This window comes from Camellia sinensis, chromosome 5 (genome assembly GCF_055761805.1).
Source record: "Camellia sinensis isolate YWXY chromosome 5, ASM5576180v1, whole genome shotgun sequence".
Taxonomy (NCBI): Eukaryota; Viridiplantae; Streptophyta; class Magnoliopsida; order Ericales; family Theaceae; genus Camellia; species Camellia sinensis.
This window is the reverse complement of record NC_138965.1, coordinates 180,943,847-181,015,935: the sequence shown is the minus strand read 5'-3', so window position 1 is coordinate 181,015,935 and position 72,089 is coordinate 180,943,847. Positions and strand designations below refer to the sequence as shown.

Sequence of the window (72,089 nt, the reverse complement as noted above, 5' to 3'; positions counted from 1 at the left end):
TTAGCATTCAAAATCCCCTCATACAAATAATTATAGATACAATCCGTGTATAGTTACTGTAATACCCTTTTCAACTTCTCTCATATACTATGGTTAGTGATAAGATTGTTAAATTATTTTTATAAAAAATCTTAAAAAACATAATTTATATATTAAAAAAAATTTAAAACAAATATAAATATCTATAATTATCCCGTGCATAGCACGGTATTATGATGTCTGCGTGTATTCCACATGTAAAATATATATATATATATATATATCTATCTATAATTTTTCTGTGCATAGCACGGTATTATGATGTCTGCGTGTATTCCACATGTAAAAAATATATATATATCTATAATTTTCCCGTGCATAGCACGGTATTATAATGTCTGCGTGTATTCCACATATAATATATATATATATATATATATGTCTTGGCCCATTAAATTGTAGTTCCATTAATTAAAATTTTTATTTTAGCTCAGCATTTATTAAATTCTCCAAAGTCTTTTTGACTTCTCATATATACACATCCTTTTTAACTTTTTTTTTTTTTTGATTTTTAACAAATATAAATATCTAAAACAAATATAAATATCTATATCTATCTATACTTACTATATATTAAGCAAAAGGGGGTTTTTAACCCCCAAGGCCTGTGGGAGTTTCAATATCTCAATCAAAATTTTCTTAATTTTTTATTAAAAAAAAAACTCAGCATTTATTGATTTGGTCAAAATTCCCTGATCAGCATTTATTAACTTTTTTTCAATCCACATGTCTTTTCACATGCCTACATTTATTGATTTGGTCAAATCCTCTAATCAGCATTTAAAATCCCCTCATACAAATAATTATAGATACAATCCGTGTATAGTTACTGCAGTACTTTTTTCAACTTCTCTCATACACTATGGTTAGTGATAAGATTGTTAAATTATTTTTTATAAAAAATCTTAAAAAAACATAATTTATATATTAAAAAAAATCTAAAACAAATATAAATAACTATAATTATCCCGTGCATAGCACGGGTGACAGGCTAGTTCTAAATTATCAAAATGCAATATATTAATTGAAATATCATCCGCCTCTTAAGTCTCAAGGCCATCTGAAACTTAATGCACACAAATCAAGATGATGAATTGCTTAAAAAAATTAACTAACGGAAGTCTAAACTAAAGTGGTAAGAATACTATGAGGCCATCTTTGATTCACAAGATTAATAGTAAAAGTATTAATAATCACATCAAATTAGTGTGACATTCACTATCTAATTGGATTAGTATGATAAATTGTCCCCTTGTCCCTTGTTTAATTTCTATTGGATAAGAAAATATATGAATGTAAGATTATAACTATATTTATATTTTTTTTCTAATCTTATCCTCTATCAAGGTTTCTTTACAATCTTTACTTTATTAAAATTTCTTCATAAACGTGGTTTTGAAAAAAATTATAAATAAATAAATAAAAGCAAAATAAAAATACAAAGGCCATGTTTGTTTTGTTTTGTTTTGTTTTTTTTTAAAATATAAACTAATTTGATAAAATAAATATCAAAAAATATTTTCAAAATTTTAAAAATTATTTTTAGCCTTCTAAAATATAAAATTATATAAAAATAATAAGTTTTTTAATTTTTAGTTGAGGGTAAAGGAGTCTTTTTATTTTATTTCCTAACTCAGGATATATAATCTCACCCCTACCTCATTATTAATAGTCCTACAAATTTGTTGGATTAATTATCTGTAACGCCATAAAAAAATTATAACATCATATAAGTACGTCAACTAACGTTCACTATAAGAAAAGATGTAATTATTCAATCTTTACATCATTGATCATTTCGGCTTGTACAAAATAGTTCCACATGCGAATTATACACTTAATGATATCAAATACATGAATTTATAGCATGTAGAACTTCAAATCCAAAAATAAATAAATGTCCTCAAGGGCTTACAAATTCCAAGGATTAAGCCCGGCTACACAAAAATGGTCTCTCGGACCCATACAATTATAGCCCTTGGCTAGCAAAAATACGTCACAACAAAAGAGGAGCCATATGCTCTCAACAAATATGTCCACGCCCTAATTCGGTGGAATTGCCACATCCTTTCCTGCACCAAAATCCCATAGGTGTGAGTATAAAGCCCAGTAGGAAATTCTTAACAAAGTATATACATTTTATACAAGCTTCACAAACTGAAATGCATATGCCATGCTATGCCTTTTTAAAGCAAAATCACATTTACATCTTTTGAAAAACTAACCTGTTCCATGACAACTTGAAATCTCCATAATTCAAAATTTATCAATTTAATTCAAGGGAGGCGGTAAATATGACTCAGGTAATCCTTAGGTTAGTGTCTGCAAGTAGGCATAGCTAGCACTACCAAATCCCCACTTCACCGGTAGTTAACCGAAAAGCACGTGGTACCTCCTCCACGCGTGTTTTCGGTCTTTCACCCGGACACTCAGGCCAATTTAAAACAATTTCATCTACACATCTTATCCGGATTTACCAACGTATTTACCGCAAAACATTTCAATAAATCTCATTATACCATATTTCTTTCTCAATGCAAAGTTTCAAATCCCAATTCAATCTTTATAACAAGCAAAGTATTAAAATGCCAATGCAACAATTATCAATGCAATACAATACTCTCCCATTTTCAATTCTTCCACACAACTCAGTCATGGTAATAACGATTTCCATTTCCTTTTTAATGTAATTTCACAAGACCACTATATATCTATAAAGATTCATCTTTAGTAACAACATTACCACACTTCATGTGTTCTCAACAAATTAGTCACTTCATGACTATATTTACAACTTCAACAATACATCCCCAAAATCCATCATTTCTCATATTCAACAAAATTTACCATTTTACACAGAATCAATTAAGAAATTTCCCAAATCATTCATTCATTATGGCATACTAACAAGTAAATAAAAAAAGTTTCATAGATTCTGAACCCTTTTTGAAATCTCAATTTTCTAGGTTTTTGAAAAAAATAGGCATCTCTTTATCTTTTTGAAAGGCAACCCACCCAAAGCCTCTTTTCTCACACAATGTAGTTGAAACTCTGAAGAAATAGTTTGGAAAGAGTCAAAAGTTAAACCCATTCTTACAACTTCTATCCTCATTGAACCAAAGACCAAAATTTTCTTAATATTATCAAGGAAGCTCCAAAAAACAACACAAATCTTGCAAAAACATATATATGATTCTAAGAAAATCCCTACCTCAATCTCGTTGAAAGAAAAGAGATGAAAGCTCTAAATTCGACAGTGTTGAAATCCGATCTCCACTACACAAGATGAATGTCACGACCCAAACCCGTCCCTATGGGTTTAGCACCGTAACCGGCCAGTAATCCGTGATTACCGTTGCTTGACAGTAAAGACAGTAATACAGAGTACAGGGGCTGGCGGAAGCCAAAATAGTAATAGAAGATGTCCAATGAGCTGTGACAGTCTGTATGCAAAAAGACTTTTTTGAACATATTCACATTCAGAAGCAAAACATATATACACCATATGTACAAACACTCAGAGTACAGTACAAGTCTTAAACAGTATTACAAAACAGAGACGGAAGGGTGAAACTGAGACACCCTAAAATAGCCTTAGCTCAGTCAGACTTGGAACCTTGAGGTGAGGCACAATGGTTGGCTTGGCAAAAATAGAGTTAACCCGACGCTCCTAGCATCGATCCGGTACCTGAACACCTACATATAAATACAAACAGTAAGCTAAAGCCCAATGAATAACAGTTGTGTAAAGAGGTTAAGAATGAATGTCCTTTCAGTAATTAAACAGTCATATCAGTCATTTAGAAACCATAGGCAGTCATATGTGGTACATCCAATAGCAAAACAGTACAGTAGGTCTTAACAGACCGAACAGTCAGTTGATGGCCATCATAACAGTAACAGTAGTGGTTCCAAACTTGGAAACCGACAGAGATCTCTGCGACAGTAGCAGTAACAGTAAGTTGCTAAGGATGCCACGAATACAGTTTACAAATAGGACAAACATTCGTTCATTAAACAGTAACGTTTCAGTAAATAGAACAGTTGGTCATTCAGAAAATATTCATAATTGAACACATCTTTACAACATTGTTACTCACAGAGCACTGGGCTATAAGCAGCTAATGAGCGTCTTCGAATGCCAACCCTACACAGTTACAGAACGAACACACACTAAGTTACACACTTGAGAATCAACAACTTAGTCCCTATCTTGACTCGGTGTGGTTTTACATCAATATCCTCATTAAGATGCCTTAAACATGGCCTAGGAATGCCTAGGATGGAAAGAGGATGCAAAGATGCACTTTAAAACACTTTTCAAAATTTTCAGAAAACAGGGGTCTCACTCGAACGTGGCTTTCTACGCTCGAGCGGACATGCAGACAAAGGAGCTCTGCTCGAGCGTGACTTCCGTCGCTCGAGCGGACTGTTAACTCCATGAAAAGTACTGGATGCATGCAATTCATGCTCGACGGACGCTCGACCTCCGCTCGAGCGTGAGACTTAGGTCCTCGCTTAAGCGTGAACTCTCTCGCTCGAGCGTACTGCAAAACACACAAACTTCTGGGTATACGCATTTCATGCTCGAGCATAACTCTCACCGCTCGAGCGGAATGCATGTACTCAGGGTTCACGCCTGAGCGTGAAAGTCCCCGCTCGAGCGTGGGTCAAATTTCTGGAAAATCCAAATTGATCTCCAAACATGAAATTCAACATTCAACCATCCAAAACTCATTTTTCTGGGCCAAAACTTTGGAAAACACTTGGTAACCCAAAAAAGAACATGTTTCAAAGACCAATTTTGCAAAATCAAGCCCAAAGGTAAGTCAATTGAACACAATTTCAAAGAAACTCTCATGATCTATGTAAAAACATAACATGCAGGAACTCTTATGAATTAAGTGCTCTAAAACTTGACCAAATGCAAGATTAAGCTCAAGAACATGGTGAATTCATGGGCTACATTCTAAATATACAGATGCATGGAAGGAATTCATGCAAAACAACCTCAAAATGCTCTTCAAATTAATCCTTGACTTTAAACTCTAAATTACCATGAAACATGCAATATACAACTCAAATGTACAAATGAGAGGATGAAATCTCTACCTTAGGTCTTGAATTCAAGGTATAGAAGCTCAATTTTGCAAATGCTCTTCAAGTCTTCTAATTTTCCAAGCCAATCTAGGTGAACTCAATTTCTTCCAACTCTCTAGCTCTCTCTCACATTTTTGGTCTCTAAAGGAAATGAAGATGATGCAAATTGACATATAATCAAGTCTCAAGATGATTTATGAAAGTGCCCCACTAATGGCATTTTGGTAATTTACGTGAACTAATGTGATTTACATTATTTAATCCAATTTAATCTTTCCAAATCAAATTTAAGTTAAAACTACCATAAAATCACATAAATTCTAATTAACATAAAATACCAATCGATTTCTGATTCGGTCGCCGATAGGGCTTTCAATTTGCAATTCAAAGATAAAACATGAACAGATCATTTAGTAGTCAAACAGATAGAAATGCATTTACAGACAATACACTCATGCAATCAGTTTAGGATTTCCTCTTAATCAGTTACTTATCATATTCAGTCACAGTTTAGTAATAATCAGAGGTGAGGGTTGTCATAGTCTCTCCTCCTTACAAAGATTTTGGTCCTCCAAACTCGAATTACCTGCATTTTGGAAGAATACTAGATCAGAGGGAACAGTTCAGGATACCGTTTCATCATATCGTCTTCTCTTTCCCAAGTGGCATACACGCCACCATGGTTTTGCCAGTCCACTTTCACTAACGGAATTTCTTTATTCCTCAACTTCTTGATTCGTCGATTTACAATCTGAATAGGCCGTTCTTTATAAGTGTAGTCATCACTTAGCACTACACGGGTAGGCTCAATCACATGAAAGTGATCCCGAAGATAATCCCTCAACATTGAAATATGGAAGACATTATGCATATGATCCATTTCAGGAGGAAGCGCTACTTGATACGCTACCGGATTAATCTTCTCAATGATTTCATACGGTCTGACATATTTCGGCGCTAGCTTACCCTTGACTCCAAAATGAGTATGCCCTTTCATCGGCGTCACTTTAACAAAAACATGATCACCTACTTCATATTCCCTGTCTCGCCTTCGGACATCCGCATAACTTTTCTATCGACTTTGTGTGGTTTTCAATCTCTATTGAATCAGTTTCACTTTTTCGGTAGTCTCGTGTACAATTTCGAGCCCAAGCAAAGGCCCATCTCCAACTTCTGCCCAGCAAATAGGTGATCGACATTTTCTACCATACAAAGCCTTGAAAGGCGCCATGCCAATACTCGAGTGAAAGCTGTTACTGTAGGCAAATTCAGCTAAAGGTAGATGACTTTCCAATTTTTCCTGAAAATCAAGAACACACATCCGCAGTAAATCTTCCAGAGTCTGGATTGTTCTTTCTGACTGGCCATCCGTCTGAGGATGGTATGCACTACTCAGTCTCAGTTCAGTACCCAAAGCAGTTTGCAGACTTTGCCAAAATCTCGATATGAACTTCGAGTCCCTGTCAGAAACAATAGATACTGGCACTCCATGCAATCTAACAATCTCATCAATATAAATTATAGCCAGTTTGTCCGCATTATAGATTGTTTTGACAAGTAAGAAGTGAGCAGATTTAGTCAATCTATCAACAATAACCCAAATTGAGTCCATACCTTTATTGGAGAGAGGTAAACTAACAATGAAATCCATAGTGATATGTTCCCATTTCCACTCCGGTATTGGTAAGGGTTGCAGTAAGCCTGCGGGTCGTTGATGTTCAACTTTAACTTGTTGGCAATGAAGACATTTTAATACAAAATCAGCAATCTCTTTCTTCATTTCCGGCCACCAGAAATTCAGTTTCAAGTCTTGGTACATTTTCGTATTTCCTGGATGGATAGACAGTTTCGAATTGTGGCCCTCTTGCAGAATTCGTGTTTTCAGCTTAGAATCATTCGGTACACACAACCTTCCCTGGAATTTCAACACATTATTCTCAAATTTAAAGTCTGGCCGTGGTTTGGACTCCTGTTCATCAATGACCTTTTTCAAAAAGTCATCCTGTTGCTGTTTCTCTTTAATCTCCTCAATCAGTGCCGGTTGAGCTGAAATAGCAGCTAAGGTTCCACCTTGTTCACGCAAAACAATCTCAACTTCAAAATTTTCAAGGTCACATAACAATTCTTTCTGCCCGGTGAGTAAACAGGCTAAATTTTCAACTAATTTCCGACTCAATGCATCAGCAACGGTGTTAGCTTTCCCCGGATGGTACAAAATTTGCAAGTCGTAATCTTTTATCAGTTCTAACCATCTCCGTTGCCTCATGTTCAATTCTTTCTGTGTGAAGAAATATTTCAAGTTCTTGTGATTTGTATACACTTCACATGTTGCCCCATAAAGGTAGTGACGCTAGATTTTCAATGCAAACACTACTGCAGCAAGTTCTAAGTCATGTGTCGGATAATTTTTCTCATGCGGTCTCAGTTGTCGGGAAGCATATGCAATAACTTTACCATTCTGCATTAAGACACATCCCAAACCCTTATAAGAAGCATCACTAAAAACAGTAAATCCATCCATACCTAAGGGTAAGGTGAGAATCGGTGCAGTCACAAGTCGAGTCTTTAACTCTTGAAAGGCTGATTCTCTCTGATCAGTCCAGTCAAATAATATCCCCTTTGGAGTCAACTGAGTCAATGGTACGGTAATTTTGGAGAAGTCTTTCACAAATCTTCTGTAGTACCTGGCTAAGCCTAGGAAGCTTCGAACTTCAGTAACATTAGTCGGTCTAGGCCAATTCACCACTGCTTCAATTTTCTGCGGGTCAACTATAATGCCATCCTTACTAATCACATGTCCCAAAAACATAACATTATCAAGCCAAAATTCACACTTTGTCAGTTTTGCATACAGTTTCTGTTCTCTTAAGGTCTGTAAGGCAATGTTCAAATGATGTTCACGTTCTTCCGTGCTTTTAGAATAAATCAAAATGTCATCTATGAACACAACTACAAATTCCTAGGAACGGTTTAAAAATTCTATTCATAAGGTCCATAAATGCGGCAGGTGCATTAGTAACTCCGAAATGCATAACAAGGAATTCGTAATGTCCATACCTCGTTCGAAAGGCAGTCTTTTCAATGTCCTCTGGTTTGACTTTTAACTGGTGGTATCCGGATCTAAGGTCAATTTTAGAGAACACCTGGGCACCCTGTAATTGGTCAAACAAATCATCAATTTGAGGCAATGGATATTTTTTTTTCACTGTTACCTTGTTCAGCTCACGGTAGTCAATGCAGAGTCTCAAGGAGCCGTCTTTCTTTTTCACAAACAAAACTGGAGCGCCCCACGGTGAAGTGCTGGGCCTGATGAACTTCTTATCTAATAGTTCCTGTAGCTGAACTTTCAGTTCTGTGGGTGCCATTTTGTACGGAGCTTTGGAAACTGGCTGTGTACCCGGAATCACATCAATGGTGAATTCAATGTCCCTGTCAATCAAATCCCCTGGCAAATCATCTGGAAAAACATCTGGGAATTCTCTGACTATAGGAATACTGTCCACATTAGCTTTAGTATCAGTAGGTACAGTCAATATACAACATAGGTACCCTTTACACCCCTTTCTAATTAGTTTAAATGCTTTCATGGATGAAATCAGGTATGGGGGAGGTACTACTCCAACTTCGTTAAATACAAATTCAGGCAATCCAGGTGGACGGAAAACAACTTGTTTTGTTACACAATCTATGGTAGCATGATACTTTGTTAACCAGCCCATTCCCAATATCACATCGAAATGATCGATATTCAAAGGCGGTAAATCAACATACAAATGCACATCCCCAACAATAATTTCACATGCAGTGTACATATAAGCACAAGTCATGGATCCCCCAACAGGTGAAGATACATCTAACAAATAATTCATGGGTTCCAGTGGTCTATGTAGTTTTCGCGAAAAAGCATGCGAGACATATGAATGTGTAGACCCCAAATTAATCAGAACATAAGCATTTTGAGCACAGATTGAGAGTATACCTGACACAATGGTCTCGGTATTCTGCACATCTCCCGGTACAAGTGCGAACACTCGGCCTTGCCTTAGAGGCTCTTTTCCAGTAGCTTTGGGGTTGGGTTTCAGTGGAGCAATTGATGTTGCGGCGCTAGTTGTAGCTTTACTATTGCCTTGAGCTGTGAAAGGGCAATCTTTAACCATGTGGCCTACCTTGCCACACCTGTAACAGGCGCCAGGAATTTTATAACATATCCTTTTATGTCTTTTCCCATATTTGGAGCAGGGTGGTACAAAACCACTTCCCTGACTAGAACTGGTCGTTGACCATGTATTTTGCTTTTTGTTCAGTGAGTTATTTTGGCCTTTCTTAAACTTAAAACCTCATCTCTTACCACGCCATTCAGTTGCTGGTGTTTCAGTCAGTTTCAATGCTTCGATATTTGACTTGGCCATTATTGCTCGGTCAAGAACATCTACATATTTTAGTAACTTCAGGACGTTGATTCGGTCCAATATCTCGACATTAAGGCTGCCTTCAAACTTCCTGGCCTTTTTGTAATCAGTGTCCACCATATGTGGTGCATATCTGGCGAGTTCGGTAAACTTTGATTCATACTCTGCTACTGACATGGTACCCTGCTTTAACTGTTCAAATTCAGTTACTTTACGATCCCTGACGCACTGAGGAAAATATTTCTCAAAGAAGGCTCCCTTAAACTGAGGCCAAGTCATAACATTGTTAGTGTCACGGACAAGCATCCACCATCGTCTGACTTCTTCTTGTAAAGTGAAGGTAGCCAGTAACACTTTGTGTGCCTCAGAACACGGAAACACTTCAAACAACTTCTCCGTTTCTAGCACCCATGCTTCGGCCTTTAGTGGTTCAAGGCCTCCTTGAAAGGATGGTGGTTTCATTTTGCTGAACTTCTGTGTCAGAGCAATTATATCCTTATTAACATTCTGTTTGGGTTGTACTGGAGGAGGTGGGGGCAGTTGGTTCTGTTGTAGCCTCAAGGCCTCAGTCAACAGTTCAACTGTTCTTTCTAATCTTGCCATTCTAGCATCAGATGATTCTGTTTCATCGGCATTCCTTGCATTGTCCATTTCACCATATGCAATACAGTAATAATAAACATAGGAATTGCTTACTTAAACACATTAACACATATATTCATGTCATGGCCACACACACTTTTTCAATGCTCATGCAATGCCCTAATTGCTTTTCTAGGACATCCTATAGCTCATTTGGACACGTGTGTGCGGTATAACTTGTGGTTTGATATCGCTCTGATACCACTCTGTCACGACCCAAACCCGCCCATATGGGTTTAGCACCGTAACCGGCCAGTAATCCGTGATTACCGAAGGCCTGTTTGACAGTAAAGATAGTAATACAGAGCACAGGGGCTGGCGGAAGCCAAAACAGTAATAGAAGATGTCCAATGAGCTGTGACAGTCTGTATACAAAAAGACTTTTTTGAACATATTCACATTCAGAAGCAAAACATATATACACCATATGTACAAACACTCAGAGTACAGTACAAGTCTTAAACAGTATTACAAAACAGAGACGCAAGGGTGAAACTGAGACACCCTAAAATAGCCTTAGCTCAGTCAGACTTGGAACCTCGAGGTGAGGCACAATGGTTGGCTTGGCAAAAATGGAGTTAACCCGACGCTCCTAGCATCGATTCGGTGCCTGAACACCTACATATAAATATAAACAGTAAGCTAAAGCCCAGTGAATAACAGTTGTGTAAAGAGGTTAAGAATGAATGTCCTTTCAGTAATTAAATAGTCATATCAGTCATTTAGAAGCCATAGCAGTCATATGTGGTACATCCAATAGCAAAACAGTACAGTAGGTCTTAACAGATCGAATAGTCAGTTGATGGCCATCATAACAGTAACAGTAGTGGTTCCAAACATGGGAACCGACAGAGATCTCTGTGACAGTAGCAGTAACAGTACAGTAACAGTAAGTTGCTAAGGATGCCACGAATACAGTTTACAAATAGGACAAACATTTGTTCATTAAACAGTAACGTTTCAGTAAACAGAACAGTTGATCATTCAGAAAATATTCATAATTGAACATATCTTTACAACATTGTTACTCATAGAGCACTGGGCTATAAGCAGCTAATGAGCGTCCTCGGATGCCAACCCTACACAGTTACAGAACGGACACACACTAAGTTACACACTTGTGAATCAACAACTTAGTCCCTATCTTGACTTGGTGTGGTTCTACATCAATATCCTCATTAAGATGCCTTAAACATGGCCTAGGAATGCCTAGGATGGAAAGAGGATGCAAAGATGCACTTTAAAATACTTTTCAAAATTCTCAGAAAACAGGGGTCTCGCTTGAGCATGGCTTTCTACGCTCGAGCGGACATGCAGACAAAGGAGCTCCGCTCGAGCGTGACTTCCTTCGCTCGAGTGGACTGTTAACTCCATGAAAAGTACTGGATGCATGCAATTCACGCTCGACGGACGCTCGACCTCTGCTCGAGCATGAGACTCATGTCCTCGCTCGAGCGTACTGCAAAACACACAAACTTCTGGGTATACGCATTTCATGCTCGAGCATAACTCTCGCCGCTCGAGTGGAATGCATGTACTCAGGGTTCACGCTCGAGCGTGAAAGTCCCCGCTCGAGTGTGGGTCAAATTTCTGAAAAATCCAAATTGACCTCCAAACATGAAATTCAACATTCAACCATCCAAAACTCATTTTTTCTAGGCCATAACTTTGGAAAACACTTGGTAACCCAAAAAAGAACATGTTTCAAAGACCAATTTTGCAAAATCAAGCCCAAAGGTAAGTCAATTGAACACAATTTCAAAGAAACTCTCATGATCTATGTAAAAACATAACATGCAAGAACTCTTATGAATTAAGTGCTCTAAAACTTGACCAAATGCAAGATTAAGCTTAAGAACATGGTGAATTCATGGACTACATTCTAAATATACACATGCGTGGAAGGAATTCATGCAAAACAACCTCAAAATGCAAAGAATATAAACATGCATGCATGAATTAGCTCATAATTCAACTCTTCAAATTAATCCTTGACTTTAAACTCTAAATTACCATGAACCATGCAATATACAACTCAAATGTACAAATGAGAGGATGAAATCTCTACCTTAGGTCTTGAATTCAAGGTATAGAAGCTCAATTTTGCAAATGCTCTTCAAGTCTTCTAATTTTCCAAGCCAATCTAGGTGAACTCAATTTCTTCCAACTCTCTAGCTCTCTCTCACATTTTTGGTCTCTAGAGGAAATGAAGATGATGCAAATTGACATATAATCAAGTCTCAAGATGATTTATGAAAGTGGCCCACTAATGGCATTTTGGTAATTTACGTGAACTAATGTGATTTACATTATTTAATCCAATTTAATCTTTCCAAATCAAATTTAAGTTAAAACTACCATAAAATCACATAAATTTTAATTAACATAAAATACCAATCGATTTCTGATTCGGTCGCCAATAGGACCTTCAATTCATAATTCAAAGATAAAACATGAATAGATTATTTAGTAGTCAAACAGATAGAAATGCATTTACAGACAATACACTCATGCAATCAGTTTAGGATTTCCTCCTAATCAGTTACTTATCATATTCAGTCAAAGTTTAGCAGTAATCAGAGGTGAGGGTTGTCACAATAAAGCCCTCGGTTAGTTCTTTAAATTTTGTGAAGGATGATGGGCCAAAATGCTAATGGATTTGGAGAGATCAAAGATCTTGTGATGTTTTTGGTGAGAAATGTAAAGAGAAGGAAGAGTAATGTGTTTTTAGAGAGAGAGAGATATAGGAAAAGTGATATACACTCAGCCCCAAAAGAGAGAAAAGACAGAATTTTCAGACTCAGTGGAGTCCCGCACGTGCGGCATCCATACTTGCACGTGCGGAGCGTCCTCCTGCACATGTGGCGCTCTTACCCCGCACCTCCAGCCGCACTTGCCTTTTATGAGTAGAAAACCATAATTTCCCCTGCTCCTCGCATGTGCGGCCCCCATCCTGCATGTGCGGCTCAGCCCTTCCAACCAGGAAACTCTTCAGCTCAACCCAAGCCACTCCAAACCCAACCTCGCATCTTCTGAAACATAAGAAACTCGACACAGAAATAAATGAAAGCAAGGATTTGAAACAAGTTTCCAAATACAACAAAACGAATCGTTAACAAGACTCCTGGTCAACACATTATCCATTGGATTAATAATCCTGAAACGAAATTTCAAAACAAACACAGGGTTATCGAGCCCACGGATTAATAATCTCAATCCCATGTTTTAATCCTGTCAATCAAACATGCTCTGAGAGTTTTGTTATAATTATCAAAGTTATTACATTATTTACAAGTTAGAATTGTCTGCTTCATTATGAGAGAGATGCTAGAATGTGCACCCTAAAAAATGTGCATATGGTGTGCCTCCCATAACATTTTTACAAAATTTTATAACTTAACAACTTTTTTACTACAAAAATATAACTTTCTTTCAACATAAAATGTCATTACAAAAATTACGAAGTGTCATAACATTAACATTCCTAACTTTAGGTTGCACACCATAAATTCATTATGCATAATTTTACAACAAAATGTCATAACATCCATCACAAATAATCATAACTTTTATCATAAAAAATCATAACTTTCTTACGATGTGCACCTTTTTAAAAAGTGCACGTCGTAGATTTCTCCTTATTACGATGTGCACGCTTTAAAACCAAAAATAGTTGGGTTCCTTTCACGCAGCTTGATTCCAACATGGAGGAGATCTCCGCGGATTTATTAAGAGTTCGTTCAAGCAATTCATTGAAGATCTTACTCCCGAAGTGTTTGGTGAAAATTCCTTCCAAGCCAACTCTATAGTGCATTAGTATTGCTGGCAAATTAGGTGGTCCATCATTCTTTGGCCTGGTATTACTTACCTCCATTCTCTCTATGCTGAAACACCCATGTCTTTCTATTAGCTTCGTCATCTCTTCGGCAGAGGTAGTATACAAAGGAAAATTGAAGGATTCCCCTTCATCTTCATTGATCATTCCCTGCCACAAAGATTAACATTAATGACTTGGCCTTAGCGGTCCACTATCTTAATCTCACTTGAGTAACATTAAAATAGGACACAAATTTATAAAAGATATAAAGATTCATTATACATTTCGGTTCAGAAATATTCCTACCAATTTAGTGGAACAAGAAGGGAAGTTGTAATTTATTTATTTTTTTCCAATTGAGTTCAAAATTAGTGAAACTAAAATCAAGCAAAAATTAGAACACATTTTTGTTGCAATTTGTCCTCATTCTCTATATGATCCTAAGTTTTTGTTCAGACTTCTAGTCCAAACATTAACCTCCTTTATTGCATAATACTTAAATTTGACTTACTAATTTCACCATATGCAAGGAGACTGGTTGAAAGCATAAAAAAAAGGACAACATGGGTCCTGAGAGCATTGAACGCCATCTGCGAGACCTGGCATGATCAATATCATCATTCCTCAACTATAATCTCATCAGCTCTAGCATTGAAAAAGGTATCCATGTCCTTTGCAAATTGAGCTGCATAAACATTAGCGATTTCTTTTGAGGCACTTGTATAATGAATCTTTCCCTTGTTCCATGTAAGAGAGCCATTGTCCAACAACTCTTCTGGTACCTTAGAGAGCCATTGGAGTGCAAAAGAGGAATACATCAAATGGATAGAGGACTTGGGGAATAACCGACCGTAGAAAGAGCCTGGCACTCCAGCAGCCAAGTATTCCCTATCAGGAGGCAGAGTGGTGAAAAAGATGTTGAAATCATTGGAAGCATGATCATTGAAAAACAACTGAAATTCAGGCATCTCAGTTGTGAAATTTTTTGAATGGTATTTCCATTTAATAGCTTCTAGGATATTTTTCATAGCATTGAAAGTGTTTGGCCCAACAGAACAACCCAAATCTGCAATTTGAATGGTGTTTGAAATAATATGAAATCACTGTGAAATCGTGATAATAAAATCGTGATAATAAAATAATATGAAATCTTTTCCCTTGAATCCACTGTGAAATCGTGATAATAAAATAATATGAAATCTTTTTTTTTTTTTTTTCCTTCTTTCCCACGCACTCTCACTGCCGCAAGATAAAAAAGACACAAATTGACTTAGTAACCTAATTTTCCAAAATTAAAATGTTACCTGTCTAAGTTACAAAAATTACAAAATCACCCATAACTAATTTATTATTATTTTAATTATATTACTAAAACTCGGATTTCACAATTAGAGTCACATCTTTGATGATGATGTCAGATGTGTAATTAATGGTGTAAAAGTGAAGGCTACTATTTGCACCCGTTTTTGTAAAATGTTTGTCGACAAGTGCACAAATCAAATTGTGACATGTGGCAACAAAGTCGTAGTTGGGGTGCGTATTAATCAGAGGATTATGTGGCAAGGAAATGGTAGTCACATGTGCAATACAACAAGAGCGTGTCATGGGCTAAGATTGTGGAGCAATTGCAAGCTTTATTGGAGATCATGGGCTAATTTCTAGGAGATGTTGACGTTAATAGGAATTTCCTCTATTGATCATGCTCATTAGTTAAGGGAAATTGGGTGATGATGTGGCTAGATGTTTAAAAGTAAAGTTGGGACAAATATAAAAGTTCAAAGAAGCAAAGGAGATTGCAAGTAGTTATGGGTTTTAGTAAAATGGTCTCCTCTGTCGAAGGTAGTGCTAGAAATAATGGGGGACATGTGGCAAGTCTGTGTGATGTGCTAGAGAAAGATAAAGAAGTAGTTGCAGCAGTTAGGGAAAGATTGGCCAGCAAATTTCAAGGAAGGTGGGATCATGTGCTAGAGTTTCAAGTGAAAGTATAAAAGCTGAAAGTTTGTATAGAGAAAGGGCATCAACAACTCAACAACACTTAACTTTTGAACTTAGGAGTAGCTCTGTAATTTAGGAGTAGTTTTTTCTATAAAATTGTACTTGTAACTTAGTGAACTTTAGTAGTTTCATTCTGAAATTATTCTTTGTTTACTCTGTTTATTTTGTAATTGTCAGTTGTTCCAGAGAAATCCTCATCCTTTTGAGGCATTCGAACTAATTCCACAGTTGCTTGATTGTTCTTATTTAAATTGTTTTGTTTAAATTATTGCTTGGTCACTGTCGATTAAGGCCTAGCATAATTTTTACTATTAGCTACAAAGGAAGAATTTATTGGTTGGTCTAAAAACAGCGTCACGTGGTGTTTTATATGCACTATAATTAGTGGAGGATGTAGAATTCACGATTTTGTATTAGGTGATTGGGAAATATAGAGGGATGTGGTGATTTGTGATTAGTTAGGGATATAGCCACATGGTGCCTTGGACCAATCAATAATTTTTCCTATGAAAAAAGTAAGAATTGACTAGGCGAGAGTGGGAGTAAAATCAGCCATTAAAGTGGGGGTAAAGATGTAATTTTACCTCCTAGGGCTTTTAGTCCCAAAAGTCACTCCCAATTTTTGAGTGAAAATAATACAATTTTAAATCTTTTTCCGTACAATTAAATTCTCAAATTTTCAGAATAATTTTAAATATTATATACCAAGCCTGGAGAGTTCACCTCTCAAATTTTAAATTGAATCGGGCCTTGGTGCATGTAAATCAAGACATTTATACACTAAAATCCTTAATTCACTAGAATGACTTTAAAATTAACTTAATATACTCTATTAACCTTAGAATAACATGTACAGATGAATCAGTCCCGAATAAAATTGAAGTTGTCAATGTAGTGCAATTCTTAAACAATTAAAATGATTCTAAATTATCAAAATGCAATATACTAACTAAAATATCATCTGTCTCTCAAGTCTCAAATCCACTTAAGAATTAGTGCATGCAAGTTACGATGAAGTGATAAGAATTTTATGAGGGTTTTGTTATAATTATCAAAGTTAATAAAGCCTCTATTACATTATTTAAAAGTTCAAATTGTTCCTTTCATTATGAGAAGATGCTCGAATGTGCACTCGAAAAAATGTGCATATGGTATGCCTTTCATAACGTTTTTACAAAATTTCATAACTTAAACACAAAATGTCATAACTATTTTACTATAAAAATATGACTTTCTTTCAATATAAAATGTCATTACAAAAATTACGAAGTGTCATAATATTAGCATCCCTAACTTTAGGATATACATCATAAATTCATTATTCATAACTTTACCACAAAACGTCACAACATACGTCATAAATAATCATAACTTTTATGATAAAAGATCATAATTTTCTTACGATGTGCACCTTTTTAAAGGGTGCATGCCATAGATTTCTCCTCATTATGATAAGGCGAAGGCAACATGAACTCAAATCATTTACGCTTTAAAACCAAAAATAGTTGGGTTCCTTTCACGCAGCTTGATTCCAACATGGAGGAAATCTCCGCGGATTTATTAAGAGTTCGTTCGAACAATTCATCGAAGATCTTACTCCCAAAGTGTTTGGTGAAAATTCCTTCTAAGATAACTCTATAGTGCATTAGTATTGCTGGCAAATTAGGTGGTCCATCATTCTTTGGCCCGGTATCACTTACCTCCATTCTCTCTATGCTGAAACACCCATTTCTTTCTACTAGCTTTGTCATCTCTTTGGGAGAGGTAGTAATATACAAAGGCAAATTGAAGGAGTCCACTTCATCTTCATTGATCATTCCCTGCCACAAAGATTACCATTAATGTCTTGGCCTTAGAGGTCCACTCTCTTAATCTCACTCGAGTAACATTAAAATAGAACAACAAATTCACTACAAAATTCTAGAAACCAAAATTTAAGGACAAAATTAGTTTTTAGAGATCAAATATTTTTATTGCGAAAAGTATTATTATTATATTTTTAGCAACCAAAATTGGACATTAGAGATGAATTATTATCTTTTGGAACCAAATTTTGTCACAAAAAATAAACCATTTTGAGATCAAATTATTTTGTCGCTAAAAGTGTATTTATTAGTGACATTTTCAAAATTTTATCGCTAGAAGCCCCATTTTTGACTTTTCGCGAAAATCTTTTGGCGACTATCCTTATGACGATAGAAATTGATCCCTAAATGTCATTTACAACAAAATTTTTACTTTTGGAGACTAAAAAATTTGATTTTTAAAACTCTTATATGTTGAAGTGATTTGGGAAAGATATAAAGATTCATTATGCATTTCGGTTTAGAAATATTCCTACGAATTTAGTAGAACAAGAAGGGAAGTCATAATTTTTTTATTTATTTTTTCCAATTGAGTTCAAAATTAGAGAAACTAAAATAAAGAAAAAAGTAGAACACATTTTTGGTTCAATTCTCTATATGATCCTAAGCATATGCTAAGACTACTAGTCCAAACATTAACTTCCTTTATTGAATAATACTTAATTTTGACTCACCAATTTCACCATATCAAGGAGACTCTGGTTGAAAGCATCAAAAAACGGCCGACGTGGGTCCTGAGAATAATGAACGCCATCAGCGAGACCTGGGATGATCAATATCATCATTCCTCCAACTATAATCTCATCAGCTCTAGCATTGAAAAAGGTATCCATGTCCTTTGCAAATTGAGCTGCATAAACATTAGCGATTTCTTTCGAGGCACTTGTATAATGAATCTTTCCCTTGTTCCATGCAAGAGAGCCATTGTCCAACAACTCTTCTGGTACCTTAGAGAGCCAATGGAGTGCAAAAGAGGAATACATCAAATGGATAGAGGACTTGGGGAATAACCGACCGTAGAAAGAGCCTGGCACTCCCGCAGCAAAGTATTGCCTATCAGGAGGCAAAGTAGTGAAAAGGGTGTTGAAATCATTGGAAGCATGGTCATTGAAAAACAACTGAAATTCAGGCATCTCAGTTGTGAGATTTTTTGAATGGTATTTCCATTCAATGGCTTCTACGATACTTTTCATAGCATTGAAAGTGTTTGGCCCAACAGAACAACCCAAATCTGCAATTCGAATGGTGTTTGAACTAAAACTAAAGCTTGTTATGTCAAACTTCTTAGCAATTGCCTCTATGATCATTTCCTTTAAAAGATTTATGGCTTCACCCTACAAAAATAAACCAAATTTATATACATTATTGTTGCCGTCATCACTATAAAAAAGGATTCAAAATATTTAATTTGAATTAAGATATAATCTTAATTAAGATTCATTCCTAAATTCTCATAATTTTAAAATTCTCTCTTTCTTACGTGGCAACCCTCTTTGATTGTCTTTCATGTTTTCAACCCTCTTTGATTATCTTTCATGTTTTCAACCCTCTTTGATTATCTTTCATGTTTTCTATTTTCCTCCATTTTCTATTTGATTGATTAATTAAAATGAAAATTAATTTCAAGGTTTATGGATAAAGATTTGAATTTCAAAATTCCTCCAAATAGATAAACATATAAAAATTGATAAATAATTTATGAAAATTAATTTCATGGTCTACAGATAGAGATAGAAATTAAATAATTGATTTAAAAAAATTAATTTCACAACTTATAGATAATTTAAAATTTCTTCCCATAAATGAACTTATAAAAATTGACAAATAACTTATAAAAAATAATTTCATGACCTACAGATAAGATAAAGATAAAGATTAAAAAATTGATTTAAAAAAAAATGAAATAATTTATGACTTTAGTTGCATTAATTCGATCATTTTTTCATTGAGTAACATATATAATTTCTTTGTTAGCATATAATGATTAAAGCTATCATTTATTATATTTCTTCAAGAACAATTCAAATATTGTCATCATTTTTTTAATAAATAAAATGGATTAAAAAACTATTTTCTTATATAATTTTTATAATCTTACGAAATTCTTATCTTGATTTAAGCTTTTTAAATGTTGTAGGAACTATATTATTCAAGCTATGCAGAAAATGATTGTCAAGAAGGATTTATATGCATGTGTCATTGATAGAGGAAATCAAAGATAGAGAGTTGCTAACATGATCAATTAATGATTTATTTGAGAAGTTTTTTTTTATGAGCACGGTAACAAAGTTAGATTAAATTTTTTAAAAAGCTACTTAGAAATTATAGTTAAAAATTAAGATTTATTCATAATTTGGTCTCACAATAATAATACAAACCACTGATTTACAAGTCTAAGCAAATTTATGATAACTTTTCCGAGTTTATAGAATTTCTCTCTTTTAATTCTTTGTTTTTGTTTTTTTGACAAGATCAATTAATGATTTATTTGAGAAGTTTTTGTTATGAGTAGGGTAACAAACTTAGATTAAATTTTTTTAAAAAAAACTACTTAGAAATTATAATTAAAAATTAAGATTTATTCATAATTTGGTCCCACAATAATAATATAAACCACTGATTTAAAAGTTTAAGTCAATTTATGATAACTTTCCTGAGTTTATAGAATTTCTTTCTTTTAATACTTTTTTTGTTTTTGTTTTCTGCATGATACTATAGTTTGATACAAGTTATTTATGTTGTCAAGTGATTGTGATACTGTTATTTCAACAATCTTTATGATTAACAATTTTTTATGCATATCAAATTTTATTGTGAAATTTTGTGGATTAATTATGGTTAACATCTACTAAGATGACTTAGTATCATGACTTGCTGTTATTAAAACACAATTCAAATTTGGAATAATTTATTTATCACACAAAATTTATATGGTCTAATTTTCCTTGCATAACACATATTACTGCTAGTGAATCATAGATTCAATCGTTTAGAAAATTAGTTAAACAAATTAAATTTTCTTTTATCTGTTGCATGTTGGACAATCCATAGTAACTTGCTAGCATTAAGGTTTAAATAACCTTAGAAAAGGCATATGTAGAATTCCAAAAAGGAGTTTTACAAGATTTATTAATAAATTAGTCCGCATTTGGAAGTATAGTGAACCTAAAATTAAACAATTTAAAAATATAATAATAAACAAGATTCTTTTAAAATTATAAATCAATAATTGTAATTACAAATTTTGATAACAAAAAAAAAAAAAATTTCATGATGCAACGAAACTAAAGGGGCAAGAGTATAATAGACAAAACCTTAAAAATGTTATAAAGATCGAATTGGAACAAATCAAAAAGTTGCAGAACCAAATTGATGAAATTTAAGTACGAGTACTAAACTAAAACTTTGAAGAAACTACGAGGACCATTGATGTAATTGGCCATTTTCTTTTATAATGTTTAAGACTATAATGAAATTTGGAGATCACTTCTCATCATAATGGGAGGAACTCCTACAAAAAAGATCAGTATTTTATGGAGTCATATGTCATTTTAATTGGTGTTGCAAGTTTTGGTTGAGATTCATACCAATCTGTTTCTCACACAAAAAAATCATTAATATGAATCTAATTTGATAAATCTTCATGAAAATTTTTACATATGTCCATTTTTATCAAAAACGCAAGGCCTCTTCCAAACTCAAACCATCATTAACAAGGGGAGCTAAATAAACAGCGCATGATATATATATATATATATATATTAATATATTTTAAGAGAATCTTGTAATTAATGAAATTTATTTCTTTAGAGCAATCACAATGGGATGATTAAAATTATTTGTTAAAATGTGTTATATGACAAAAAATAATAAAAGTGAGATAAAAAAATGTGTGTTAAAAGTTTATTAATTTTAGAGAATGAATAGCGATACAATGAATGTATTAAAGAGTGTGTTATGTGATATATAAATAAAAAGATAATAATAAAAAAGGTAAACATTGGTAACTTTTTCTTACTCTCTCACTTTCCCTCTCCTCTCCTCTCTCTCTCTCTTATCATCCGTGAAGTCACTGTAGTGGGTGGATCCCATCACCACTTTACTCTCTCTCTCTTCTCTCTCTCCCTCCGTTGATGGCCAGAACCACTGTTAACTGCGGCGAGCAAAATAACATCTGAAACTATTTTTTGAATTTAGCCAACTCCTTAACAACTCTATTGGAGTTGAAAATAACATCTTTCACTAGTTAAAATTTATAGATTGACACTAATATGTATACTAACAGCTCTGTGAATGTCCTTACATCTTTGGTTTGGGTGAAAATTTTCACAATAATAATTTGATTATTATTATTCTACCAAAGAGATATATATAAAATAAAATAAGTACCTGATATCGAGAATTTTTGGAGTAGCTGTTGGCGCCATCTCCACCACTCATTGGAAACTCAAGGTTGCTACTCATCTTTCTCTCTCTTTCTCAGTTTGGGTTTGTTGGGTTGGGAGTCTTTTGCTTTATAGACAGTTTGTCAATGCTCCACCTTCTTAAAATAAGTCTTTTTTTTTTTTTTTTTTTTTGGAAAATTTAAACTTTTTTTTAATAGCACAATTATTACATTTTAAAAATATTAATTTTTTAAAATTATTTTTGTATAGTATTTTTTTTTAAGAATATTAATTGCCATAATTATACTTTTTGTGTTGTTAATAAATTTAAAAGAAAAGCAAAATAAGAAATTTATATTATTTTAGTCCTTAATTTTTGAAATAGAACTAATATTTTGAAACGGATGAAATATATTTATGAGTAATATAACAGATTCAAACATGAAAATTCAAAAGTCATCCAGTATTTTATATCAATGACTCCAATTCATTTTATATGTGGATTCAATATTCACCCTATATCACTCTGATGGAATACATTTATGAGTAATATAACAGATTCAAACATGAAAATTCAAAAGTCATCCGGTATTTTATATCAATGGCTTCAATTCATTTTATATGTGGATTCAATATTCACCCAATATCACTCTTAAGAAAAATTTAAGTAAATATGTCATTGTCCATACCATTTTTGATATGTTTATACAAGGTGTTGTTGGGTATCATATGTCCAGTTATAATATTTGTGATATTTATTTGATTATGATTTATTATAATGTTAGTTATGACTCATTATTCTATTAATTATAATCTCTTGTGATTTAGTGATTACAATAAAAAATGCTTTTAGTTACTCAAATAGTGTTCAACTATGACTATTGGTTATAATTTGTTTATGAAATGTCAGTTACAATTTATTGTGATTGTTATTTTAAGTGATATTTAATTATAATTTTTTTTTTGTCACGTATTTTTTTTAATAATTAAAAATAATTTAATTATAAAAAATATATGTGTATTGAAAGGTTGGACCGCACTTACGTGTTGCAATAATGATGTGTTGGACTTTCAAATCTGTAATTATTTTTCTGGGTAAATTACAATTTGCATTCTTATATTTTGTACTAGATATCACTTTGGCACATATACATGAAATTATGACAATCAATTCTTTGTATTTCTGTTCAAATTTTACTTTGGTTCTTACACGTGAAATCGTAACAGTTAACTCCATGCACTTTTTCTCAAATCCCATTTTGGTCCCTACATAAGTGTTAATGTCTCACTTCTGTTATTTTTTTAAATTTTTTTTAACAAAATCCAGTCATGTGACAAAAATGTAATTACGAAATGAGACTAAGTGAGGAAAATTATCAATGTTTCCCACTAATACACTTTGTTTTACGTGATAAACACATGAGAGTTATATAATACAATACATATATATACTACATATTAAGTAAAAGGGGGTTTTTTTAACCCCCAAGACCTGTAGGAGCTTCAATATCCCAATATGAATTTTCTAAATTTTTTATTAAAAAAAAAAACTCAGCATTTATTGATTTGGTCAAAATCCCTTGATCAGCATTTATTAACTTTTTTTAGTCCATATGTCTTTTCACATACTTGTATTTATTGATTTTGTCAAACCCCCTGGTCAGCATTTAAAATCCCCTATACAAATAATTACAGACACAATCTGTGTATAGTTACTGCAGTACCCTTTTCAACTTCTCTCATACACTATGGTTAGTAATAAGATTGTTAAATTATTTTTATAAAAAATCTTAAAAAACATAATTTATATATTAAAAAAAATCTAAATATTTATAATTATCCCATGCATAGCACGGGTGATAGGCTAGTATATATATATTCGTATGGTAAGAATTGAGACAAAAAAGGTAAGAAAGTAGAGCTTTTGAAATTAAAAAAAAAATGCGACAATGAAATCAAAGAGAGAAAAAGATGAATAAACAAAAACTGTGTTACTGTGAAAAATAGAGTTTCATAATTTAAATTTATGCAAAACCTAGTTTATCTTCTTAATTGTTCATAATTTGTATTTTGTTTTAGCCTAATACAGTCATATTTTGATGTAAATTTTGGGATAAAGTGTGTATTGGTAAGAAATGTAGATGATTTTTGTTTTTTTACCTTCATGCCGTAGTTACATTCTTATTACATGATTAGATTATGTTAAAGATTTAAACAATTAAGTAATAGAAATGAGACATTGACACTTGTATAAGAACTAAAGTTCTTGACTAAAAGTACAAGGGATTGATTGTTACAATTTCATGTGTAGGGACCAAAGTAGGGTTTCACTAGAAGTGCAGGGGGTTGACTGTTATGATTTCATGTGTAGGGTGTAACGCCCTCAAAAATATACCCATTATATATATCATTGACATGCATTATTTAAAGAAAACACTTTAATAATTCATTATAATATCCATCAGAGTCTTACTAAACAAAAGCATTACATGTAACATCAAAGTAAATGCCCCACCGGCTTACATCTTTCCAAGCCAACACTTGGACACAAAGTATGAGCTCTAACTCAAATATAAATAAAGCCCTAGGCTTGAGTGTTTACATGTACTAACAATGAAAAACAAATAACTAAAAATAGTCTTCAAAATCCAAGTCCTTCCAAGCTAAGTCCTTGGAGATAGCTTATCACCTGAACCTGAAAATGATGTTCCCATAAAGGGTGAGTCACAGCCCAGTAGAAATATACTAAACCACATATAAGCAATGAATAAAGCAATAGCATTCAACAGATGGTTAACCAAGATAATCAATTACTTCATTTTACAGTCTCATGACACTATTGTCTAAGACACGTTGTACTTTCCAATTTTATCAACATGGCTCAGAACCTGGCCAAACTTACAACAGTGAATTACATATAACATATTCACATCCTTCCAATATCAACAAACAAATGAGACTCAAGCTCAAATCAAAACACTTCATACTTCCAGATTGATACACATTTTAGTGCTGTATCAATAAAACACTTCTATATAAATAAGCACACATAAAAGTGATGCTAATGGAGTCCATCCCCTATCTCCTCCCAAACAAAATCCGGTTTAGAGGTCCATCCCCTATCTTCCCCTAAACCGTGGAGTACATCCCCTATCTCCTCCCACACAAAACAATGTATGCAAATGCAATGCTCAATCAATACACGTATTTTCTGTATCAATGCAATAATCAAAATTAATGACTTAACCAATGTGATTAGTTTCAGTTATTCCTAATCCACATGCAATGTCTACAACAATCACGACTATCCTCCACCGATAGCCCAAAACAGTTATTTCTAAACTGAAAATAACTATGTCAACAATTCAATAGACAAATGATTCAAATTATCCAACTACGCCATTTAATCAATGAATTCCCCAATTCCATGAATTTAACCATCTTTTCCCAATTCCATGAATTAATTATACAAATTAATTTAATAATACAACTAGGGTTTTTCCCAAAATTTACCAAAGTATCCCCAACATATCAAAATACCAAAACTTAGAACAAAACCTATAAAATGGAGTAGGAAATCCCTACCTCGAAGAAATAGCCCCAAAAGAGAAGATGGAGATGAAGACCCAAACTCCAAAATGCTCCAAACTACCAACAATTCAGATTAAATGGAAGCCCTCGACCCACTCTATCTTTTTAATAAAGGATCTAAGGTAGAAACTCACTCTAAGTAGATTAATCCTAAGAGAGAAGGTGTGTAGAGGGAGAGAGAAGTCGGACCTAGGGTTTGGAATCAAAAGAAGATGAAAAAGACTGATCAAAACCCGTTGCTGCGTATATAAACTGGACAGGCTCGCTCGAGCGAAGACCTGGTCGCTCGAGCGACCAGACACAAAAATCTACGCTCGAGCCAAGGAGGCCTTGCTCGAGCCAACAACCCAAAAGCTCGCTCGAGCGAAAGAAAACTTGATCGAGCGAAGAACTCAAACCCTCAGGTCTGTAACCAGACACACGCTCGAGCGAAGGAACTATCGCTCGAGCGAAGAATGAACTAACTCGCTCGAGCGAAGAAAATCTCGCTCGAGCCAAGAATGCACAGCTACAGGTCCAAAATCAGACGCAACCTCTCGCTCGAGCTACCAAATCCCGGCTCGAGCGAAGAACCAAAAATAACAGCTCGCTCGAGTGACAATATCCTCGCTCGAGCGAAGATCCAAAATTCTGGACCACAACACTTGGTTTCTAAACCCAACCAACCTGAAACAGACCTACCCAACACATCCTATAAGTCCAAATGAGAAAATAAGGGACAACAACAACAATTATAAAATGGGAGAAGACCGGGGTCGCTATAAAGAATTTCGTCCCCGAAATTAAACATAAGTTTTTGAAAACAGATTTTTTTTTTTTTTTTTTTTTTTTTGACAATTCATTAGTAAACATCTTGACCCAAAACTGGTCATTTCATCTCTTTATCAAGAGGCATCTCATATTAAATATATAACACAACATATATCTCAACCTGTATCATTATTATGCATTATTCCTTTCAATGTTAACAATTCCCATATCATATTCAATCGCATGATATACAACCCATTCAACAATGTACTCAACAGATGCAATATTACACTAAACTTCTATAATGAAGCAAGTTTCAAGATACACCCATTTACCAATACAAACTCAATGTTTTACAACTTAAGACATATATAAAGCTCTTAAGTTCAACAATATAACAGAATCTAATTATAAGATTACAAATCAACAAACATGTCCAGATATTTCTGGCGGACTTCCAACTCACGTTCCCAAGTGGCTTCCTCCACTCCGTGGTGTTTCCACAAAACTTTGACCAAAGGGATGGTTTTGCCTCGCAAAACTTGATCCCGTCTATCCAAGACCCGAACCGGTCTCTCCTCATACGAAACATCCTCATCAATCACTAAATCAGTCCAATCCAACACATGTGATGGATCCGGCTCATACTTCCGAAGCATACTCACATGAAACACGTCATGTACTCCGGACAACTGCGGTGGTAAAGCTAAATGATAAGCAGCCTCGCCAATCCTCTCAAGGATCTCAAACGGACCAATGAACCGAGGGGACAACTTCCCGCTCTTCCCAAATCTCATCAAACCCCGTCTAGGTGATATCTTCAGAAAGACATGATCACCCACCTCAAACACCAAAGATCTCCTCCTACGGTCGGCATAAGATTTCTGACGACTCTGTGTTGTAACAAGTCTCTTACGGATAAGCTCAACTTTCTCCGTTGTTTCCCTCACCAACTCCGGACCCAACATAGGTGCATCACCCACCTCGGCCCAACAAACAGGAGATCTACACAGTCGGCCATACAAGGCCTCAAACGGTGCCATACCGATACTAGACTGGAAGCTGTTGTTGTAGGCAAACTCCACCAACGGCAAGTGCCTCTCCCACGACCCACTAAAGTCTAGAACACAACCCCGCAGCATATCCTCAAGGATCTGAATAGTACGCTCGGACTGCCCGTCAGTCTGAGGATGGTAAGCCGTGCTAAAGGTCAACTTAGTGCCTAAGGCACTCTGCAAACTCTGCCACAACCTGGCAGTAAAACGAGGATCTCTATCTGAGACGATCGTCACTGGAACCCCGTGTAACCTCACTATGTCCCGAATGTACAAGTCGGCAAGATGATCTACCGAATCTCTCACACGCATAGGAATGAAGTGCGCCGACTTAGTCAACCGGTCTACTACCACCCAAATAGCATCACTACCCTGCTGAGTCCTCGGAAGACCCACAACAAAGTCCATAGTGACGTGTTCCCACTTCCACTCGGTAATAGGCAAGGGTTGCAACAAACCCGCTGGCCTCTGATGTTCGGCCTTCACTTGCTGACAAGTAAGGCACTTTGATACGAAAGCTGCCACATCTCTCTTCATACCCCGCCACCAGAACTGGCGACCCAAATCCCAATACATCTTAGTGCCTCCCGGATGCACCGCAAGGCGTGAATGATGAAAATCTCGGAGTACCTCCTCTCGACAAGACTCCGGCACAAACAGACGGTCTCGGTATCTCACACTGAGGTCGGGATACACTGCCAAACCCTTCTCAACCTTCCCACCAGAAATCTTCTCACGGAGGGTTTCTACCTCAAGGTCACCCCTCTGAGCCTCTAACACTCGAGTCACGAGTGTAGGCTGTACAACAACAGAAAACAAGGCCGCAGCCTCTACGGATTCGCCCAGAAGTAAGTTAAACTCCCCAAGTGTACCCAACATCTCCCATTCTCGGATGGCTATACTAGCTATGACACCAACAGGTTTTCTGCTAAGGGCATCGGCCACCACATTGGCCTTTCCCGGATGATAATGCAACTAAAAGTCATAATCCTCTATAAATTCCATCCACCTCCTCTGCCTCAAGTTCAAATCTTTCTGTGTAAACAAATATTTCAGACTCTTATGATCCGAGAACACCTCAAACCTCTCACCATAAAGATAATGCCTCCAAATCTTCAAGGCAAATATCACAACTGCTAACTCTAGATCATGCGTAGGGTAATTCTGCTCGTGAATTTTCAACTGACGTGAGCCATAGGCAACTACTTTCCCTTCTTGCATTAACACACAACCCAGACCTTCTCGTGAAGCATCACAATAGACTGCATAACCCAACCCTCTCTCTGGAATAATCAACACTAGAGCGGTGGTCAATCTAACTTTTAACTCCTGGAACGACTTTTCACAAGTCTCACCCCATACAAATTTGACTCCCTTCCGAGTCAGTCTAGTCAACGGTGACGCTAACCTGGAGAAATCTTTCACAAACCGACGGTAATACCCAGCTAATCCCAGAAAACTGCAGATCTCAAACACACTCTTAGGCTGTGCCCAATCCTGCACTGCCTCAACCTTGGATGCATCAACAGACACCCCTTCCCCGGATACCACGTGGCCTAAGAATTTGACTTCCCTCAACCAGAACTCACACTTCCCAAACTTGGCATACAGCCTATGGGCTCTAAGTAACTCAAGCACCACTCTCAAGTGTTCCTCGTGCTCCTCCTCAGAAGGCGAATAGATAAGGATATCATCCACAAAAACGACTACAAACCGATCCAAGAATTTTCGGAAGATCCGGTTCATCAAATCCATAAAAACTGCCGGTGCATTGGTGAGCCCAAATGGCATCACCAGAAACTCATAGTGGCCATACCGTGTACGGAATGCCGTTTTCGGAATATCCTCCTCCCTGACCCTCAACTGGTGGTAACCCGATCTTAAGTCTATCTTAGAGAAACAACGGGAACCCTTCAACTGGTCAAATAGATCATCTATACGAGGCATAGGGTACTTATTCTTAACCGTAGCCCAATTCAATTTCCGGTAATCTATACAAAGTCTCAAAGCACCACCTTTCTTTTTAACAAAGAGGGCCGGTGCTCCCCACGGCGAAACACTAGGACGTATAAAGCCCTTATCTAGCAACTCCTGGAGCTGAATCTTCAACTCAACTAACTCGGCTGGGGCAAAACGATAAAGTGCCATAGAAATCGGCGCCGTGCCGGGCACTAGGTCAATAGAGAACTCAATCTCTCGATGCGGTGGCAAACCAACAAGATCCTCGGGAAAGACGTCCGAGTACTCACAAACCACCCTTGGCAACACAATCTGAGACTCATCATCGTTACTAATCGAAAGGTTAGCAAGTAGACCACTAAGCTCACTCCGTCCTCGCGGAACATACCCCGGTGGCAACACATTACCCACCCGGTCCCCCAGAAAATGAAAATACTCTCCACTCACGGTACAACAAGTGACCATCTGGCGGTAGCAATCAATAACTGCCCGGTATGACGATAACCAGTCCATACCCAAAATAACATCGAAACCTCTCATAGGCATAACTACAAAGGAAAATGGGATTCTATGGTAATCAACCTCTATATCACAACCCCTAACACCGTGTTTCAAAATCAATTCACCCCCAAGAGGTGACACTACACAAATAGGAGATGCTAACTGTGCTAACTCCAACTCCAAAACAGATGCAAATGCAGCAGACACAAAGGAATGAGATGCACCCGTATCAATCAAAACATTAGCAACCGAGTTGCAAAACAAGAAGGTACCTCTCACAACTGATGGTGTCGGTACAAGATCCTGCGCGGTAACAGCGTACACGCGCCCAGACGACCTCTGATCAACCTGCTCACCCCTAGGAGCATAAGATTGCTGCACTGACTGGGACGATGAAGCCCCCTGATTGGCCCTCGAGGCCTGACCCGACTGAGCTGGCTGCTGACCCTGAATCTGCCTCAAACCAGATGTACCAGGTGTGCCACCCAACTGCGGGCAATACCTCTTCATATGCCCTGGCTGACCACATTGATAACACGAGAGTGGCTGGCCTCTACCCTGACTCTGGCTCTGAGATCGAGCCGAAGATGATGCTGCTCTCTGCACTCCTCCCCTCTGAGGACAAACTGGAGACTTGTGGCCCAGCTGGCCGCACTTGAAACAGGTAATGTCTCCCTGACTGCCTTTTCCCGAACTGGCACTCGGCACAGGAAAAGTCGATCTAGAAAAGCTACCCTAAGACTGCTGAGGATTAAAACCCTTCTGTCTCCTACCATCACTCTGACCATCCTGACTCCTTTTGGAGCCCTTTTGTCCTTCCTCCTCCTCCTGCATCATAATTTCCATGTAGGCTGCAGCATCAACCATACGCCCATAATCCCGAATCATAGTTCCCCCAACTCTCAACTTGAGGCCACGCCTCAACTTCTTCTCAAACTCAATACAACGGCGTTCCTCAGACGCCACCAACTCAGGTGCAAACCTGGACAAACTAGTAAATGCAGCCTCAAACTCGGCCACTGAAGAACTCGACTGCTTAAGTTGACAAAACTGGTCTCTCAGCTTCTCCCTGACTGCTGGAGATAAGAACTTCTCCTGGAAAGCATTCACAAAAGCCTCCCATGTACCTCCTATACGACCCTTAGTAAACTTCCACCACTGACCCGCATCCCCCTTCAACTGGAAAGATGCCAAGGTCACTTTCAACCCCTCGTCTTCGATGCCAAGCATCTCAAACGTCTTTGTTGTCTGTTCGAGCCATTCATCTGCCTTAAGCGGCTCTTTAGGATCACCCACAAATTCATCCGGGTTAGACCGGAAGAACTCCCTCTTCAGAAAGGAAAGTCCTGCATCCGCAACAACAACCTGAGCTTGATTCTCAGCTCTGAGAATGCCTACTGACTCCCTGAATGCCCCTGCTATCTCTTGGGCTAGAGCGCCCATAGCCTGCTGCCCTACTAGCTCGGCCACATTGGCCTGGCCAATTCCTTCCTTAACTGCCGGAATCTCCTCTGGCACAGGCACCTCCTGCCTACCCGGCCTACCACGCCTACCGCGTCCTCGTCCTCGTCCTGACATCCTAATAAAGGAAACAAAGACATTAGCACATTAATAAATGTGCTGAAGCTAAACACTCACGTCCTAATGCATTGGACAACAATAATTCATTCCACGTAAGCACATAATCACATAAGCACCTACGAATTTCATTCCCGGATAATGATAGTCCCAATGCGTTACTATAGTTCCGGTTGGAAGCAGCAGTGATCAAGTGCCTTTCCAACAAGACTACTAAAAACTCAAGGGTCCAATCATCATCCCAGAAACTACATTTCATACCCACATAATCACATAAACATGTTATCACATAAGCATATAACGTTATACTAAGTCTCTATCAAACGAGACGAACCCATTGTGATACTAATCACTTCCCACGTACCCAAAGTATTCAAACCCGGTACGCTTTGATACCAAGTTGTAACGCCCTCAAAAATATACCCATTATATATATCATTGACATGCATTATTTAAAGAAAACACTTTAATAATTCATTATAATATCCATCAGAGTCTTACTAAACAAAAGCATTACATGTAACATCAAAGTAAATGCCCCACCGGCTTACATCTTTCCAAGCCAACACTTGGACACAAAGTATGAGTTCTAACTCAAATATAAATAAAGCCCTAGGCTTGAGTGTTTACATGTACTAACAATGAAAAACAAATAACTAAAAATAGTCTTCAAAATCCAAGTCCTTCCAAGCTAAGTCCTTGGAGATAGCTTATCACCTGAACCTGAAAATGATGTTCCCATAAAGGGTGAGTCACAGCCCAGTAGAAATATACTAAACCACATATAAGCAATGAATAAAGCAATAGCATTCAACAGATGGTTAACCAAGATAATCAATTACTTCATTTTACAGTCTCATGACACTATTGTCTAAGACACGTTTTACTTTCCAATTTTATCAACATGGCTCAGAACCTGGCCAAACTTACAACAGTGAATTACATATAACATATTCACATCCTTCCAATATCAACAAACAAATGAGACTCAAGCTCAAATCAAAACACTTCATACTTCCAGATTGATACACATTTTAGTGCTGTATCAATAAAACACTTCTATATAAATAAGCACACATAAAAGTGATGCTAATGGAGTCCATCCCCTATCTCCTCCCAAACAAAATCCGGTTTAGAGGTCCATCCCCTATCTTCCCCTAAACCGTGGAGTACATCCCCTATCTCCTCCCACACAAAACAATGTATGCAAATGCAATGCTCAATCAATACACGTATTTTCTGTATCAATGCAATAATCAAAATTAATGACTTAACCAATGTGATTAGTTTCAGTTATTCCTAATCCACATGCAATGTCTACAACAATCACGACTATCCTCCACCGATAGCCCAAAACAGTTATTTCTAAACTGAAAATAACTATGTCAACAATTCAATAGACAAATGATTCAAATTATCCAACTACGCCATTTAATCAATGAATTCCCCAATTCCATGAATTTAACCATCTTTTCCCAATTCCATGAATTAATTATACAAATTAATTTAATAATACAACTAGGGTTTTTCCCAAAATTTACCAAAGTATCCCCAACATATCAAAATACCAAAACTTAGAACAAAACCTATAAAATGGAGTAGGAAATCCCTACCTCGAAGAAATAGCCCCAAAAGAGAAGATGGAGATGAAGACCCAAACTCCAAAATGCTCCAAACTACCAACAATTCAGATTAAATGGAAGCCCTCGACCCACTCTATCTTTTTAATAAAGGATCTAAGGTAGAAACTCACTCTAAGTAGATCAATCCTAAGAGAGAAGGTGTGTAGAGGGAGAGAGAAGTCGGACCTAGGGTTTGGAATCAAAAGAAGATGAAAAAGACTGATCAAAACCCGTTGCTGCGTATATAAACTGGACAGGCTCGCTCGAGCGAAGACCTGGTCGCTCGAGCGACCAGACACAAAAATCTACGCTCGAGCCAAGGAGGCCTTGCTCGAGCCAACAACCCAAAAGCTCGCTCGAGCAAAAGAAAACTCGATCGAGCGAAGAACTCAAACCCTCAGGTCTGTAACCAGACACACGCTCGAGCGAAGAAATTATCGCTCGAGCGAAGAACGAACTAACTCGCTCGAGCGAAGAAAATCTCGCTCGAGCCAAGAATGCATAGCTACAGGTCCAAAATCAGACGCAACCTCTCGCTCGAGCTACCAAACCCCAGCTCGAGCGAAGAACCAAAAATAATAGCTCGCTCGCTCGAGCGAAGATCCAAAATTCTGGACCACAACACTTGGTTTCTAAACCCAACCAACCTGAAACAGACCTGCCCAACACATCCTATAAGTCCAAATGAGAAAATAAGGGACAACAACAACAATTATAAAATGACAGAATCTACGGAACCTAAGTCCGGATACAATAATCAAATGGGAGAAGACCGGGGTCGCTATATAGGGACCAAAGTGAAATTTAGTGCAAAGCACAAGAATGCCAAATGTAATTTACCCTATTTTTCTTTATGCTGTTTGTCGAAACTTTAAAATTTTACAATCACATAGACACACTTAAATTTTTTTTTTTATAATTTTTTTTTCCTTTCTACTGCACACAATGTTGCTTATTGTAGGTATATTTTCAATTTGTACTAATTATATAATACAATTGTGAAACAAATTTTTGGTGCAAAAAAATAAAAATAAAAATAAAAATCAACTTGATGGATCGTCCAAAAATTATCAAGATTAAATTTTATATTTTAAAAAAAATATTTAATTAAAATATTCTTAGTGAAAATTATACTAGGGTTTGATCAACAACAACCAAGCAATAATTCAAACTGAACAATTTAAACATGAACAATCAGGCAATTGTGGTTTTGGTTCGAATGTATCAAAAAAATGAGGACTTCTTTGGATCAATGGTAACAAAGTAAACAAGAAGAAAGAACACACTTTTTATATCAACAGATGGTAGCAAAGTAGATTTGAATAAACAGAAGTAATTTCAGATTGAAATTATTGAAGTTCACTCAAAAAAAGTACAAGTTACAATCAAACGAACTAGTCCTAAATTACAATTGAAACTACTCCTAAGTTTAAGAACTAAGTTGATATGTTGTTGTTATTGATGTCCCTCTCCGCTGCTCCTTTACTGCTTTTATAATGCTCCAAATCTTAGCCATGCCTTCCTTCTTTTTAGTCACTGTCCTATGATCCTTCAAATCAACTTTCATTCAACTGCTCAAAACTGCCTTGACTTTCTTGAACCTTCCAACCTTCTTTGGTTCTTCTTTTTGAAGCAAAACCAACTTCCTCATTGCTGCCACATGTCCACCATGATCTCTAGCACTACCTTTGACAGAGAAAAACGTTTTACTAAGGCCGAAAACTGCTTACAACCTCCTTTGCTTCTTTAAACTTTTATCTTTGACCCAACTCCACTTTTAAACCTCCAATCACATCATGACATAAATTCCCTTCAATTAATGAGCATAATCGATAGAGAAAAGCTTTCCAATTCAAAAATATGGTCCCCTATAAATCAGTCCACCAAGCTAATTAACTAATTAATAACTAGCTCATGACCCTCTCAGCCAATTGATGCACACGATCAATTTCTTCACACCACGTAGCCCCTTGACTACTAAAAGACTTCATTTTGACTTCACTACCATGTGTCATCATCTAATTAATCCACCTGTTGATAGGAATTTTATGAAAATAGTTACAAACAAATATATATACACATATAAGTTACCTATGATAACTAAGATTCTAATTTTTAATAGTGGTGATATATGCACCAATTGATATACCAATTAATATATAGTTTTAAATATATAATCTCTTAGCCAATCATAAAGTGACACTGTGCCACATTACCTGAGTTGTAGGAACTCCTACATCTTGAATTGGAGGAAAACTTTTACAAAAATACATATATATATTTACAAAAATATATATATATATATATATATGTAGTTCTATTTTAAAACTATGAAACCTACAAATGTTTTTTACACTTTTCATTCCACAAATATATCTTTAAACAACTGAAAAATTTTCTAGTATGTAATGTACACCGTATGCAATCCTATCATAAAATTGCATAAGTTTTCACGAATTTACATAAGTCATCTCACAAAAATATATAATTAAACATAAATTCATGTAAGTTCACTTTTATAAATAGACTTACGTGACTTGGTATTCAACTTATGTAATTTTGTGGTAAAGTTGTATACGACATGCATTGCAGACCGGAGCATTTTCCTAAACAATTATGCAATTTACGTTAATATATTTGTTTGGGGAGTGACTTTTTGGTTAAAATAAACTAAGTTACCATATCACTCTCTTTATTTTCGTACATGTCTTTTTTGTAATTTTTTTTTAAAAAGTCAATTAAAACAGTCAATTTCCAAATGAACTCTAACAATGTCTAACTGTTTTAAATAAGTTTGATTTTTAAAAATTGGGTTTGGATTTGTTTGGGAACTTCATATTTTAATTCAAAAGTAAAAAAGTCACTAATTTTTTTTTTATAAAAAGTTACAAATATTAAAAAAACAAAAAAAAAAAACAAATTCATTCACTTTTCTTTTTGCACTCGATAAAAAATCAAAATGGCTTATTAGAGTCACATCCTTGATGATGATGTAAGATGTGTAATTAATGGTGTAAAAGATAAGACTACAAAGGGGAAGTTACGGAACTGCTACGTAGCTCGAATTGTCGAGCTTGAAATTGGCTCGAATCCAATTTCAGAAGTAGAGAAGGAGAAGAGAAGGAAGGAGGAGGATGAGGAGGATGAGGAGGAGGAGGAGGACTGGAGGGGGGAATAATCATAGAGGGAGAAGAGAAGGAAGGAGGAGGAGAAGGAGGAGGAGGAGGAGGAAGGAGGAAGGGGAGGGGCTCGGTCGACGGCAGTGGTGCTGCGACGAAGGGGAGGGGCTCAGCGGGACCGGAGGCGATGGCGGTGGTGCTGCGACGATCGCTGGTGCTACGACGAAACGGAGGGGCTCGGACGACGGCAGAAGCGGAGGGGCCCTCTCTTCTCTCTATTCCCTCTTCCCCTCTTCTTTCTCTTCTCCTCTCTTCTTCCTTTCTTCTCTTCCTCTTTTTCCTCTGTTTCAGACCACCCAAAACGCCCAAAACGACATTCGAGCCAATTTCGAGCCAAGATTTTCGAGCTACGGCTCATTTTCCTTTTTTGGTTGGTTTAAGAACAGTGTTATGTGGTATTTTTTATATATTGTGATTAGTGGATTATATAGAATTTAAGATTGTGTTCAGTAATTAAAAATAGGGCAAACTTCACTTTACACCCTTATGGTTTAGGCCATGTGCAGATTATCCCCTGATGTTTGAATATCACCACATAATCTCTCTGTAGTTGATGGAGTAAAGTGCACAGTTAATACCGTTAATGGTAGACGTCAAGGGGTAATCCGCACATGGCTTAAACCATAGGGGAGTAAGTGAAGTTTTCCCTAAAAAAATACAAATGAATATAATGATTTGTGATTGACTAGGGATATAACTACACGGTGCCTTGGACTAATCAACTCTACGAAGAAAGTAAGAATTGACTACACGGAGAGGGAATAAAATCAGCCATCAAAGTGGGGTCAAAGATGTAATTTTCCCTCCTAGGACTTTTAGCCCCAAAATGAAAATGATACAATTTTAATTCCTTTTCTGTACAATTAAATTCCCAAAATTTCAGAATAATTTTAAATATTATGTACCAAGCTGGAGAGTTCATCTCTCAAATTTTAAATTCAATCGGCCTAGATGCAAGTAAATCAAGACGTTTGTACACTAAAATCCTTAATTCACTAGAATGACTTTAAAATTAACTTAATATATATACTCTATTAACATTAGAATAACATGTACAGAGCTTGAAAACTTAATCTCTTGAATTTTGAATTGAATCAGTCCCAGATAAAATTGAGGTTGTTAATGTAGTGCAATTCTTAAACAATTAAGATGAATATAAATTTTCAAAATGCAATATACTAATTGAAATATCGTCTGCCTCTCAAGTTTCAAGTCCACTTGAGAATTAGTGCACACAAATCAAGATGACTGATTGCGTAAAAATTAAGAGCAAATTACAAACACACCCCTTGAGATTTACTTGAATTACAAATTATCCTATGTAGTTTTAAAAATTATATTATGCCCCTCAAGGTTTTCAATTTCATAACAAATAGGTCATTTTATAAATAAATAATCAAATTAATTAACAATTTTTAATAATGTTAAAATTTTATTTCAATTAATAATTCAGATAATTTTATTATTGCATAGGTAAACAGTTAGAAATTCACTTCTTCAATTAATTCTATTAAATAAATTTTTTTGACATGGACGTATTTGTAATTTTCCAAACCACAGGGACAATTCGTGTTTTAAGTAAATCTCAAGAGATGTATTTGTAATTTATCCAAAAATGAACTAACGGAACTCTAAGCTAAAGTGATAAGAATACTATGACGGTTTTATTATAATTATCAATTTTAATTCGACAAATCTTAGGTACATGCGGGGCATACATGATTCCTTATATATTTTCATTGTTTGGGTTATATAAGTTTGTGTTAGAACTTATACATTCACTACAACAAAATTGAATTTTTACGACTTGCAATGCATGTCATAAAAATTCTTTCATGGCATGCACACAAATGTTGTTATATGACATACGTGAAAAATTGAGCGTCATTTACGACATGCAAGTAAAGTTATAAAAAGTAATAAATTAAACATTAATGACATACTTTGTATGTCGCATATAATTTTTTACGACATTTTTGACATGCCATAAATCATCAGATTTTCCATGACATAATTTTGCATGCCGTAGAAAGTTATTTTTAATATATTTATTGCATATTTTATATGCCATATATAATATTTTACGACATTTTCTTGCATGTCATAAATCATCACTTTTTACGACATAATTTTATATACTGTAGGTGGTAATTTTTAATATATTTATGACATACTTTGTATGTCATATATTATCTTTTAAGGCATTTTCTTGCATGTCATAAATCATTACACTTTTCATAACATAATTTTATATGCCATAGAAGGTTATTTTTAATATATAGTATATATACTTATGCCGTATATATAACCTTGCCTAACAGTATGTAAACAGTAGCTTATAAAATGCAACCTGTTAAAAAACCAAGCAAGAGCAGCAACTATGAAGCAAGCAAAAAAAATTTAATATCCATACACCAAATAACCTGCATACTAACTTTCATCCTCAACTTCTATCATATCAAGCTGATAACAACCTCAAACATACAAACTAAACAAAAATCCAAATCATAAGATTCACTAATCTCTAAAATACGACTGTAAACATCCAAAAAGTATCCAAATGATAAAATTCACTAATTTCTAATTCAACTGGCTCTCTAATAAGTCCCTTAGTTCTTCACTAAAGAAGACAAGAAGATCATCTGAAGAATGTTCAGCACTTTGAAATAGTTGATCAGCAACAACTGCTTCCTGCAAAGAATAGCATTGTGCTACCCCCCTAACATCAAAATTGCAGGATCAATTAAGCATAAACATTAAATAGAGTCCATTAGATCAATTAAAACACAAATGAAAATATATATGCGTGTTAACTTAATTCACATTTACATTCAAGAGTAGCAATTACTGGGATACAAATCATTATCAAGAACTAACACATATGAATTGATACCTGCAAAATCACAGCAAGCAACAACTCAAGTGCACTACACTTTTCCAGTACTTACACAGTTATGGAGAAGAAAAAAAACACTACAAGGCAAAAATTGTCCATCTAATTCTTTTTGGTAGTGAATACGAACTTTTACCAAGTTGAAAGGGAAAAAAAAAGAAAAAAGAAAAAAAAAGAAGGATGCGGCTCTGACAGTCAAGTAAAGTATCAGAGCACCAAGTTCAGAGTTCAAAAATCCAAGCAAGAAATAAAATGGGTACGTCCCACTTACCTAAAAGTGCTATAGTATGCCTACAAATTAATGTAACTTTCACAGTTAACATAATGAAATTTAAGGTAAAGCCAAAGCATCACTCTTAAATATCATTGGTCAATGAGTAACATTCCTGGAATACTTACCCATTATCAGTTGTATTAAACAAACTCAGCATTATTAGTCCATCTTCTTTGAGTATCCATATTTTGTTTGAAGTAATTTTGACATCAATGAGTGCACCCTAACAGAATCGAAGCACAGACGTTCAATACATGAACAGAAAGGAAATGTGACGACGCCTATTTTTATTTTATTTTTCCACTTTCTCCTTCCTTTTTCTTACCGTCTACAAATTCCACCACAAATCCAAGATCCAAACACAGCTTTAATTTCTCAAACTGGTATACAATCATATACCACTTTAAACTAAAAGTGTTCTTCCTTGAAATTGATTTTAGAGTGACAATATACTTAATTCTTCCTTAAAATCATGCTACTGAGGTATTGTTTCTCTTTGACCTTGCAGCTATGTTTTATGGTCTAGATGATGTATTTTTTCATTATTTCCCTTTATTGTGTTTTTCTACCATTGCATATTTCCCCATAGTTCTTAAAAAAATTTCTTATCTTAAAAGATTAGTTCGTGATTTTTAAAATATTTTAAGCCCTCTTTGCAGCAGTCGTCAATACAGAAAACAAGCATATTATTAAAATTAAAAAAAAAAATGTGGAAGGTAAAGAATGTGTAACTTTAACAATATTAATAAGTAAATAAAAATTGAAGTAAAAAATTTTAGAGAAAAAGATTTTAAGTATACTGTGATGAATCAAATATGAACCATCAGTTCTTACTTAGTTCTCCTTTTCACTTCCAGAATGTGCTCTAAAACCTGAAAACTTGATTTTATGGCCTTTACAAAAGTGTGTCTACTCTTATCTACATGCATATTTTCACTTCAAATCTACCTCTGTAATGCACACTCTCTAACTTACTATACATATGTCTATCAGATAGAAAAGGAGACCTGGAGCTATCCTGACTTGCCCCCGTAGTAAAATCTGTTATGTTGCTTGTTAGCATGTTAATGTCTTGCTTGCAGTTTGTATTATTTAGGAATTCTCTATGTCTATTGTGTTTCAATAAAAGATTAACAGTAGTGGTCAAGTTTTCTTTCCCTCTCCTTTCATTTATTTATTTTTTGGGAATTGTTTGTCAAGGACTATTTCTATGTTTTCTGAAAAATAAAAACAGAAAACAGGAACACAATCAAACAGGCCCTTGCTTGAAACAATACGAAATGTTGCATGCCTGTGTAGTCTGAATTAAAGAGGTTTCAGTTATGATCCTTTCTCCGACCAGAATTGAGAGTACCATATGAAATTACAAAGATGAATGCAAGTTTGATTTTCATGAGGAACTCAATAAGTCACAATTCATACTCTAAATTTCTCCGGAGAACCAAAATGAAGACAAAACTCAGATCAGAAATGGTTAACAAACATTGAATGAAGACACTTGCTTTAAAATTAATCCAATCAAATCACAAAGAAACATCACAAAAAAATCACATAATTAATTCCAATCCATCATTGACAATCATTTCACTGTCATTTCTAACACACCAATTGCATCAAATACGAACGCTTCTAGAATGAGAGGAAACTGAACAAGTTAGAAACTCACAAAGAAATCAAATCCGTGGAAGGGGCTCAGAATCAGAATCGAACTCCAAGCTCGGAATCAATCGATTGGTGCTCGTGTAACTAACATCACTGTGGCTCGGAATCAATTCTTGATTAAGAGAGAGCGAGAGAGAGAGAGAGTGAATTAAGAACATTGAAATAAAATTGGAGACGGAATTGAAGGAATCAAGAATTGAAGATAATGCTGATATTGAAAAATACGACCTAATCAATCTATACTTGTGAAAATAAGTAGAGATTGAGATCAAAACAACGAAAAAACACAGAATCAATAGTGAAATTACCCAATAGAGAACTGAAATAGCAGTGACAGAGAGAGTCTGAGATGAAAAGACGATCTTTGATGAGCTTTGTCCCTCTGAAAATGTTTGCTAATTTGGTTGTGAAAGTGAGAGTCTGGTTTTAGTAAGCAGAAGCTTTGGAGCTTCCGCTGAATTTTGGAGGAATTTAGGAGAGATATAGAGATGACTATGAGGATAATAATAAATAATTAATATGTGTTTTTGGGTATAATTGAAATTAAATCAGGAAACAATAGGTAAAAACATAAATTAAATCAGGAACAATAGGTAAAAACATGGAAGGGTAAATCAAATTTTAAGTTTTCCATAATTTATTTTTAAAATTAATTTATTTTAAAAATTAGACAAAAATGATACATTAATCATATAACATAAAAATATTTTATTATATATAACTTATATAAAAAATGTCAAAAACTCTAAATAAATGATTAAATATTATACCAAATAGTCATGGGGAAAGCACCAATAAATCTCAAATTTGGGAATGTTAACCCATTTAGTCCCGAAGGTTTTTTGTTGGACTAATAGGTCCTATTTCTCAAGAAGCTTACTATAGGCATTTTTATGATTTCCCTTCTTTTCAAACATCAAACATTATTTATCCAACATCAAACATTAGCAACGTCAGGATTATTCATCAAACATCAAACACAGATTCTGAACCATTAAACATTAGGATTATTCATCAAACATCAAACATTATCCATCAAACATCAAACATCAGATTTATGAGTAACATCATCGAAACAACATCAAACATCATTATCAAAACAACATTACAATAACGATTAAACAATTTTTTAAATAATGATTAAATATCAAAATAAAATATTATTCTCCAACATTAAACATTATTCTTCAACATCAAACATTATTCATCAACCGTTATTATTCATCAAACATTATCAATTCTCTTTAATTCTTTGAATCTTCGTTATTGAAAATCCATAACCAGAGCTCGAAACCAACAACAAAACGAAAATGCAGAAGTGGTTTTCACTCGGCGGCGGCGAGGAAGATCGGCAACAACGGCATCTATTGACGTCTTCATTGTCGTCGTCTTCATCATCGTCTCTTTTGGCCGATTGGAACTCATACACATCGTCAAAACCTTCGGAACAGAGCACCGCCTTGGGGGTTTTTTATCTCGATCTCGAATCTGCTGTTAGGTCTGCCAATTCGATTTCTTATCGTGTTCTTTGTCCTGCTATTAATAATCAAACTCATATTCATACTTTTGTAGCATTGTGCACAAGTGCTTTGGTTTTGATGATTAATTTGCTCGAAACCCTAGTTTTGTTGATATTCATGACTATTGACTCCAAAGCTTCTTGCTTTTGAATCTGATCGATGTTTTTTTTGGAACATAGTTCTATACTGTTTTGAATTCTAGGGTTTATTTATGTAAATTTGTTGTGTTTAATTTGCATCGATTGTTCGTTGTTGATGATTAATGTTGATGATTAATGTTGTGATGTTTGATGTTGTTTTGATGATGATGTTTGATGTTGTTTTGATGATGATGTTTTGATGTAAAAAAGGACTAAATGATTTATAAAAAAACACTCAGGACTACATGGAGTAATATTTTCTAATATGGGACCTATGAGTAATTTTTCCAATAGTCATATGGGAGTGACACTTATACAATGTAGATCTTATATTATGTAGAATATTTAATAATTAAAATTCTTAATATTGTTTAACTAACCTCTCTAATATGAGCATAAATTTTAATATAATAAAATATTTTTGTCATATAATAAGTATTTTTTATTTAATATTACACAGAGATTAACTTGATTTCGTATACCTCAAATTAGAATTAGCATATGTTCAGTGGGATGCAAACCATGACAATATTAATAAATAAAAAATTTGGGATGCAAAGAATGTATAATTTTAATAATATTAATAATAAAAAAAATAGGAGTAGAAAATTTTAGACAAAAAGATTTATGTATAAGTTTATAAATTATTTTTGTATTAAAAAAATCTAAATTATAAATAGAATATCTAGTTTATTGGGAAAAAAAATAAAAATTTCTTATATCTACTAGAAATTTATAAATATTTAAGAACATCTAAGTTTTTTTTATTATTATTTACAATTAAAATATAGTTTCTCTAGAGAATGAGAGGGTTTGGGACCAAAATATGTATGGATTTAGAATGAGAGGGAGTGTGGTGTAAGTTTTTAAATAATTTTTTTTTACTTTTTAATTCGAATAATTTACATATATTTAGAAGGAAAATATTTTTATTTTTCTAAAAAAATCACTAAATTCAAAAAAATATAAAATTTAATATTTTACAATATGAAATATATGTTGTCTTAAGTGCAAATATTTTATAACATATTTTTGTATATCGTGAAAATATACAATTTTTTACGGCATACTTTTGCATGTCATAAAAAAATTGGATTGAATTTTTTTTTTTGGTCAAAATTTTCACGACATTCATTAGCATGTCGTGTAAAGTTATAATATTTTACAATATGAAATGTATGTCGTCTTAAATGCAAATATTTTACGACTAAGTCGTAAAAACATACAATTTTTATGGCATACTTTTGCATGCCATAAATATATGAATTAACGACTTACATGGTATGTATACTGTTATTGACAAAACATTAACGGCTTGCAAAAAAAAAAAAATGTTGTAGAATGTACTAATTACGACATACATTTAACGCATGCCGTAAACATAATGCTATAAATAGTTAGTTTTGTTGTAGTGATTGTTTACCTGCTAGGCAGGTCAACTTACAGGTAAACGTATTAAAATAATGGATTATATTATATACATGTAAGTATTTTTCACAAAAATGCGTAAATTTTTACAAAAATGCATAAGTTTATTCCAAAAATTTAGAACAATACAAAAATGCATAAGTTTTTACAACCCGTGTAAGTGATTTCAAAAAACTGCATAAGTTTTAACAAAAAAGCCTAAGTTTGTTCCAAAAAATTTAGAACAACACAAATATGCGTAAGTTTTCACAAATCACGCAAGTGATTTCACAAAAACGCATAAGTTTATTCCCAAAAATTTTGAACAACACAAAATGCATAAATTTTTCACAAATTACGTAAGTGATTTCACAAAAATGCATAACTGAACACAAAAACATGTAAGTTTGTTCCCAAAATTTTAGAACAATACAAATATGCGTAAGTTTTCACAAAAATATACAAGTTTGTTCCCAAAAATTTAAAACAATACAAACTATGTAAATTTTCACAAATTACATAAGTGATTTCACAAAACTGCATAAGTGAACACAAAAACTCGTAAGTTTGTTTCAAAAATTTGGAATAACACAAATATGCGTTAGTTTTCACAAATCACCTAAGTGATTTCATAAAAATGCGGAAGTTTTCACAAAAATGTGTAAGTTGTTCCAAAAAATTTAGAGAGGAATCATTTTACCCCCCAAACTTTCACGCGTTTTTCAATTTAACCCTCAAACTTTGATTAATATCAATTTTCCACCTAAACTTTCAAAATTTTGATCAATTTGACCCCTACTGTGTCATTCTGTGTACAACTGGATGGAATGTGATAACATGGCACCAAAGTTCATTTGAAATTTTATTTTACCCCCCAAACTATACTTTAAAAATCAATTTGGCCCCCAAATTAAAAATCAATTTGCTCCTCAAACTATACCCTAAAAATTAATTTGCCCTCCACATCAGCACATTCCGTCCAAGTGACGGCATGAGCCAAATTGATCAAAATTTTGAAAGTTTAGGCGTAAAATTGATATTAATTGAAGTTTGGGGGTCAAATAAAAAATGCATGAAAGTAGGGGGGCGAAATGATATTTTCTCAAATTTAGAACAACACAAAATGCATAAGTTTTCACAAATCATGTAAGTGATTTCACAAAAATGCCCAAGTTTTCATAAAAAAGTGTAAGTTTGTTCCAAAAAATTTAAAACAACACAAAATACGTAAATTTTCATAAATCATGTAAGTGATTTCACAATAATGCGTAAGTGAACATAAAAACGTGTAAGTTTGTTCTAAAAAATTTAAAACAACACAAAATGCGTAAATTTTCAAAAATCACGTAACTGATTTCACAATAATGCGTAAGTGAACACAAAAAACAGGTAAGTTTGTTCCAAAAAATTTAGAACAACAAAAAATGCGTAAATTTTCACAAATCACATAACTGATTTCACAAAACTTTATAAGTTTTCACAAAAATGCGTAAGTTTGTTAACAAAAATTTAGAACAACACAAAATGCGTAAATTTTCACAAATCACATAAGGAATTTCACAAAAATGCATAAGTGAACACAAATACGAGTAAGTCAATGGTGGAAACTTGGATTTCACAAAAATGTGAAAGTGGACACAAAATTCAAGTAAGTTTGTTACTAAAAACCTTTAACAATACAAAAATGCGTAAGTTTTCACAACTGACGTAAGTTATTTGCCAAACAATGCATAAGTGATTGCAAACACGAATAAGTCCTTAAAGAATACTTTTATTTCACAAAATAGAATAAGTTTTAACAGCTGACGTAAATGATTTTCCAAAAAATACGTAAGTGATCACAAATACGAGTAAGTCTTGTGAGAACACTTTCATAAAATTACGTAAGCTTTCACAAAATTGCTTAAGTTATGACACAAAACCCAGGATAGTTAACACAGAATGGCGAGTAAGTTTGTTCCTTAAAATATTCAACAACTCAAAAATGTGTAAATTTTCACAACTAAAGCAAGTGATTTCCCAAAAAATGTGTAAGTGGTTACGACTAGACGCAACAGTGACGTCGCAGATGTCGGACACAAAGCACGTAGGTCGTGCAAGCTGGTGGCCGTGCGCAGGGTAGGTGCGAACTAAGCCACAGCACAGCAGCATCCAGAGTCGGTTTGTAGCGCAGTACGTCGATGGATGCGAGCGAGTCAGCATTGGCGTTGGCACTAGCGCTGGTCAGCAGAATCGAGCTCTAGTGCGTCTGGATCTCAGATGAGTTACTTCGCTAGATGAAGAACAACACCAGCAATTGAGGTCGCGACGTTCGCAGTAGTTGGAGTTGGGACAGGTCAACGGCGGTGCTTGGAGCTGCAACCACAGTCAGTGTGCAAACGGCAGTAGCCTTTGGGTTTGGCAGTTGCGGAGCTTTGTTTGAAGAAGAAGAGAGCTAGGTGGTCTTGAAGAACAGAGCTGGGTTAGTCTCTCAGCTTAGAGAGAGAGAGAGAGAGAGAGCGCCAAAATGGCTATAGGAAAAAAAAAAAGAGCTATGGATTAGGGTTTTGTCCTTTTCCTTAAATAAAAAAAGGGAAATTTAACTATAAACCCCCTTTACCTTCCTTTTATTGTTAAAAGGACTAAGAAAAAAATTATATTTTCTAAACCCCCTCATAATTATAAAGTCTTACATAAAGGACAAAATTTATTATTTAAATATTTTATATGACTATTATACCCTCAACTAATTCTTCCCACTCTTTTCCTTTCTAAATCCACAGACAGCTTCTGCATATATAATCAGGGAGGGCCAGCCTTTCAAACAATTTGCAATCAATTTTTTTTCCGTAAAGGTTAAGAGATTCGGATTAGAGAGATGATCAGAACCGATGCTGCTTCGCGGCGGAAGAGATCGCCGGAGATGATTGGAGATGGCGGAGTAGAAGATGTTGCCGGCAGTGAAGAAGAGGCAGAGGGCGGAGAGAGCGGTGACGAAGCCGGTGAATCTGGCAGCAAATCTGGTGGCGCCACACGGGATGCTAGGGAAGAGAGACTCGAAGAAGGCACAGATCGAGTTGAAGTAGATGAGAAAGAGTACGGAGAGAGATGAAAAGACGATCACATGGAGAAGGAGGAATACTGGAGTTTGCCAATCGTCCATGCCGTAGATTGAGTAGATCTGTGTCCAATCTCTCCCTGTTTTTCCCATTTTTTTTCGAATCTAATCACACTCTTTGATTAAGAGTTTCAAAAGTTGCAATTTTCAAATGAAAATTGTCACGCAACGCTACAAGATCTAGTAAAAAAAACTTCAAATCGGAGCTAATTACGAGACATACGAGTAAAAATTCGATGCAAATTGCAAAAACTAATTGTGATTGATTTATGATGATTCAACTTACAGTAAAGATCTGAGAGGAGTACGTTCTTTGGCCAATTCAGGCATTTTCTAAGAGATTCGATTCAACCTTAATCCTGATTTAGTTCAAAATCAGCAAATTCAAAACAATGAGGAAACAGTTGGTCAATGTGCCTATATTTCCTCAGTCAAAAAGTAGTCATTTTCTTCCGGTTTTCCAGCAACCAAACAAGAAAGCACATGAAGAGATCCAACAGAGAAAGTTCAAAAGAAGAAGAAAAAGAGCAAGCAGAAAGTCATAAACTTCTTTACTTATAGGCAGCTTCAATACTCTTGAGTTTGGCATCAGATGATTCAGATCAGATCCACAAAATGAAGAGAATATTTTGGCAATCCCGAAGCGGAAAAGGAAAATGAGAATGGAAGAGCATCAATTGGGATGTGAATGGAAGGCCATGTTCATGATCCTAATATATATATAAACTGCCAGGTAATTGAAAAAAACAAAAAGGCAATAATTGAAGAATTTGAGGAGTAACTAAAAGAGAAGACAATCATGAGATTGAATTGATCTGCTCATACTCAGCTTGTTCAATGGATGATCTATTCAATTTCTCTCTCTTTCTCTACTCCCTAGGTTCTGATCCCAGGGATGCCGACTTCCACCAGAATGACAACTTCCGTGCCATAAGTCATGGCAAAGGGGGATTCCCCCATTGATTTTCTCGGCGTAGTTCGATATGCCCAGAGTACATTGGGTAATTCGTCTACCCACTTTTCTTTTGCTGCCTGTAGCCTCTTCTTTATCCCATCCAAAATTACTTTGTTGGATGCTTCTACTTGCCCATTGCTTTGGGGAAAACTTGGTGTTGAAAAGTAGTTCTTGATTTTGAACTTTGCACAGAAGCTCTTAATTAGCTTACTGTCAAACTGTGTTCTATTGTCGGCAACTATTGCTCTCGGAATCCCAAATCTGGTGATGATGTTTCTCCATATGAAGTTCTTGACATCCACATCTCAGATCTTGGCGAGAGGTTCTGCTTCTATCCACTTTGTGAAGTAATTTATTGCTACCAGCAAGTACTTCCTTCGCCCAGTTGCTTGGGGCAATTGCCTAATGAGATCCATGCCCCAATGGGCAAATGGCCAAGGACTGGATACAGGGTTCAGGTCAGCAGCTGGCTGGTGTATCAAAGGTGCAAACCTTTGGCATTGTTCACACTTCTTCACGTAGGCTTCTGCATCTTTTTGCATGTAAGGCCACCAATACCCCTGGGTAATGGCCCTGTGAGCTAGTGATCTGCCCCCAGCGTGGCTTCCACAAATTCTTTCATGAATTTCATATAAAAAATCTTCAACCTGTAAAGGGTGTATGCACCTTAAAAGGGGTCCAGTGAAGGACCTTTTGTAGAGATGTCCTTCCGCTGTCAGACTGAACCTTGTCGACTTCAATCTGACCTTGTGTGCCTCCTTGTGGTCTTCTAGCAACTTTCCTTCTTTCAGGAATGCAACAATTGTATCCATCCAGCTTGGTCCTATGTCCACACACATTGCTTTATGCTCTGTGGTCGGTGGTTCTATGCTCGGGCCCGACAGATAGTCAATCATTATTGTCCTTATTTTTCCAGTTTGTATTGAACTTGCCAGGTTGGCCAATGCGTCGGCATGGCTGTTATCATCTCGGCTAACCTGAAGAAGTCGAGAGTTATGAAACAAGGCTGCCAGCCTGATGACCTCTTTCGCGTATGCCGACATTCTTTTATCTCGGGCTGCAAACTCTCATGTTGTTTGATTCACTATAAGTTGTGAGTCACAAAAAACTATTACCTCATCTGCTTCTGCTGCTACTGCCAGCTTCAGTCCTGCAATCAATGCTTCATATTCTGCCTCATTGTTTGAGGCCTTGAACCCCAATCGAATGGACTGTTCCAATATCTCTCTATCTGGAGATATCAATACTACTCTTGCCCCCCACTCTCTGTCGGTTTGAGCTCCCATCAACGAACAGTCGAAAGGAGTCGCCGATGTAAATGCTGCAGGGTCTGAGTTTTTCTTCTTTCCTTCGTTCTCTTGCCTTCGACTGTGCTTCATTTTTCTTGTTCGGCATCGCTCATCTCGGCTCAACAGAGCCCGATGTACGATGGATTCTAGCGTGAATTTGGCCACGAAGTCGGCCAAAACTTGGCCTTTGATTGCTGTTCTCAGCCTGAACTCCAGGCGATACTGGCCCAAAGCCACTGCCCATTTGGCAATTCTTCCTGTTAAGTCTCCTTGTTGCAACAAGGACTTCAGTGGGTGTTCTATTAATACCACAATCTTGTGGGCCTGAAAGTAATGGTTCAACTTTTTTGAAGCCATTACTAAGGCCAGCATCAATTTTTCTAATGGTAAATACCTTGTTTCTGCATCGGCCAGGGTTTTACTTACATAGTAAACAGCCTTTTATTCCCCTTTTTCTTCTCGGGCTACCACTGCGCTTATCGCATGTTCTGAAACTACTAAGTATAAAAACAGCTCTTCTCCCGGTTCTGGATTCGAAAGGACTAGGGCTGTGGTCAGGTACTTCTTCAGATCGGCTAATGCTTCTTCGCACTCCTCTGTCCAAAGAAAGTCCGTGGCTTTCTTCACCAAGTTGAAGAAATGTTTGCACTTGTCTGAGCTTTTGCTTATGAACCTGTTCAGGGCTGCGGCCCTTCCAGTTAGCATCTGCACCTGTTTTGCCGACGTCGGGCTCTTCAACTCTAGGATGGCCTTGATCTGATCTGGGCTGGCCTCGATTCCCTTTCTGGTCACCAGGTATCCTAAAAACTTACCAGATCCAAGTCTAAATGCACACTTCGATGCATTGAGTCAGAGCCGATATGTTTTAAGGATTTCGAAAACTGCTTTTAGATCGGCGAGATGACCCTCAGACTCCTTGGTCTTAATGACCATGTCGTCGATGTAGACTTCTACTGTTCGGCCAATCAGGTGTTTGAACATTTTGGTTATCAACCTTTGGTAAGTTGCTCCTGCGTTTTTCAACCTGAAAGGCATTACTCTGTAACAGTACAGGCCTTTTGGGGTGATGAACGCGGTCTTCTCTCTGTCTAGGGGGTACATGGCTATCTGGTGGTATCCCTTGTAGGCATCTAGGAAGCTCATTCTTCCATGCCCTGAAGTGGCATCTACTAGCTGGTCAATCTTGGGTAGAGGAAAGATGTCTTTAGGACAGGCTTTGTTGAGGCTGGTAAAGTCTACGCAGACCCTCCATTTACCGTTCTTCTTCTTTACCACCACTGTATTGGATAGCCATGTCGGGTAGTGAACTTCTCTGATGGCCCTGGCCTCTAGAAGTCTGTCAACTTCTTCTTCCACTGCTTTGACGTGCATCAACGCCGGTTTTCTTGCTCGTTGGACTACAAGTTTGGCCGACCTGTCAACGTTCAGTTTGTGACAGGTGACCTCGGGGTTAATGCTAGGCATTTCGTAAGGTGTCCACGCGAACACCTCAATGTTTGCTCTCAAAAAAGCTTCCAACTCTCTTTCTTCTTCTTCGACTAAGCCCGAGCCGAGAAGAAAGAAGTGTTCTTCATCCCCCTCTTAGACGAGGATTTTCTTTAGTGCTTCTTCACTCTTCTCAGCTGGCTCCTTACCGACATCATCTAGGACCTCTATGTCCTCATCTTCGATTTTTGCCTTCTCCAGTTCTCGGATGCTGCAGGTGGACTTCATTGCTACCATGGAGCAATTTTTTGCCTGCAGTTGATCTCTTATGACTTCTTCAATCCCATGTTCTATTGGGAACTGTAATAGTTAATGTAATGTTGAGGGAACTGCCCCTATTGCATACAACTATGGCCTTCCCAAGATGATGTTGTAAGGAGATAGTGTGCCGATGATAGTGAATTCTGTTGTAATCTTCCTGGTGCCAGCCTACACCTCCAAGCTTATTGCTCCCAGTGGCCATGTCGGTGCTCCATTGAACCCAACCAATGGGCTATTGGATTGCTCCATATCATCTGGGTGAAGGCCAAGCTCCTTGAAACATCAGACGTACATGATGTCACAAGAGCTGCCTTGGTCAATCAGGATGCGCTTTACTTGGCATTCCCCAACCTGGAGGGATACTACTAAGGCATCATTATGCGGATGCTGCACCATCTCAAGGTCGGCTTTAGAAAAGGACACTACTGGTCCTTGGTGCTCCTCTGCCTGATGTCTCTTCTCCCCGACTTGGTAGACATGCTGCAAGTGCCTCACCTTCTGGGTTTCCCCCATGATTTCGTTCTCGTTAACCTTTGAGTGAATTACGTTAATTACCCGGGGTCCTCCTGCCTGAGGTTGCTGTGCTGGGGGAGGTGGTGCTGCGGGCGTCTAAGGCAATCTTGCCTGTTCCTCCCTTGTTCTGGCCTCACCGACAAGGTCCCTCAAGTGGCCTTGCCTCACCAGGTCTTCTAAGTGTGCTTTTAGGGCTCTGTAGCCCTGAGTCGTGTGCCCGTCTTCATTGTGGTAGGCACAACGCCTGCCAAGGTTCCTCTCCATAAATTCTCCTAGTGCCCTTGCTGGTGTTCAGAAATAAGGTTGACTCCGAATTTGATCCAGGATTTTGTGAATTGGGCTTCGGAACACAGTTGATACTACTTGTTTAGCCCTCAGTTCTGTCTCTTGCTTTCTGGATCCATTGTTACCTCGGCCTCGCTTCGGCGAGCCGTTTCCTTTCTCGTGTTTTGTCTCCTTATTCCCTGACGTATCTTCCTCGGCTCTGGCGTACTTCTCGATTTTGGCCATGAGTTCCTCCATACTTTTTGGCAATGTCTTTGCCAATGACTTCCATACTGGACAGTCATCTTTCAAGCCGTTCTTGAAAGATACGACTGCCACCTCTTGATTACATTCAGGTATTCGGTTGAACACCTCATAGTATCTTTTAGCGTAGGCCCTAAGGCCTTCATCTTTGCTGATCTTCAGAGCCATCAATGCGTCCACCCTCAGTGGCTGCAGCTTGTTTGTCACGAACCTGGCCACAAACATCTCGGCCAGGCCTTCCCCAGTCTTCACGCTTCCTTTTGGTAGTTTGTGGAACCAATCTGATGCAATCTCCCCAAAGGATGAGAGGAACACTTTGCAGAGCAACGGCTCGTTCCCACTATACAATGCCATTGAATTCAGGTATAATCCAACATGAAAGTTAGGATCTGACTTACCATCATATATTTGGAACCTCAGCATACTGAATCTCTTCGGTGCCTCAAACTTGTCCAATTCCACCGAGAATGGTGTCCTTGGCTTAATAGGGGAAGTTACCTCGGTTTCGGCATTCTGCTACTTCCTCTTGAGGTAGTCTCTCAAGTCTTCTTTACTCCTCCCTAGAGCTCGGCTATCTTTTGACTTCAGTCTTTTCGGCATACTACTCTCGGCCTCGTAGTGGGCCCGTTTTGATCTTTCTCCATGGGTTGTGTCAAAACACAGTGCCTGCCCTTGAACATGATAATGTTCTTTGGGGTCTGCGTCCTTTGTGTGATATGTCCTTCGGGACTCTTCTCTTCTTGGCTCCCCTTGCCCAACTTCCCTGGGAGGCCAGTGAGAGTGCCTCTCGCTCCTGGTACGCTGAGGGGCTTCTGGGATTGCTTTCTGCCATTTCTTCTGGGCATTGGCCGCTGGCATCGGCGTCTCCTGCAACGGGTATGGTGGCTGCATGACGTTGTTTTGCATCATAAAATTGATGACCGATTGCAGGTCTGTTAATTTGTTTGCCATCTTTTTCACCTCTTCATCCCTTCGTAGGCACCTGTCCTTCCATACCTGGAGGTCGACTTCGTTGTAGTACCCGCTTCGATCGGGTTTCTTTGGTACGTCGCCAGTCTGGCCGACGTCTTTTACTCCGTCTCCTTGCTCATGAGTTTCTGCATTGGACCTGTCTCCTTCGACATCAAGGTCAATAGGTCTCCTACTCCCAGCAGGAGTGTCGTCCCCAATCTTTTCCTTCTGTCCGTTACTGGCCATCTATTCTACTTTCTTTTCCACAGACGGCGCAAATTATGTGGATGAAAATCTGACCACACTGCCAACTTAGTATTCAGGTGGAGAGCACTATCAGAATAGATGACACCTGTCTAACCTACGATAGAAAGGGAAGATTCCGGCGGTGGTTCGTCCACCTGGGAGCACTCCGACGATCAAGTTAGTATATCTCTCAAAGATAATTCAAGTGCTTAAATCACTGTTCTCAATATAAATTGTGTACCTTAGACTCGTGGGGGTGCCTCTCTTTTATAGTTTAACTCAATCCTAGTCCCAGCAGAAGCCTGACTTCTATGGACTCCCATTCAGTACTTGCTTTGGACTCTACAGGAGATAAGGATAGACTCCCTAAGAGGGTTATCCCTATCCATCCTGAAGTCTTTCTTCATTCTAGGACTCTTGTCTCTTATCCGCTTATCTCGGACTCCGATATCTTCAGAGACAACATCGGCCTAGACGAGATCATCTCGGCATCATGACCAAGACACGTGGCACCTCGGCTAACACGTTGATGTCACCTTGGCCACGTGTTGGTACTCGGAAAATATATCCCCACATTTTGTTTTCCTTCTTTATGTTTTCCCAAATTTTCTTGGCATTAATCCACTCATTTGGTGTCCACCAATAAACAAATGATTCGAGTGATTCTTACAATTTGTAGATAAGGTGATAGGTATGGTTGTGAAATTCTTTTACACTGATACTCATTACCAATAAGATGTGAAGAATCGGACAGGAGTACTATATTTCACTTGGTTTAATAAACTTTCCTCTTCATCATGATTTGAAATTTTATTTTATGTTGGTTTCCTACAATGTTGTGAATTCTATTCTTGTTATTTTTAGGTTAGTACCAATATATAGCGCAAGTATAGTGGACCAGTCAATATCTGGTTGTCTCTCTTGTATGCCATGTATCATAAAAAAGGAGAGTTGCATTGTATGCTGAATGAACGTCCACGCAAAAGCTATATTACAATGGCACAACACATGAGCCAGTGGATTTGGTATGTATGCTTTCATATCTACTTCGTAAGCAAAGGGAAGAAAAGGAAGGTTAAAACCATCCTTGTTTTTTTGTTAAATGAAATGTTGTTTGGCCTACATAGATGTTCATCTTATCATACTATGGTGTTGTTTGGGGCAGCTTATGCGAGCTGTTTTTAACTTTTTTATTTTTTTTGTTTTTTTTTGGGAGTCTACATCTTATTAACCAGAAATAACTTAACTAAACTGAAAAAAAATAAAAATAAAAAGATTATCTGAAAGTTAGGGCGAGGGTGTTTTTGGCTTATGCTTTCTAATTATTAGTTTTTAACTAACAATAAGTTGCACTAAACAAGCCCTATATCTATGCTGTAATTCTTTGGACAACTCTTAAATGTGAAATTTCAACTAAAGGGTTCACAAGACATTTCTATTTTATTGTACTTTATTTTATTTCTTAACTGATATTGATGTCTGTTCTGCAGGTTCCGCAAGCTTTTTGTGCTGTTTTTTGTGCTGAAGAAGATCAACTTGTAGGTGCATGGGATGGGATATACTGGCTAGTAGGTGCATGGGATGGGATACACTGGACAAAGTAACTAATGACTTATGGAGTAAATCTCGTAGTTTCCCATAGATTCTCCTTACATATTCTCGAATTTTAATCTAATTTTGAATAAATTTGGTTAAATATTTAGGACCCATCTCAACAAGATGAATGGTAGTCAATATTTAATTGGTGTGATATGCTGGTTCATCTGGAAGTCCAGGAATTCGTTCATATTTTGATGAAAAACAGCCTTTTGGAAAATTTGGTGTTTTGTGGGATTTCGATGAGGGAGTGATTGCTATGGGGTCGTCTTCTAGCTGGCAAACCGCACCAAGCAAAAGTATCTATGAGGATTCTATAAAATCTTTTGATGAAGCTATTATTCCCCACTTTGGTGCCTTCTCCTTTACCCCTAAGCTTTAAGCCTTTGCTGGTGAAAGATTTCCCTCCCAGAGAAATAGGGGTTGTTAATGATTGTTTCTCTCTATTATAATTTTGTGGCTAAAGAACAGAATTTTGTTGTTACTTAACAAAGCAGTTCAGATTGGGTGATTCTATTACAGTGAAGTACTTATTTTGTATTTCATTTTCACTTTATCTTTTGCATGTCATTCATACTTTGGGCATGTTATGACCTCAGGAGGGCATGCCATGACAGGAGAGAATGCGGCATGTTAATTGAGTAATGAATATGGCCAATTGATCAAAACCTCATTCTTTGGAAATCAAATTGCACTTCATTGAAATGGATGAGAAAACTGAACTCGTCATTGAGTTCGGCATGTTTTTATATATTTTTATTTTTATAAGAATAAAATTTTCCTCATATTTTTATTTTTATAAGAATAAAATTTTCCTTCATAAAATTAACCGTATCCCCTTTTAAGACAATATCCCTATACTTGCAAAGAGAGTTTACCATACAATCTGAAGTTGAATGACACATCCTCCAATTCCTCCATCTGCTTATCTTCTGGCTTTTACATCTTCAATGGATGATATGATAAGTAACAAAAGCATCCAAGTTATAATATTCATAATAAACTAATGCCATAGATTAGGAACTCAATGTCCAGAGCAACAATGAGTTATTTTTCAGATCATCACAATTTTATTTGTCCAAATCTGAATTCAAAACTTCCCAACAAAAGTATCCCAATGAGATGACCAAGGCCACTAGAACTCAAATCATTTACGCTTCAAAACCAAAAACAGTTGGCTTCCAATCTTGAGGCTTGCTTCAAACTGGGAGGAAATCACTGCGGATTTATTGAGAGTACGTTCAAACAATTCTTCAACGATCTTTTTGCCAAAGTGTTTGGTGAACACTGCTTCAAAGCCAGCTCTAAGGTGCATTATTAATGCTGGTATGTTAATTGATGCTCCATCAGTCTTTGCTGCGGGATTAGTTAACTCCATCCTCTCTATGCTGAAACACCCATTTTTTTCTACTAGCTGATTCATCTCATCGGGCGAAGGAGAATACAAAGGCAAGTTGAAGGAGTCCAGTTCATCTTCACTAATTGATCCCTACAACAAAGACTAACCATTGGTTACACTCCTATCTCACACAAGTAAATCAAAATGGGACACAAGCTTATTAAAGAAGCGAAGATTCATTATGTGATTTTGTTCACAAATATCCCTGCCAATTTAGTATAACAGGTAGTTAGGGAAAAAAAGAAAAGAAAAAAACTCTTGAATTGATAATTATTGAATCTAAAACTAAGACGAAAACTAATCTCCTCTCTTTGAATAATAGTTAAATTTGATCATTCTAAGTGATCCTAGGTTTTGTTGCTTCCACAAATTTCATATGAATAAAGCTCATGATGATGACTTACCGCTTTCACCATATCAACAAGACTTTGCTCAAGAGCGAGGAATAGGACACCGACTGGGTGATGAGCATGATCGTGCATGTTTGGAAGAGCTGGCAAGGTCACTATCATCATCCCTCCCACTTCAATCTCATCAGCTCTGGCGTTAAAAAAGGTCTCCATGTCCTTGGCAAATTGAGTTGTATAAGCATTAATAACTTCTTTTGGGGCACTTGTGCAGTGAATTCTTCCCTTATTCCATGCAGGACAACTCTTGTCTAGTAGCTCTTCTGGTACCTTAGAGAGCCAATGGAGTGCAATAGAGGAATGTACAAAATGAAGAGAGGACTTTGGGAATAACCGACCATGGAATGAACCAGGCACTCCTGTAGCAAAGTATTGCCTATCGGGAGGGAGGGAAGAGAAAAGGCGGTTGAAATCATTGGAAGTATGATCGCTGAAAAATAGTTGAAATTCGGGCATCTCAGAAGTGACATTTTGGGAATGAAATTTCATTTCCATGGCTTCTAGTACATTTTGCATAGCAATGAAAGTGTTTGGCCCAACAGAACAACCCAAATCTGCAATTCGGATAGTGTTTGAACTGAAACTGAGGCTTGTTATGTCAAACTTGTCAACAATTGCATCTTTGATCATTTCCTTTACAGAATCTGAAGATGTTCTCTGCAAAAAAATAAACCAAATGTGTATGTTACTCATGTTTTTTTGTTTATCATTACTATAATGAATGATTGGTGCATTTTAAGTTTGCTTTAGTTAAAAACATAAGATCTACTTGAAAATTAATCAATGGAGTCATATTTGCTGAACAACTTTGTTATCTTTTCATGACATCACTATGCCGAGATATGAATTAATGAAATTTCTAAGTATTGAAACAAAACCAAAAAAATAAAATAAAAAATCAACTGTCTCAAAATCTGTCTTGGTGATTCCATATATAAATAAATACATATATATTTTATATTAGAAAAATAAATTTATGGTTAATTTTACCAACTCACCTTTCATTGGGTCCCATATAATGTACTTAACTGCCCAATGTGGATGAAATATAACATAAAGGCAATATTGAGCTAATTTAGAAATTTAAAGGACTTAATTGAATGAAAATTAAGTTCAAAGGTTAGATTGAAAAAGATGTAAAATTCTAAGGCTTCTGGCATAAAATTAAAAAATCACGTGACATTAAACTTATATTCATTCATAACTACATGCAACTCTTGAAATTATAAATATTATTATTATTATTTTTTTTTTGGTACATAACATGAATCAACTATTAACCTGTACAAAAGAAATACCTGATACTGAGAATTTTTTGTGTAACTGTAGGTGCCATCTCCACCATTCATAGGAAATGCTTTTGATTCCATGACTATGTCACCGCTCATCGTTCTTCCTTTTCCTCTGTCAAGTAAACTGAAGAGTCCTTGGTTTATATACAAGGTCATATATACACATTTATATATACACATGTATGTGGCCACATCACAAGAATAAAATAGATACAGGACTGATCATACTGCTTATAAGCGGATAATGGGAAAGTACATAAAATCAATAAACCGGAATAAGTCTGAAAACCAGGTAAAGAACGTATGTTGACAACCTACATAATACCAAATCAATTCAAACCTTAAGTCCCATGGGATCGGCTACATAAATCATTATTCTCTACTCGACTCTATCAAAGACTATTTACTTAGTCAAATTAAGAAAATTCATATCTCTATTTACATCGACAACCTACATAATCCAACACTTATTTCAAATCTAATCCAATGTGTATCATTTTTCTATATTAGCCCAAGACAATATCAAGTCCTCCAAAATGTCCCAATTTTTCTATACTTTGATATTTTTTCATACTAACATTTACTAACTAAAAATGGTGATATGTCTCCAAATCTATCCAGGAATACACTTTTTAGAGAATTAAAACCCTAACTTAATATTTAATAATTTTCAATCTCATGCAAATCATATATATCAACCAAAGTTCATTAAATATTATGAATGGAACACTTTTAGGGTGTGTTTGTTTGGACGGATTGGATAAGCGGGCTGTAATCCATCGGACTGTTAGTCTTGTGATATATTGTCTTCGGACTATTTGGTTGGACTGGATTTATATCCTATGTTTGTTTAGTCATGAGATTAAGGAGTCTTTTGGGAACATACCAAAAAAGTTAGCTTTTTGCCAAAAAAGCCACCAAAAAAACCAAAAGCCCAAAAAGTCAACTTTTTACCAACTTTCCAAAACATCATTAGATGTTTAGATTGGACTATTTTTAGTTAATCTAATGTTTGATTGGACGGACTGGATAAGGATAAATGTTCAAAAGACTATTTTACCCTTGTAATTTATAATTTTTATTTAATATGTAATTTTAAATTTGTAATCTATAATTTATAATTTAACAACACTAAATTTTTTTTTAATTTATAAGGCCATAATTTTTAATTTATTATTTTCAGTTAAATTAAATTTATAATATATATTTTTTATTTAATATATAATTTTAAATTAACAACATTGAAAAAATAATTTTATTTAATATATAAATTTAATTTTTTAACAACACTAAAAAAATTTAATTTATAAGGCCATAATTTTTAATTTATTATTTTTAATTAAATTTAATTCATAATTTATATTTTTATTTAATATATAATTTTAAATTAACAACACTAAAAAAATTATAAGGCCATAATTTTTAATTTATTATTTTTAATTAAATTTAAATAATTTATAATTTATATTTTTTATTTAATATATAATTTTAAATTAACAACACTAAAAAACTAATTTTTAAATGTTTAAAAGACTATTTTACCATTTTCTAATTGTTTGTTAAGTAATAATATGAGGTAAAATGAACATTTCACACATTAATCCTATAGGATACCAATTCCCATAGAAATAATCCCACCCCTCCCCCTAGGATACAATAATCCATTATAAGAGGGACTAATAGTCCGAAGGGACTATTAATCTGAAGCAAAAAAATTGAACCAAATAATAGACTATTAGTTCGGATGGACTAATAGTCCAATCCTATGAAATAATCCCTCAAAACAAACATACTCTTGGGGGTTTTAATCTGAAAACAACCATCTAACTCAAACATATAATTTTAGGCATGAACATTACATATCTTGTGATTTTCTCAAGAAAATTTAAGTAGAATGAAGGAGAGAATGTATTCAACATGTATTCTTTTAACTAAAACAACAAATAATGGAAATAAATCAATACATGTAACACAACTCTTATTAAACCTAGACATGAGTTTTAATACAATAATATGGAGAAGAAAAACTCACCTCTTAAAGCTTTTAAACAAAAAAATGCAACAGGGGATGATATGGAGACATGGATTTGTGACTCTCCCAATGTACAAAGTCTATATACAAAATGGTTTTTTATATACAAAATGGATCATAGGGAAACCAAATGAAATTGGGTTTAATATTTTTAATACACACTACAAAGTAGCCACGCGTTTCATGCGCCTTTGTTTGTTGTATACTCTTAACACCAGTTGATGATTGTGGCTCTTCTTTTTTGTTTGGATGCAGTTTATTAAAATTATTTTTCATTTTTTTTATTTGGAAAGCCAAATTATTTTGAATAATTTCTGTTTATATCTTATTAGAAAAAAATAATTTAAATAAATTTTAAAAAAATTTATTTTTAAAAATTGGATTTGGAATCGGTTTGGAAACTTTACATTTTAATCCAAAAATAAAAAATTACTAAAAAAATAAAAGGTCAACAAATATTAAAAAATTAATTAATTAATTTTTTTCATTCATTTTACTTTTTGGACCTGAAAATATCAAAATGGCTTACTAAAGTGACAACTTTGATGATGATGTAAGATGTGTAACTAATGGTGTAAAAGTGAAGGCTAAAAGGGGGAAGTTGTTGGTTGGTCCAAGAATAATGTCACATGGTGTTTTATGTGCATTGTGATTAGTGGAAGATGTGAGATTCATGATTTTATATTGAGTGATTAAAAAATATAAAGAGATATGGTGATTTAATTTGTGATTGATTAGAGCAATTAATAATTTTTCATATATAAAAAAAAAGGTAAGAATTTACTTAGACGAGAGAGGGAGTAAAATCAGCCATTAAAGTGGGGGTAAAGATGTAATTTTACCTCCTAGGGCTTTTAGTCCCCTGTCACTCCCAATTTTTGTGTAAAAATAATACAATTTTAAATCTTTTTCTGTACAATTAAATTCTCAATTTTTCAGAATAATTTTAAATATTATGTACCAAGTCTGGAGAGTTCATCTCCCAAATTTTAAATTGAATCGGGTCTTGGTACATGTAAATCAAGATATTTATACGCTAAAATCCTTAAGTCACTAGAATGACTTTAAAATTAACTTAATATACTCTATTAACATCAGAATAACATATAATCTTGAACTGAATCAATCTCGGATAAAATTGAGGTTGTGCAACTCTTAAGGTGCCGTTTGGTAATACTTACGTTTTCAATTTTCTATTTATATTTACAAAAATTTTAAAAACTCAAATAAAAACTTGTTTGGTAAAATTTTTGATTTATAAATCAGTAGTCTCAGTTTATAAATTTGGCCAAAAAATGAAAACACAAAAAATGTGTTTCCATTTTGAGTTTTCATTTTTTTTTTACCACCCAACACTAGCCACCACCGGCCACCATTTTCCACCACCGTTTTCCGCCACCACCACCCACCACCCACCCCCCACCACCACCTGCCACCACCACTCACCACCCACCTGCCACCACCACCCACCCACCAGCCATCACCCACCTGCTAGTTACTCGCCACCACCACTCAACACCCACCCCTCGCCACCACCTGCCACCATTACTCACCACCCACCTACTACCACCACCCACCACCCACCTGCTACCACCACCCGCCACCCACCTGCCACCCACCGACCACTACTCACTTGCCACCCACTCGCTACCACCACACCACTACTCACCACCTACCTGCCATCCACCCGCCACCACCCACCACCCGCCACCTACTTGCCACCACCACTCACCACCCACTTGCCACCACTAGCCACTTGGCACCTACCCACCACTACCACCCGCCACCCACCTACCTACCACCACCCATCTGCCACCCACCTGCCACCACCACCCACCACCCACCACCACCACCCACTCGCTACCACCTACCACCCGCCACTGTCACCGTCACCCACCCACACACCGTCACCGTCACCCACCTGCCACCACCAACACCCGCCACCCGCCACCCACCTGCCATCGCCACCGACCACCGACCACCACCACCACCACCACCCACTCGCTACCATCCACCACCCACCCACCAACACCCACCACCACCTGCCATCCACCACCTATCTGTCAGCACCACCCGCTACCCGCCACCACCACCCACTCGCTACCACCCACTACCCGTCACCGTCACCTACCCACCCACCGCCACCACCACCCGCCGCCACCACCCACCCGCCACCACCACCCACCATCCGCCACCCACCTGCCACCACCACCCACTCGCTACCACCCACCACCTGCCGCCGTTACCCACCCACCCGCAACCTGCCACCACCAGCTACCCACCACCCACCGTCACCACTTTCCACAACCGTCTTCCGCTGCCACTTGCCATTTCTCACTCTTTTTTATATTTTAAATTTTTTTTAAACATTTTGTCAATTACCAAACGCGTTTGTAGTTTATGTTTTTCTAAAAATAAATAAAAAATAAACAAAAACCAGTTTATAAAATTTTTATAAATATAAACTAAAAACATAAACGTTACCAAACACACCCTAAACAATTAAGATGATTCTAAATTATCAAAATGCAATATATTAATTGAAATATCATCCGCCTCTTAATGCACACAAATCAAGATGATGAATTTCTTAAAAAAATTAACTAACGGAAGTCTAAACTAAAGTGATAAGAATATTATGAGGCTATATTTGATTCACAAGATTAATAGTAAAGGTATTAATAATCACATCAAATTTGTGTGACATTATCTAATTGGATTAGTATGATAAATTGTCACATTGTCCCTTGTTTAATTTCTATTGGATAATAAAACATATGAATGTAAGATTATAACTATATTTATTTATTTATTCCCCCCCCCCTAATTTAATCCTCTAGCAAGGTTTCTTCACAATCTTTACTTTATCAAAATTTCTTCATAAATGTGGTCTTGAAAAAAATTAAAAATAAATAAACAAAAACAAAATAAAAATACAAAGACCATGTTTGTTTTTTTTTTAAATTATTTTTTTTAAAATATAAACTAATTTGATAAAATAAATATCAAAAAGTATTTTCAAAATTTTAAAAATTATTTTTAGCCTTCTAAAATATAAAATTATATAAAAATAATAAGTGTTTTAATTTTTAGTCGAGGGCAAATGAATCTTTTTATTTTATTTCCTAGCTCAGGATATATAATCCCACCCCTATCCCATTACTAATAGTCCTACAAATTTGTTAGATTAATTATCTGTAACGCCCCCAAAAAATTATAACATCATATAAGTACGTCAACCAACGTTCATTATAAGAAAAGATGTAATTATTCAACCTTTACATCATTGATCATTTCGGCTTGTACAAAATAGTTCCACATGCGAATTATACATTCAATGATATTAAATACATGAATCTATAGCATGTAGAACATCAAATCCAAAAATAAATAAATGCCCTAAAGGGCTTACAAATTCTAAGGATTAAGCCCGGTTACACAAAAATGGTCTCTCGGACCCACACAATTATAATCCTTGGCTAGCAAAAATACATCACAACAAAAGAGGAGCCATATGCTCTTAACAAATATGTCCACGCCCTAATTCGGTGGAATTGCCACATCCTTTCCTGCACCAAAATCCCATAGGTGTGAGCATAAAGCCCAGTAGGAAATTCTTAACAAAGTATATACATTTTATACAAGCTTTACAAACTAAAATGCATATGCCATGCTATGCCTTTTTAAAGCAAAATCACATTTACATCTTTTGAAAAACTAACATGCTCCATGATAACTTGAAATCTCCACAATTCAAAATTTATCAATTTAATTCAAGGGGGGCGGTAAACACGACTCAGGTAATCTCTAGGTTGGTGTCTGCAAGTAGGCATAGCTAGCACTACCAAATCCCCACTTCACCGGTAGTTAACCAGAAGGCACGTGGTACCTCCTCCGCGCGTGTTTTCAGTCTTTCACCTCGGACATTCAGGCCAATTTAAAACAATTTCATCTACACCTCATATCCAGACTTACCAACGTATTTACCGCAAAACATTTCAATAAATCTCATTATACAATATTTGTTTCTCAATGCAAAGTTTCAAATCCCAATTCAATCTTTATAACAAGCAAAGTATTGAAATGCCAATGCAACAATTATCAATGTAATACAATACTCTCCCATTTTTAATTCTTCCACACAACTCAATTATGGTAATAATGATTTCCATTTCCTTTTTAATGTAATTTCACAAGACCACTATATATCTATAAAGATTCATCTTTAGTAACAACATTACCTCACTTCATGTTTTCTCAACAAATTAGTCACTTCAAGACTATATTTACAACTTCAACAATACATCCCCAAAATCCATCCTTTCTCATATTCAACAAAATTTACCATTTTACACAGAATCAATTAAGAAATTTCCCAAATCATTCATTCATTATGGCATACTAACAAGTAAATAAAAAAAAGTTTCATAGATTCTCAACCCTTTTTGAAATCTCAAATTTCTAGGTTTTTGACAAAAATAGGCATCTCTTTATCTTTTTGAAAGGCAACCCACCCAAAGTCCCTTTTCTCACACAATGTTGTTGAAACTTTGAAGAAATAGTTTGGAAAGAGTCAAAAGTTAAACCCATTCTTACAACTTCTATCCTCATTGAACCAAAGACCAAAATTTTCTTAATATTATCAAGGAAGCTCCAAAAAACAACACAAATCTTGCAAAAACATATATATGACTCTAAGAAAATCCCTACCTCAATCTCGTTGAAAGAAAAGAGATGAAAGCCCTAAATTCGACGGTGTTGAAATCCGATCTCCACTGCACAAGATGAAGCCCTTTGTTAGTTCTTCAAATTTTGTGAAGGATGATGGATCAAAATGCTAATGGATTTGGAGAGATCAAAGATCTCGTGATGTTTTTGGTGAGAAATGTAGAGAGAAGGAAGAGTAATGCGTTTTTATGTAACACCCCGAAATAATATGACATGAACTACTCACAAGTAATCAACATTCACGCAACAATAACAACAATCTGCCCATCTTTTCATAATTAATAATGTGTCTTTACAAAGGTTTTACATGCGGGTATACATTCATCGATACAAAACATATGAATCTATAGCATGTAAAGCATCCATTCTCAAGACAACACAACGCCCTTAAGGGTTTACATCTTCCAAGGCATAAGCCTGGTTACACAAAAATGGTTTCTATAACCCATACACATTAGCCCTTGGCTCAAAAGAATTACACAAAATAAAAGAGCTATGTACTCTTCTCAAAATATCCACGCCATCAGTTTGGCAGGATCACCACATCTTTACCTGCACCAAAATCCCATAGGGGTGAGCATAAAGCCCAGTAGAGTATTCTCACAAAATATATACAATTATGCTTTTTCCTCAACACAAAATGAATGTAAATTCAATGTCATGCCAAGGTTAATCATCGGGTAAAATATTCATTTCAAAGTGTTGTTTTCTAGATCACCATGCTCTCAGTGTTATCATGTAATTTCATCAATTTCAAGCTTCCAATATTAATTCAATAGGGGTGATAAATATGACACTGGTAATCCCTAGGTTGGTGTCTGCAAGTAGGCTCAACAAGTACTACCAAACTGTCATTTTTATCGGTGTTAACCGGAAGGCTCGACACCTATTCGCACAATTTTTTGGTCTTTCACCAAGGACACTCAGGCCAACTTATCAAATTCAACTACACCCTCTATCCGGATTTACCACGTATTTACCCCATTCACATTTTCGTAATTCTCATTACATTATAATATTTCTCATGTAACATGATAAGAATGTAATAATAGTAATTATTCACTTCATGCACATTGATGATATAAAATCGAATGGAAATGAGATGCAATAATCAATATCTTGTAACACTTCTCCATTTTCGAAACATCTTAACAACAATAATAAACAATTACTTTTCCATTTTCACAATTTCGTTAAATAACCATGTGTCTTCAACACATCACCCCAAGTTCTCAACACCAACTCATCATGACCAACCTTTCAACATGGTCAACGTATCCTTATGCATTTTATTTTCCCATTCATTATGATTAAAACACTTTCACATCATTAAGGGCACTCAAAAACTTGTCATCTTACAACATCACGCGATTTTATGAAATTCTCAAACATCATCCTCCAAGATTTCAATTTTTTACAACCCATGGTGCTCAAGTATAATGCCATTATATTAAACATTTGGTGGAACTTACTCTCATACATCTTTTTAACATAAGGAAGTAATTAATTTCAGAGACATCTTCATTATTTTGTAAAATCCCCAATTCCTAGGGTTTTTATAAAAAACTCATCATTTCTTTCCTTTATGATGGAAACTCATCAAAATCACCCTTTTTAAACAATAAATAAGAAGTCACAAGGATCAACTTTGGAGCATTTAAATATTTAAACTCTCCTTAGAGAAATCTCATCATCTTTGAACCAATAACCAAAACTCTCAAAACAAATTCAATGGGAACACAAAATCAACATTTTGCTTACAAAACACACACACACATATATATATATATATATATATATATATATATATGTATGTATAACTCAAGAATATCCCTACCTCAAATTTGATGAAGAGTGTATGAAGAAACCCTAGCCCCAAGATGGAAACTCTTCACTTTCTCCTATACCAAGCAAGACCTAGCTCTAAATCTTCAAGCTTGAGGAAGATGATGATGATAATCAAACCCAAGGGAAAGAGAATTAAAGGTTCTAGGTGCTTTGGTTAGGGTTTTTAGAGAGAAGGAGGAGAGAAAATGGCTTTTAGAGTGAGAGAGGAGGGTTAGGAAGTGAGAGAACTTCGGCCCCAAAATGAATAAAAAACAGAGTTTTCGGATCTGCCCAGTCCCGCACGTGCGGCACTGATTCCCGTATGTGCGGCTGGTCCCGCACCTGCCCTCCTCATCTGCTTTTTAAGCAAAATGCAACACACTCCAGATCCTCCCTTCCCGCACGTGCGGCTTGGCCTCCCATACGTGCGTCCCTTGTTTTCCACCCCAGATTTTCACAACTTGGCTCCAGGACACTCCGGACTTGCCCTAACGCGCTCTAGAACAAATGAGATTCAACACCCACTAACAAAACATGAATAAGAGCTTTAATTTGAAATAACTTCCGGACGTTTCAAACCCAACGGAAGCAAGAGAGGACAAAGCCAAAGAGAAAGAAAAGAAATAAAGGAAACCTGACCATTACATTTGAGAGAGAGAGAGATATAGGAAAAGTGATATACACTCAGCCCTAAAAAAGAGAAAAGACAAAATTTTCAGACTCAGCGGAGTCCCGCATGTGCAGCATCCATACCCGCACGTGCAGAGCATCCTCCCGCACATGCGGGGCTCTTACCCTACACCTCCAGCCGCACCTGCCTTTTATGCAATAGACAACCAGAATTTCCCCTGCTCCTCGCACATGCGGCCCCCATCCCGCACGTGTAGCTCAGCCCTTCCAACTAGGAAACTCTTCAGCTCAACCCAAGCCACTCCGAACCTAACCTCGCATCTTCTGAAACATAAGAAACTCGACACAGAAATAAATAAAGTAAAGATTTGAAACAAGTTTCCAAATACAACAAAACGAATCATTAACAAGACTCCTAGTCATTACATTATCCATTGGATTAATAATCTTGAAACAAAATTTCAAAACAAACACAGGATTGTTGAGCTCACGGATTAATAATCCCAATCCTATGTTTTAATCCTGTCAATCAAACATGCCCTGAGAGTTTTGTTATAATTATCAAAGTTATTACATTATTTAAAAGTTAGAATTGGCTGCTTCATTACAAGAGAGATGCTAGGATGTGCACCCTAAAAAATGTGCATATGGTGTGCCTCCCATAACATTTTTACAAAATTTTATAACTTAATAACTTTTTTACTACAAAAATATAACTTTCTTTCAACATAAAATGTCATTACAAAAATTACAAAGTGTCATAACATTAACATCCCTAACTTCAGGGTGCACACCATAAATTCATTATGCACAATTTTACCACAAAATGTCATAACATTCATCACAAATAATCATAACTTTTAGGGAGCTATTTAAGTGTGCAACCCCCTTAAGGTTGCACACCATATGCAACCCAATTATTAGCCGTTAGATTACAATAATTGATCAAGACCATCGAATTGTTTAATCGTGAAAAAGTTGAAACCGGGGCAACCGGTTAATGCTTGTATTTGCACGGTTGCATCCCACTCACTCTCTGTATTTCGTCTTTATCTCTCTCTGTTCTCCTCTCTGTATAAGGTTGAGTCAGTGTAACCCTTGATTTCCATTAACAGCGAGAAGCCCGTGCTGGGTTGGTTCCATTGATGAAGCTCTGTAGGGAATAGTATAACGGGCGATTTCCAACAACAACGGAACTACGAGGCTGTGTTGGTTCTATTGCTAAAGTGAAGCAGCTCTCTCCAACTAGATATGAGGTATGGAGCTGTCTCCCTCTCTCTGTCTCCCTCTCTCTTTGGCCTCTTCACTTCAACTATTTTCCCTCAACTAAACCCCCATCCTAACTTCAACCGCTCTACGCTTCGCTCAAACGGAAACCCCTCCATTGGCAACTAACCTTTCTCCCTCTCAAGCGAGTGTTTGTGTTTGCACAAAAAACTAAACTGTGTGAAAATGTCATGTTTGTGTTTGTGTTAACATTTTTTGGTCATCAAGTAATTGTTTGTACTAATGTCATGTGCAGTATGGCCCCAACGGAAGTTAAAAGAGAAGGTGATGATTATGACATTCCAAATGAAGCATATGACATTTGTTTGATGAATGAAAGTCGGGCGGAACCTTATCATGGTTGCAAAGCTGGTCCGAGCAACGAAGAAGCAACCAACATGAACATTGAAGATGGCGGAGCCGATGTGAAAAAAGAAATGGTTGATGATGCTCATCGCAATGACATGGTTGGTGATGTTGAACGTGCTATTCTGGAACAGAAATTTGATTCGGTCGAAGATGGAGAAGCTTTCTACAATGCGTATGCTAAAGCCAAGGGATTTAGTATACGAAAATCTAGATTTAGCACAAATAAAGAGGGAAAGGTTGTTAGTAGGCTGTGGTTGTGTTCAAAGGAAGGTCAGAGATTACCAAAATACTTGGACCGTGTTATTGAGAAGAGTAGAGCTCCTAAGGCACTAACAAGAGTAGGTTGCAAAGTCCAATTTCGCATACGGTACAATGCAGATGCTGGTGAAGGGAGAAAGTATGTTGTGACTCTCTTCGTTGCAGACCACAACCATGAATTGGCAGAACAACACTGTGTGATGTATCTGAGGTCACATCCCAGTTTAAACAGTGCTGACAAAGCTCAAGCAATGGCCATGCGCAACGTCAGTGTGAAGACTAGTCAAATCATGGACTATATGGTAAATCATTCCGGGTCTTATGAGAAAGTTGGTTTCATCTGTACAGATCTGCCCAACCATATTCAAGCCGAACGTAGAGCAGAAGTTGAGGATGTTGATGCGCAGGGTGCGTTGGTTTACCTATGTGCAAAACTTGATGTTGATGCACGATTTTTTTACAAGTATGATGTGTGTAACGATAACAAGTTACAAAATCTGTTCTGGGCAGATTCAAAATCGCGGGCCGACTACACAAAGTTTGGTGATGTGTTGATATTTGACTCAACTTACAGAACCAATGCTTACAAGAAACCTTTTGTCATGTTGGCTGGTGTGACTAGCCACTTTAGGACCACGATATTTGCATGTGTTTTGCTATCTAATGAGACAATTGATACATACACATGGGTTTTGGAAACATTTATAGAGGCGATGGGCAATAAAGCACCTGTGTCCGTACTGACAGATGGGGATAAGGCGATGCGAGAGGCAATCAGAAGAGTATTTCCAGACGTAAGACATAGATTATGTAATTGGCATCTTGGGAAAAATGCTGTTTCAAATGTTCACAAAAGTGGCTTTGCACATGCTTTCAAGCAGTGCATGGACATGAAAACGGATGAGACAAAGTTTGAGCATGGCTGGACGACAATGGTCGAAAAATTTGGACTTCAAACCAACAGTTTGGTGTTGAAGACATATGAGAAGCATCATATGTGGGTTGAGGCATATATGCGTGGACATTTCTTTGCTGGGATGAAGAGCACTCAGCGCTTGGAGAGTATGAATGCTTATTTCAATCCCTTCCTCCAACACAAAGTGAAGCTATATGAATTTGTTAGGCACTATGATCGGGCTCTTGCAAGGATAAGGCATAACGAGGCTGGAGATGATGCTGAAACAAATAACATTTTTCCGGTATTGATTACTCCATTGTGAGATATAGAGAGACATGGAGCTGAGCTATTCACCCAAAATATATTTAGAATGTTCCGTGATGAAATCTTAGAAGAGGGGAAGTTGAATGTGAAGGACGTGTTCCCTTTGCCGGATGGTCAGAAATGCTACTATATTCATAAGTACAAAGTGAAGGATAGATCACGGATAGTAACACACAGTCCAGTGGATACTATAATGAGATGTTCTTGCATGAAGTTTGAGTCATGGGGGCTACCTTGCTGTCACATGATATGTGTTATGAAAGCCGAAAATTTAACGCAAATTCCCCCAACTTGTGTGCTGCATAGATGGACAAGGGCTGTAAGCACGGATGGCCAGCAATGGCCTCAACCCTCAATTGATAGCACTACAGCACAGACGGCCCGGTATGGGATATTGAGTTCTTTCTACAATGAAATGTGTTTCTATACCTCGCAATCAACGAAAGGTTTCAAAGAGGCTAGGGATGCATGTCTTCCGATGACGAGCCGGATGAAGGAGTTATATGAGAGGAATCTGAACGATGGGAATGGAGACAAAGGGAAACATTCATTCCCTCGACAATTTGGAGTAGAAGATCTTGATGTTGTGAAGACAAAAGGGAACCCGGGACGGGTCTCGTCCAACTGTCGAAGACCAAGAAAATGTGGGAATTGCAAATGCATTGGGCACACAAAGCAAACGTGTCCTAATGTTCGGTTTAGCCGAACAGTGGGTAGTAACTCAGATGCAGATACAACCCACATAACTGTCCGTGAGTACAATGCAGAGTCATTGCCCGTTCGCTGCAAAACTGGGTTGGTGGATCCAAGTACACCACACATTAAGCACCGGCGACTATTTTTCGATGCTTCTCCTGATTCCAAGCAGCCTGTGGGCCAATACGGTAGTGTTGAAGCAGCAGTGTGCAAAAATGATTCGACCATAATTGATGAGGTGAATTAGGTAATTTTATAATTTGTATGATTTACTTATTCTCTTAAAACACATGTAAATAATGTATGTAGTTTTCATTTTGCATGGATTGCTGTACGTAACGTGTAAATAATTTGTTGCGTACAATGCCAGGAAATGGCACAACGTTACTTATGTACAAGGCCACGAGTTGTAAATTTCTCATATTGTTTAGAGTGATGTTGTCATTTGTGTTTGCAGTGACTTGTCATTTTGAAAACTAATTGAAGGTGAGATATATATGGGTTGTCTATGTATTGCTTTGGGTTGGAAATTGGCTTTATGTCTGTATTCCAAGATTCCTACTACGGCTTGCTTGTTTCTGTTCCATATTTGGTTGGATCTAACTGAAGGGTTTTTGTGGTGTGGTTTATCAACTAATGATGTGTTTGGCTTCGTATTG

General features: G+C 36.2%; 2 protein-coding genes, 2 long non-coding RNA genes and 1 pseudogene across 4 annotated transcripts; 1 reads left to right on the top strand and 4 right to left on the bottom strand.

The window, feature by feature from the left end:
• Positions 1-13,665: 13,665 nt before the first annotated feature.
• On the bottom strand, positions 13,666-15,080 carry LOC114268899 (loganic acid O-methyltransferase pseudogene; annotated as a pseudogene).
• Positions 15,081-17,213: 2,133 nt separating this feature from the next.
• LOC114268874 (loganic acid O-methyltransferase) lies at positions 17,214-22,402 on the bottom strand. Its single transcript, XM_028210107.2, has 3 exons — positions 22,257-22,402; positions 18,542-19,201; positions 17,214-17,822 (listed from the first exon to the last, which is right to left on the bottom strand). Exons 1-3 carry the CDS (start codon positions 22,329-22,331, stop codon positions 17,481-17,483), a joined length of 1,077 nt encoding a protein of 358 aa, XP_028065908.2. The 5' UTR covers positions 22,332-22,402; the 3' UTR covers positions 17,214-17,480.
• A 16,509-nt stretch (positions 22,403-38,911) lies between these two features.
• On the bottom strand, positions 38,912-41,837 carry LOC114268875 (uncharacterized). The gene is made up of 3 exons (XR_003631444.2): positions 41,625-41,837; positions 41,321-41,428; positions 38,912-39,206 (listed from the first exon to the last, which is right to left on the bottom strand). It is a non-coding gene; the product is annotated as an uncharacterized LOC114268875 (long non-coding RNA).
• A 12,735-nt stretch (positions 41,838-54,572) lies between these two features.
• Positions 54,573-55,549, top strand: LOC114268878 (uncharacterized). The gene is made up of 3 exons (XR_014330637.1): positions 54,573-54,733; positions 55,199-55,308; positions 55,412-55,549. It is a non-coding gene; the product is annotated as an uncharacterized LOC114268878 (long non-coding RNA).
• A 542-nt stretch (positions 55,550-56,091) lies between these two features.
• On the bottom strand, positions 56,092-60,663 carry LOC114268877 (loganic acid O-methyltransferase-like). Its single transcript, XM_082870578.1, has 4 exons — positions 60,435-60,663; positions 58,409-58,526; positions 57,108-57,767; positions 56,092-56,793 (listed from the first exon to the last, which is right to left on the bottom strand). Exons 2-4 carry the CDS (start codon positions 58,496-58,498, stop codon positions 56,452-56,454), a joined length of 1,092 nt encoding a protein of 363 aa, XP_082726704.1. The 5' UTR covers positions 58,499-58,526; positions 60,435-60,663; the 3' UTR covers positions 56,092-56,451.
• Between the last annotated feature and the right edge of the window lie 11,426 nt (positions 60,664-72,089).

What these genes read in the sequence shown, in the direction of transcription:
- LOC114268874 (XM_028210107.2), bottom strand. Translation starts at nt 22,331, where the DNA reads ATGAGTAGCAACCTTGAGTTTCCAATGAGTGGTGGAGATGGCGCCAAC. An exon ending in CCAAAAATTCTCGATATCAG is followed by an intron (nt 19,202 to 22,256) that starts GTACTTATTTTA and finishes TTATTTTTGTAG; the next exon opens with GGTGAAGCCATAAATCTTTT. An exon ending in TCCTTGATATGGTGAAATTG is followed by an intron (nt 17,823 to 18,541) that starts GTGAGTCAAAAT and finishes TCTTTGTGGCAG; the next exon opens with GGAATGATCAATGAAGATGA.
- LOC114268877 (XM_082870578.1), bottom strand. Translation starts at nt 58,498, where the DNA reads ATGAGCGGTGACATAGTCATGGAATCAAAAGCATTTCCTATGAATGGT. An exon ending in CAAAAAATTCTCAGTATCAG is followed by an intron (nt 57,768 to 58,408) that starts GTATTTCTTTTG and finishes ATTTTTTTGCAG; the next exon opens with AGAACATCTTCAGATTCTGT. An exon ending in TTGTTGATATGGTGAAAGCG is followed by an intron (nt 56,794 to 57,107) that starts GTAAGTCATCAT and finishes TCTTTGTTGTAG; the next exon opens with GGATCAATTAGTGAAGATGA.